Here is a 70,237-nt window from a genome sequence, read left to right on the forward strand (position 1 = left end):
GGAGGGGGTTACAGAGATAGGGAGGGGTGTCGGGACTGGAGAAGGTGACAGGGATAGGGAGTGCTGTAGGGGCTGGAGGAGGTTACAGAGATAGGAAGGTTTGTAGGGGCTGGAGGAGGTCACAGAGTTCGGGAGGCGTGTAGCAGCTGGAGGAGGTTACAGAGATAGGGAGGGTGTCGAGGCTGGAGGATGATACAGTGATAGGGAGTGGTGTAGGGGCTGGAGAACGTTACAGAGATCGGGAGGGGTGTAGGGGCTGGAGGGTTTTACAGAGATAGGGAGGGGTGTAGGGACTGGAGGAGGTTACAGGGATAGGGAGGGGTGTCGGGGCTGGAGGAGGTTACAGAGATAGGGAGGGATGTAGGGGCTGGAGGAGGTTACAGAGATAGGGACGGGTGTAGGGGCTGGAGGGGGTTACCGAGAGAGCGAGGGGTGTTGGGGCTGGAGGAGGTTACAGAGATAAGGTGGGTTGTAGGGGCTGGAGGGGGTTACAGAGATAGGGAGGGGTGTAGGGGCTGGAGGAGGTTACAGAGATAGGGAGGGTTGTAGGGGCTGGAGGGGGTTACAATGATAGGGAGTCGTGTCGAGGCTGGAAGATGTTACAGAGATAGGGAGTGGTGTAGCGGCTGGAGGTGGTTACAGAGATGGGGAAGGTATAGGGGCTGGAGGAGGTTACAGAGATAGGGAGGGGTGTAAGGGCTGGAGGAGGTTACAGAGATAGGGAGGGGTGTAGGGGCTGGAGGAGGTTACAGAGATAGGGACGGGTGTAGGGGCTGGAGGGGGTTACCGAGAGAGCGAGGTGTGTAGGGGCTGGAGGGGGTTACAGAGATATGGAGTGGTGTAGCGGCTGGAGGTGGTTACAGAGATGGGGAAGGTATAGGGGCTGGAGGAGGTTACAGAGATAGGGAGGGGTGTAAGGGCTGGAGGAGGTTACAGAGATAGGGAGGGGTGTAGGGGCTGGAGGAGGTTACAGAGATAGGGACGGGTGTAGGGGCTGGAGGGGGTTACCGAGAGAGCGAGGTGTGTAGGGGCTGGAGGAGGTTACAGAGATAGGGAGGGTTGTAGGGGCTGGAGGGGGTTACAGAGATAGGGAGGGATTTTGGGGCTGGAGGAGGTTACAGTGCTCGGGAGTGGTGTAGGGGCTGGAGGAGGTTACAGAGATAGGGAAGGTGTAGAGGCTCGAAGAGGTTACAGAGGTCGGAAGGGTTGTGGGGTCTGGAGGTGGTTGTAGAGATAGAGAGGGGTGTAGGGGCTGGAGGAGTTTACAGAGATAGGGAGGGGTGTAGGGGCTGGAGGGGGTTAACGAGATAGGGAGGTGTGTAGGGACTGGAGGAGGTGACAGAGATAGGGAGGGTTGTAGCGGCTGAAGGGGATTACAGAGATAGGGAGGGGTGTCGGGACTGGAGGGAGTTACAGAGATAGGGAGGGGTGTAGGGACTGGCGGAGGTTACAGGGATAGGGAGGGGTGTCGGGGCTGGAGGAGGTTACAGAAATAGGGAGGGGTGTAAGGGCTGGAGGAGGTTACAGAGATAGGGAGGGATGTAGAGGCTGGAGGTGGTGAAAGAGTTAGGGAGGGGTGTAGGGGGTGCAGGAGGTTACAGAGATAGGGAGGGGTGTAGGGGCTGGAGGAGGTTACAGAGATAGGGAGTGCTGTAGGGGCTGGAGGAGGTTACACAGATAGGGAGGTTTGTAGGGGATGGAGGAGGTCACAGAGTTCGCGAGGGGTGTAGCGGCTGGAGGAGGTTACAGAGATAGGGAGGGTTGTAGGGGCTGGAGGAGGATACAGTGATAGGGAGGGGTGTAGGGTCTGGAGGATGTTACAGAGATAGGGACGGGTGTAGGGGCTGGAGGAGGTTACAGAGATAGGGAGGGATGTAGGGGCTGGAGGAGGTTACAGAGATCGGGAGTGGTGTCGGGGCTGGAGGAGGTTACAGAGATAGGGAGGGGTGTAGGAACTGGAGGAGATTACAGGGATAGGGAGGGGTGTCGGGGCTGAAGGAGGTTACAGAGATAGGGAGGGATGTAGGGGCTGGAGGAGGTTACAGAGATAGGGACGGGTGTAGGGACTGGAGAGGGTTACTGAGAGAGCGAGGGGTGTAGGGGCTGGAGGAGGTTACAGAGATAAGGAGGGTTGTAGGGGCTGGAGGGGGTTACAGAGATAGGGAGGGGTGTAGGGGCTGGAGGAGGTTACAGAGATAGGGAGGGTTGTAGGGGCTGGAGGGGGTTACAGAGATAGGGAGGGGTGTAGGGACTGGAGGGGGTTACAGAGATAGGGAGGGGTGTCGGGACTGGAGAAGGTGACAGGGATAGGGAGTGCTGTAGGGGCTGGAGGAGGTTACAGAGATAGGGAGGTTTGTAGGGGCTGGAGGAGGTCACAGAGTTCGGGAGGGTGTCGAGGCTGGAGGATGATACAGTGATAGGGAGGGGTGTAGGGGCTGGAGGATGTTACAGAAATAGGTAGTGGTGTAGGGGCTGGAGGGGGTTACAGAGATAGGGAGGGGTGTAGGGGCTGGAGAACGTTACAGAGATAGGGAGGGGTGTAAGGGCTGGAGGGGGCTACAGAGATAGGGAGGGGTGTAGGGACTGGAGGAGGTTACAGGGATAGGAAGGGGTGTCGGGGCTGGAGGAGGTTACAGAGATAAGGTGGGTTGTAGGGGCTGGAGGAGGTTACAGAGATAGGGAGGGTTGTAGGGGCTGGAGGGGGTTACAATGATAGGGAGTCGTGTCGAGGCTGGAAGAGGTTACAGAGATAGGGGGGGTGTAGAGGCTGGAGGAGGTTACAGAGATAGGGAGGGGTGTAAGGGCTGGAGTAGGTTACAGAGATAGGGAGGGGTGTAGGGGCTGGAGGAGGTTACAGAGATAGGGACGGGTGTAGGGGCTGGAGCGGGTTACCGAGAGAGCGAAGGGTGTAGGGGCTGGAGGAGGTTACAGAGATAGGGAGGGTTGTAGGGGCTGGAGGGGGTTACAGAGATAGGGAGGGATTTTGGGGCTGGAGGAGGTTACAGTGCTCGGGAGTGGTGTAGGGGCCGGAGGAGGTTACAGAGATAGGGAAGGTGTAGAGGCTGGAAGAGGTTACAGAGGTCGGAAGTGTTGTGGGGTCTGGAGGTGGTTATAGAGATAGAGAGGGGTGTCTGGGCTGGAGCAGTTTACAGAGATAGGGAGGGGTGTAGGGGCTGGAGGGGGTTAACGAGATAGGGAGGTGTGTAGGGACTGGAGGAGGTTACAGAGATAGGGAGGGTTGTAGCGGCTGAAGGGGATTACAGAGATAGGGAGGGGTGTAGGGACTGGAGGGGGTTACAGAGATAGGGAGGGGTGTAGGGACTGGAGGAGGTTACAGGGATAGGGAGGGGTGTCGGGGCTGGAGGAGGTTACAGAGATAGGGAGGGTATAGGGGCTAGAGGAGGTTACAGAGATAGCGAAGGTTGTAGGGGCTGGAGGAGTTTACAGAAATAGGGAGTGGTGTAGGGGCTGGAGAACGTTACAGAAATAGGGAGGGGTGTCGGGGCTGGAGGAGGTTACAGAGATAGGGAGTGGTGTAGAGGCTGGAGGAGGTTACAGAGATAGGGAGGGGTGTAAGGGCTGGAGGAGGTTACAGAGATAGGGAGGGGTGTAGAGGCTGGAGGTGGTGAAAGAGTTAGGGAGGGGTGTAGGGGGTGCAGGAGGTTACAGAGATAGGGAGGGGTGTAGGGGCTGGAGGAGGTTACAGAGATAGGGAGTGCTGTAGGGGCTGGAGGAGGTTACACAGATAGGGAGGTTTGTAGGGGCTGGAGGAGGTCACAGAGTTCGGGAGGGGTGTAGCGGATGGAGGAGGTTACAGAGATAGGGAGGGTTGTAGGGGCTGGAGGAGGATACAGTGATAGGGATGGGTGTAGGGTCTGGTGGATGTTACAGAGATAGGGACGGGTGTAGGGGCTGGAGGAGGTTACAGAGATAGGGAGGGATGTAGGGGCTGGAGGAGGTTACAGAGATAGGGAGGATTGTAGGGGCTGGAGGAGGTTACAGAGATAGGGAGGGTTGTAGGGGCTGGAGGGGGTTACAGAGATCGGGAGTGGTGTCGGGGCAGGAGGAGGTTACAGAGATAGGGCTGGTGTAGAGGCTGGAGGAGGTTACAGAGATAGGGAGGGATCTAGAGGCTGGTGGGGGTTACCTAGATAGGGAGGGGTGTCGGGGCTAGGGGATTACTGAGATAGAGAGGGGTGTAGGGGGCTGGAGGAGGTTACATAGAGAGGGAGGGGTGTAGGGGCTGAAGGAGGTTGCAGAGATCGGGAGGGGTGTAAGGGCTGGAGGAGGTTACAGAGATAGGGAGGGGTGTAGGGGCTAGAGGGGGTTACAGATATTGGGAGGGGTGTAGTGGCTAGAGGGGGTTACAGAGATAGGGAGGGGTGTAGGGGCTGGAGTAAGGTTACAGAGATAGGGAGTGGTGTAGGGGCTGAAGGTGGTTACAGAGATAGGGAGGGGTGTACGAGTTGGAGGTTACAGAGATAGGGAGGCGTGTAGGGACTGGAGGTGGTTGCAGAGATAGGGAGGGGTGTAGGGACTGGAGGAGGTTACAGAGATAGGGAGGGGTGTAGGGGCTGGAGGAGGTTACAGAGATAGGGAGGGGTGTAGGGGCTGGAGGAGGTTACAGAGATAGGGACGGGTGTATGGGCTGGAGGAGGTTACAGAGATAGGGAGGGTTGTCGGAGCTGGAGGAGGTTACAGAGATAGGGAGGGGTGTAGGGGCTGGAGGAGTTTACAGAGATAGGGAGGGATGTCGGGGCTGGAGCAGGTTACAGAGATAGAGAGGGTTGTAGGGGCTGGAGGGGGTTACAGAGATAAGGAGGGTTGTAGGGGCTGGAGGAGGTTACAATGATCGGGAGTCGTGTCAAGGCTGGAAGAGGTTACAGTGCTTGGGAGTGGTGTAGGGGCTGGAGGAGGTTACAGAGATAGGGAGGGGTATAGGGGCTGGAGGAGGTTACAGAGATAGGGAGGGTGTAGAGGCTGGAGGAGGTTACCGAGATAGGGAGTGGTGTCGGGGCTGGAGGAGGCTACAGAGATAGGGAGGTGTGCAGGGGCTGGAGCAGGTTACAGAGATAGGGAGGGGTGTAGGGGCTGGAGGAGGTTACAGAGATAGGGAGTGGTGTAGCGGCTGGAGGAGGTTACAGAGATAGGGAAGGTGTAGGGGCTGGAGGATGTTACAGAGATAGCGAGGGGTGTAAGGGCTGGAGGAGGTTACAGAGATAGGGAGGGTGCAAGGGCTGGAGGAGTTTACAGAGGTAGGGAGGAGTGTAGAGGCTGGAGGGGGTTACCAAGAGAGCGAGGGGTGTAGGGGTTGGAGGAGGTTACAGAAATAGGGGGAGTTGTAGGGACTAGAGGGGGTTACAGAGATAGGGAGGGGTGCAGGGGCTGGAGGAGGTTACAGAGCTCGGGAGTGGTATAGCGGCTGGAGGAGGTTACAGAGATGGGCAAGGTGTAGGGGCTGGAGGAGTTTACAGAGATAGGGAGGGGTGTAAGGGCTGGAGGAGGTTTCAGAGATAGGGACGGGTGTAAGGGCTGGAGGAGGTTACAGAGATAGGGAGGGATTTAGGGGCTAGAGGAGGCTGCAGAGATAGGGAGGGGAGTGGGGGCTGCAGCAGATTACAGAGATAGGGAGGGATGTAGGGGCTGGAGGAGGTTACAGAGCTCGGGAGTGGTGTCGCGGCTGGAGGAGGTTACAGAGATAGGGAAGGTGTTGGGCTGGAGGAGGTTACAGAGATAAGGAGGGGTGTAAGGGCTGGAGGAGGTTACAGAGATAGGGAGGGATGCAAGGGCTGGAGGAGGTTACAGAGGTAGGGAGGGGTGTCGGGCTGGAGGGGGTTACCAAGAGAGCGAGGGGTGTAGGGGCTGGAGGAGGTTACAGAAATAGGGAGGGTTGTAGGGGCTAGAGGGGGTTACAGAGATAGGGAGGGGTGCAGGGGCTGGAGGAGGTTACAGAGCTCGGGAGTGGTGTAGCGGCTGGAGGAGGTTACAGAAATAGGGAGGGTTGTAGGGGCTAGAGGGGGTTACAGAGATAGGGAGGGGTGCAGGGGCTGGAGGAGGTTACAGAGCTCGGGAGTGGTGTAGCGGCTGGAGGAGGTTACAGAGATGGGGAGGGGTGTAAGGGCTGGAGGAGGTTACAGGGATAGGGAGGGGTGTAGGGGCTGGAGGAGGTTACAGAGATAGGGAGGGGTGTAGGGGCTGGAGGAGGTTACCGAGAGAGCGAGGGGTGTAGGAGTTGGAGGAGGTTACAGAAATAGGGAGGGTTGTAGGGACTAGAGGGGGTTACCGAGAGAGCGAGGGGTGTAGGGGCTGGAGGAGGATGAAGAGATAGGGATGGGTTTTGGGGCTGGAGGAGGTTACAGAGGTAGGGAGGAGTGTAGAGGCTGGAGGAGGTTACCAAGAGAGCGAGGGGTGTAGGGGTTGGAGGAGGTTACAGAAATAGGGAGGGTTGTAGGGACTAGAGGGGGTTACAGAGATAGGGAGGGGTGCTTGGGCTGGAGAAGGTTACAGAGCTCGGGAGTGGTGTAGCGCCTGGAGGAGGTTACAGAGATGGGGAAGGTGTAGGGGCTGGAGGAGGTTACAGAGAAAGGGAGGGGTGTAAGGGCTGGAGGAGGTTACAGAGATAGGGAGGGGTGTAAGGGCTGGAGGAGGTTACAGAGATAGGGAGGGGTGTAGGGGCTGGAGGAGGTTACAGACATAGGGACGGGTGTAAGGGCTGGAGGAGGTTACAGAGATAGGGAGGGATTTAGGGGCTAGAGGAGGCTGCAGAGATAGGGAGGGGTGTGGGGGCTGGAGCTGATTACAGAGATAGGGAGGGATGTAGGGGCTGGAGGAGGTTACAGAGCTCGGGAGTGGTGTAGCGGCTGGAGGAGGTTACAGAGATAGGGAAGGTGTAGGGCTGGAGGAGGTTACAGAGATAAGGAGGGGTGTAAGGGCTGGAGGAGGTTACAGAGATATGGAGGGATGCAAGGGCTGGAGGAGGTTACAGAGGTAGGGAGGGGTGTTGGGGCTGGAGGGGGTTACAGAGATAGGGAGGGGTGCAGGGGCTGGAGGAGGTTACAGAGCTCGGGAGTGGTGTAGCGGCTGGAGGAGGTTACAGAGATGGGGAGGGGTGTAAGGGCTGGAGGAGGTTACAGGGATAGGGAGGGGTGTAGGGGCTGGAGGGGGTTACCCAGAGAGCGAGGGGTGTAGGGGCTGGAGGAGGTTACAGAGATAGGGAGTGGTGTAGCGGCTGGAGGAGGTTACAGAGATAGGGAGGGGTGTAGGGGCTGGAGGAGGTTACCGAGATAGGGAGTGGTGTCGGGGCTGAAGGAGGCTACAGAGATAGGGAGGTGTGCAGGGGCTGGAGCAGGTTGCAGAGATAGGGAGGGGTGTAGGGGCTGGAGGAGGTTACAGAGATAGGGAGTGGTGTAGCGGCTGGAGGAGGTTACAGAGATAGGGAAGGTGTAGGGGCTGGAGGAGGTTACAGAGATAGGGAGGGGTGTAGGGGCTGGAGGAGGTTACAGAGATAGGGACGGGTGTATGGGCTGGAGGAGGTTACAGAGATAGGGAGGGTTGTCGGAGCTGGAGGAGGTTACAGAGATAGGGAGGGGTGTAGGGGCTGGAGGGGTTTACAGAGATAGGGAGGGATGTCGGGGCTGGAGCAGGTTACAGAGATAGAGAGGGTTGTAGGGGCTGGAGGGGGTTACAGAGATAAGGAGGGTTGTAGGGGCTGGAGGAGGTTACAATGATCGGGAGTCGTGTCAAGGCTGGAAGAGGTTACAGTGCTTGGGAGTGGTGTAGGGGCTGGAGGAGGTTACAGAGATAGGGAGGGGTGTAGGGGCTGGAGGAGGTTACAGAGATAGGGAGGGGTGTAGGGGCTGGAGGAGGTTACAGAGATAGGGAGGGTGTAGAGGCTGGAGGGATTACCGAGATAGGGAGTGGTGTCGGGGCTGGAGGAGGCTACAGAGATAGGGAGGTGTGCAGGGGCTGGAGCAGGTTACAGAGATAGGGAGGGGTGTAGGGGCTGGAGGAGGTTACAGAGATAGGGAGTGGTGTAGCGGCTGGAGGAGGTTACAGAGATAGGGAAGGTGTAGGGGCTGGAGGATGTTACAGAGATAGCGAGGGGTGTAAGGGCTGGAGGAGGTTACAGAGATAGGGAGGGTGCAAGGGCTGGAGGAGTTTACAGAGGTAGGGAGGAGTGTAGAGGCTGGAGGGGGTTACCAAGAGAGCGAGGGGTGTAGGGGTTGGAGGAGGTTACAGAAATAGGGGGGTTGTAGGGACTAGAGGGGGTTACAGAGATAGGGAGGGGTGCAGGGGCTGGAGGAGGTTACAGAGCTCGGGAGTGGTATCGCGGCTGGAGGAGGTTACAGAGATGGGCAAGGTGTAGGGGCTGGAGGAGGTTACAGAGATAGGGAGGGGTGTAGGGTCTGGAGGATGTTACAGAGATAGGGACGTGTGTAGGGGCTGGAGGAGGTTACAGAGATAGGGAGGGATGTAGGGGCTGGAGGAGGTTACAGAGATAGGGAGGGTTGTAGGGGCTGGAGGAGGTTACAGAGATCGGGAGGGATGTAGGGGCTGGAGGAGGTTACAGAGATAGGGAGTGGTGTCGGGGCTGGAGGAGGTTACAGAGATAGGGCTGGTGTAGGGGCTGGAGAACGTTACTGAGATAGGGAGGGGTGTAGGGGCTGGAGGAGGTTACAGAGATAGGGACGGGTGTAGGGACTGGAGGGGGTTACCGAGAGAGCGAGGGGTGTAGGGGCTGGAGGAGGTTACAGAGATAAGGAGGGTTGTAGGGGCTGGAGGGGGTTACAGAGATAGGGAGGGGTGTAGGGGCTGGAGGAGGTTACAGAGATAGGGAGGGTTGTAGGGGCTGGAGGGGGTTACAGAGATAGGGAGGGGTGTAGGGACTGGAGGGGGTTACAGAGATAGGGAGGGGTGTCGGGACTGGAGAAGGTGACAGGGATAGGGAGTGCTGTAGGGGCTGGAGGAGGTTACAGAGATAGGGAGGTTTGTAGGGGCTGGAGGAGGTCACAGAGTTCGGGAGGGTGTCGAGGCTGGAGGATGATACAGTGATAGGGAGGGGTGTAGGGGCTGGAGGATGTTACAGAAATAGGTAGTGGTGTAGGGGCTGGAGGGGGTTACAGAGATAGAGAGGGTTGTAGGGGCTGGAGGGGGTTACAGAGATAAGGAGGGTTGTAGGGGCTGGAGGAGGTTACAATGATCGGGAGTCGTGTCAAGGCTGGAAGAGGTTACAGTGCTTGGGAGTGGTGTAGGGGCTGGAGGAGGTTACAGAGATAGGGAGGGGTGTAGGGGCTGGAGGAGGTTACAGAGATAGGGAGGGGTGTAGGGGCTGGAGGAGGTTACAGAGATAGGGAGGGTGTAGAGGCTGGAGGAGGTTACCGAGATAGGGAGTGGTGTCGGGGCTGGAGGAGGCTACAGAGATAGGGAGGTGTGCAGGGGCTGGAGCAGGTTACAGAGATAGGGAGGGGTGTAGGGGCTGGAGGAGGTTACAGAGATAGGGAGTGGTGTAGCGGCTGGAGGAGGTTACAGAGATAGGGAAGGTGTAGGGGCTGGAGGATGTTACAGAGATAGCGAGGGGTGTAAGGGCTGGAGGAGGTTACAGAGATAGGGAGGGTGCAAGGGCTGGAGGAGTTTACAGAGGTAGGGAGGAGTGTAGAGGCTGGAGGGGGTTACCAAGAGAGCGAGGGGTGTAGGGGTTGGAGGAGGTTACAGAAATAGGGGGAGTTGTAGGGACTAGAGGGGGTTACAGAGATAGGGAGGGGTGCAGGGGCTGGAGGAGGTTACAGAGCTCGGGAGTGGTATAGCGGCTGGAGGAGGTTACAGAGATGGGCAAGGTGTAGGGGCTGGAGGAGGTTACAGAGATAGGGAGGGGTGTAAGGGCTGGAGGAGGTTTCAGAGATAGGGACGGGTGTAAGGGCTGGAGGAGGTTACAGAGATAGGGAGGGATTTAGGGGCTAGAGGAGGCTGCAGAGATAGGGAGGGGAGTGGGGGCTGCAGCAGATTACAGAGATAGGGAGGGATGTAGGGGCTGGAGGAGGTTACAGAGCTCGGGAGTGGTGTCGCGGCTGGAGGAGGTTACAGAGATAGGGAAGGTGTTGGGCTGGAGGAGGTTACAGAGATAAGGAGGGGTGTAAGGGCTGGAGGAGGTTACAGAGATAGGGAGGGATGCAAGGGCTGGAGGAGGTTACAGAGGTAGGGAGGGGTGTCGGGCTGGAGGGGGTTACCAAGAGAGCGAGGGGTGTAGGGGCTGGAGGAGGTTACAGAAATAGGGAGGGTTGTAGGGGCTAGAGGGGGTTACAGAGATAGGGAGGGGTGCAGGGGCTGGAGGAGGTTACAGAGCTCGGGAGTGGTGTAGCGGCTGGAGGAGGTTACAGAAATAGGGAGGGTTGTAGGGGCTAGAGGGGGTTACAGAGATAGGGAGGGGTGCAGGGGCTGGAGGAGGTTACAGAGCTCGGGAGTGGTGTAGCGGCTGGAGGAGGTTACAGAGATGGGGAGGGGTGTAAGGGCTGGAGGAGGTTACAGAGATAGGGAGGGGTGTAGGGGCTGGAGGAGGTTACAGAGATAGGGAGGGGTGTAGGGGCTGGAGGAGGTTACCGAGAGAGCGAGGGGTGTAGGGGTTGGAGGAGGTTACAGAAATAGGGAGGGTTGTAGGGACTAGAGGGGGTTACCGAGAGAGCGAGGGGTGTAGGGGCTGGAGGAGGATGAAGAGATAGGGATGGGTTTTGGGGCTGGAGGAGGTTACAGAGGTAGGGAGGAGTGTAGAGGCTGGAGGAGGTTACCAAGAGAGCGAGGGGTGTAGGGGTTGGAGGAGGTTACAGAAATAGGGAGGGTTGTAGGGACTAGAGGGGGTTACAGAGATAGGGAGGGGTGCTTGGGCTGGAGAAGGTTACAGAGCTCGGGAGTGGTGTAGCGCCTGGAGGAGGTTACAGAGATGGGGAAGGTGTAGGGGCTGGAGGAGGTTACAGAGAAAGGGAGGGGTGTAAGGGCTGGAGGAGGTTACAGAGATAGGGAGGGGTGTAAGGGCTGGAGGAGGTTACAGAGATAGGGAGGGGTGTAGGGGCTGGAGGAGGTTACAGACATAGGGACGGGTGTAAGGGCTGGAGGAGGTTACAGAGATAGGGAGGGATTTAGGGGCTAGAGGAGGCTGCAGAGATAGGGAGGGGTGTGGGGGCTGGAGCTGATTACAGAGATAGGGAGGGATGTAGGGGCTGGAGGAGGTTACAGAGCTCGGGAGTGGTGTAGCGGCTGGAGGAGGTTACAGAGCTCGGGAGTGGTGTAGCGGCTGGAGGAGGTTACAGAGATATGGAGGGATGCAAGGGCTGGAGGAGGTTACAGAGGTAGGGAGGGGTGTTGGGGCTGGAGGGGGTTACAGAGATAGGGAGGGGTGCAGGGGCTGGAGGAGGTTACAGAGCTCGGGAGTGGTGTAGCGGCTGGAGGAGGTTACAGAGCTCGGGAGTGGTGTAGCGGCTGGAGGAGGTTACAGAGATGGGGAGGGGTGTAAGGGCTGGAGGAGGTTACAGGGATAGGGAGGGGTGTAGGGGCTGGAGGGGGTTACCCAGAGAGCGAGGGGTGTAGGGGCTGGAGGAGGTTACAGAGATAGGGAGTGGTGTAGCGGCTGGAGGGGGTTACCCAGAGAGCGAGGGGTGTAGGGGCTGGAGGAGGTTACAGAGATAGGGAGTGGTGTAGCGGCTGGAGGAGGTTACAGAGATAGGGAGGGGTGTAGGGGCTGGAGGAGGTTACCGAGATAGGGAGTGGTGTCGGGGCTGAAGGAGGCTACAGAGATAGGGAGGTGTGCAGGGGCTGGAGCAGGTTGCAGAGATAGGGAGGGGTGTAGGGGCTGGAGGAGGTTACAGAGATAGGGAGTGGTGTAGCGGCTGGAGGAGGTTACAGAGATAGGGAAGGTGTAGGGGCTGGAGGAGGTTACAGAGATAGGGAGGGGTGTAGGGGCTGGAGGAGGTTACAGAGATAGGGACGGGTGTATGGGCTGGAGGAGGTTACAGAGATAGGGAGGGTTGTCGGAGCTGGAGGAGGTTACAGAGATAGGGAGGGGTGTAGGGGCTGGAGGAGTTTACAGAGATAGGGAGGGATGTCGGGGCTGGAGCAGGTTACAGAGATAGAGAGGGTTGTAGGGGCTGGAGGGGGTTACAGAGATAAGGAGGGTTGTAGGGGCTGGAGGAGGTTACAATGATCGGGAGTCGTGTCAAGGCTGGAAGAGGTTACAGTGCTTGGGAGTGGTGTAGGGGCTGGAGGAGGTTACAGAGATAGGGAGGGGTGTAGGGGCTGGAGGAGGTTACAGAGATAGGGAGGGTGTAGAGGCTGGAGGAGGTTACCGAGATAGGGAGTGGTGTCGGGGCTGGAGGAGGCTACAGAGATAGGGAGGTGTGCAGGGGCTGGAGCAGGTTACAGAGATAGGGAGGGGTGTAGGGGCTGGAGGAGGTTACAGAGATAGGGAGTGGTGTAGCGGCTGGAGGAGGTTACAGAGATAGGGAAGGTGTAGGGGCTGGAGGATGTTACAGAGATAGCGAGGGGTGTAAGGGCTGGAGGAGGTTACAGAGATAGGGAGGGTGCAAGGGCTGGAGGAGTTTACAGAGGTAGGGAGGAGTGTAGAGGCTGGAGGGGGTTACCAAGAGAGCGAGGGGTGTAGGGGTTGGAGGAGGTTACAGAAATAGGGGGGTTGTAGGGACTAGAGGGGGTTACAGAGATAGGGAGGGGTGCAGGGGCTGGAGGAGGTTACAGAGCTCGGGAGTGGTATAGCGGCTGGAGGAGGTTACAGAGATGGGCAAGGTGTAGGGGCTGGAGGAGGTTACAGAGATAGGGACGGGTGTAGGGGCTGGAGGATGTTACAGAGATAGGGACGTGTGTAGGGGCTGGAGGAGGTTACAGAGATAGGGAGGGATGTAGGGGCTGGAGGAGGTTACAGAGATAGGGAGGGTTGTAGGGGCTGGAGGAGGTTACAGAGATCGGGAGTGGTGTCGGGGCTGGAGGAGGTTACAGAGATAGGGCTGGTGTAGGGGCTGGAGAACGTTACTGAGATAGAGAGGGGTGTAGGGGGCTGGAGGGTGTTACAGAGATAGGGAGGGGTGTAGGAACTGGAGGAGATTACAGGGATAGGGAGGGGTGTCGGGGCTGAAGGAGGTTACAGAGATAGGGAGGGATGTAGGGGCTGGAGGAGGTTACAGAGATAGGGACGGGTGTAGGGACTGGAGGGGGTTACCGAGAGAGCGAGGGGTGTAGGGGCTGGAGGAGGTTACAGAGATAAGGAGGGTTGTAGGGGCTGGAGGGGGTTACAGAGATAGGGAGGGGTGTAGGGGCTGGAGGAGGTTACAGAGATAGGGAGGGTTGTAGGGGCTGGAGGGGGTTACAGAGATCGGGAGGGGTGTAGGGACTGGAGGGGGTTACAGAGATAGGGAGGGGTGTCGGGACTGGAGAAGGTGACAGGGATAGGGAGTGCTGTAGGGGCTGGAGGAGGTTACAGAGATAGGGAGGTTTGTAGGGGCTGGAGGAGGTCACAGAGTTCGGGAGGGTGTCGAGGCTGGAGGATGATACAGTGATAGGGAGGGGTGTAGGGGCTGGAGGATGTTACAGAAATAGGTAGTGGTGTAGGGGCTGGAGGGGGTTACAGAGATAGGGAGGGGTGTAGGGGCTGGAGAACGTTACAGAGATAGGGAGGGGTGTAGGGGCTGGAGGGGGTTACAGAGATAGGGAGGGGTGTAGGGACTGGAGGAGGTTACAGTGATAGGAAGGGGTGTTGGGGCTGGAGGAGGTTACAGAGATAAGGTGGGTTGTAGGGGCTGGAGGGGGTTACAGAGATAGGGAGGGGTGTAGGGGCTGCAGGAGGTTACAGAGATAGGGAGGGTTGTAGGGGCTGGAGGGGGTTACAATGATAGGGAGTCGTGTCGAGGCTGGAAGAGGTTACAGAGATAGGGGGGGTGTAGAGGCTGGAGGAGGTTACAGAGATAGGGAGGGGTGTAAGGGCTGGAGTAGGTTACAGAGATAGGGAGGGGTGTAGGGGCTGGAGGAGGTTACAGAGATAGGGACGGGTGTAGGGGCTGGAGCGGGTTACCGAGAGAGCGAAGGGTGTAGGGGCTGGAGGAGGTTACAGAGATAGGGAGGGTTGTAGGGGCTGGAGGGGGTTACAGAGATAGGGAGGGATTTTGGGGCTGGAGGAGGTTACAGTGCTCGGGAGTGGTGTAGGGGCCGGAGGAGGTTACAGAGATAGGGAAGGTGTAGAGGCTGGAAGAGGTTACAGAGGTCGGAAGTGTTGTGGGGTCTGGAGGTGGTTATAGAGATAGAGAGGGGTGTCTGGGCTGGAGCAGTTTACAGAGATAGGGAGGGGTGTAGGGGCTGGAGGGGGTTAACGAGATAGGGAGGTGTGTCGGGACTGGAGGAGGTTACAGAGATAGGGAGGGTTGTAGCGGCTGAAGGGGATTACAGAGATAGGGAGGGGTGTAGGGACTGGAGGGGGTTACAGAGATAGGGAGGGGTGTAGGGACTGGAGGAGGTTACAGGGATAGGGAGGGGTGTCGGGGCTGGAGGAGGTTACAGAGATAGGGAGGGTATAGGGGCTAGAGGAGGTTACAGAGATAGCGAAGGTTGTAGGGGCTGGAGGAGTTTACAGAAATAGGGAGTGGTGTAGGGGCTGGAGAACGTTACAGAAATAGGGAGGGGTGTCGGGGCTGGAGGAGGTTACAGAGATAGGGAGACGTGTAGAGGCTGGAGGAGGTTACAGAGATAGGGAGGGGTGTAAGGGCTGGAGGAGGTTACAGAGATAGGGAGGGGTGTAGAGGCTGGAGGTGGTGAAAGAGTTAGGGAGGGGTGTAGGGGGTGCAGGAGCTTACAGAGATAGGGAGGGGTGTAGGGGCTGGAGGAGGTTACAGAGATAGGGAGTGCTGTAGGGGCTGGAGGAGGTTACACAGATAGGGAGGTTTGTAGGGGCTGGAGGAGGTCACAGAGTTCGGGAGGGGTGTAGCGGCTGGAGGAGGTTACAGAGATAGGGAGGGTTGTAGGGGCTGGAGGAGGATACAGTGATAGGGATGGGTGTAGGGTCTGGTGGATGTTACAGAGATAGGGACGGGTGTAGGGGCTGGAGGAGGTTACAGAGATAGGGAGGGATGTAGGGGCTGGAGGAGGTTACAGAGATAGGGAGGATTGTAGGGGCTGGAGGAGGTTACAGAGATAGGGAGGGTTGTAGGGGCTGGAGGGGGTTACAGAGATCGGGAGTGGTGTCGGGGCAGGAGGAGGTTACAGAGATAGGGCTGGTGTAGAGGCTGGAGGAGGTTACAGAGATAGGGAGGGATCTAGAGGCTGGTGGGGGTTACCTAGATAGGGAGGGGTGTCGGGGCTAGGGGATTACTGAGATAGAGAGGGGTGTAGGGGGCTGGAGGAGGTTACATCGAGAGGGAGGAGTGTAGGGGCTGAAGGAGGTTGCAGAGATCGGGAGGGGTGTAAGGGCTGGAGGAGGTTACAGAGATAGGGAGGGGTGTAGGGGCTAGAGGGGGTTACAGATATTGGGAGGGGTGTAGTGGCTAGAGGGGGTTACAGAGATAGGGAGGGGTGTAGGGGCTGGAGTAAGGTTACAGAGATAGGGAGTGGTGTAGGGGCTGAAGGTGGTTACAGAGATAGGGAGGGGTGTACGAGTTGGAGGTTACAGAGATAGGGAGGCGTGTAGGGACTGGAGGTGGTTGCAGAGATAGGGAGGGGTGTAGGGACTGGAGGAGGTTACAGAGATAGGGAGGGGTGTAGGGGCTGGAGGAGGTTACAGAGATAGGGAGGGGTGTAGGGGCTGGAGGAGGTTACAGAGATAGGGACGGGTGTATGGGCTGGAGGAGGTTACAGAGATAGGGAGGGTTGTCGGAGCTGGAGGAGGTTACAGAGATAGGGAGGGGTGTAGGGGCTGGAGGAGTTTACAGAGATAGGGAGGGATGTCGGGGCTGGAGCAGGTTACAGAGATAGAGAGGGTTGTAGGGGCTGGAGGGGGTTACAGAGATAAGGAGGGTTGTAGGGGCTGGAGGAGGTTACAATGATCGGGAGTCGTGTCAAGGCTGGAAGAGGTTACAGTGCTTGGGAGTGGTGTAGGGGCTGGAGGAGGTTACAGAGATAGGGAGGGGTGTTGGGGCTGGAGGAGGTTACAGAGATAGGGAGGGGTGTAGGGGCTGGAGGAGGTTACAGAGATAGGGAGGGTGTAGAGGCTGGAGGAGGTTACCGAGATAGGGAGTGGTGTCGGGGCTGGAGGAGGCTACAGAGATAGGGAGGTGTGCAGGGGCTGGAGCAGGTTACAGAGATAGGGAGGGCTGTAGGGGCTGGAGGAGGTTACAGAGATAGGGAGTGGTGTAGCGGCTGGAGGAGGTTACAGAGATAGGGAAGGTGTAGGGGCTGGAGGATGTTACAGAGATAGCGAGGGGTGTAAGGGCTGGAGGAGGTTACAGAGATAGGGAGGGTGCAAGGGCTGGAGGAGTTTACAGAGGTAGGGAGGAGTGTAGAGGCTGGAGGGGGTTACCAAGAGAGCGAGGGGTGTAGGGGTTGGAGGAGGTTACAGAAATAGGGGGAGTTGTAGGGACTAGAGGGGGTTACAGAGATAGGGAGGGGTGCAGGGGCTGGAGGAGGTTACAGAGCTCGGGAGTGGTATAGCGGCTGGAGGAGGTTACAGAGATGGGCAAGGTGTAGGGGCTGGAGGAGGTTACAGAGATAGGGAGGGGTGTAAGGGCTGGAGGAGGTTTCAGAGATAGGGACGGGTGTAAGGGCTGGAGGAGGTTACAGAGATAGGGAGGGATTTAGGGGCTAGAGGAGGCTGCAGAGATAGGGAGGGGAGTGGGGGCTGCAGCAGATTACAGAGATAGGGAGGGATGTAGGGGCTGGAGGAGGTTACAGAGCTCGGGAGTGGTGTCGCGGCTGGAGGAGGTTACAGAGATAGGGAAGGTGTTGGGCTGGAGGAGGTTACAGAGATAAGGAGGGGTGTAAGGGCTGGAGGAGGTTACAGAGATAGGGAGGGATGCAAGGGCTGGAGGAGGTTACAGAGGTAGGGAGGGGTGTCGGGCTGGAGGGGGTTACCAAGAGAGCGAGGGGTGTAGGGGCTGGAGGAGGTTACAGAAATAGGGAGGGTTGTAGGGGCTAGAGGGGGTTACAGAGATAGGGAGGGGTGCAGGGGCTGGAGGAGGTTACAGAGCTCGGGAGTGGTGTAGCGGCTGGAGGAGGTTACAGAAATAGGGAGGGTTGTAGGGGCTAGAGGGGGTTACAGAGATAGGGAGGGGTGCAGGGGCTGGAGGAGGTTACAGAGCTCGGGAGTGGTGTAGCGGCTGGAGGAGGTTACAGAGATGGGGAGGGGTGTAAGGGCTGGAGGAGGTTACAGGGATAGGGAGGGGTGTAGGGGCTGGAGGAGGTTACAGAGATAGGGAGGGGTGTAGGGGCTGGAGGAGGTTACCGAGAGAGCGAGGGGTGTAGGGGTTGGAGGAGGTTACAGAAATAGGGAGGGTTGTAGGGACTAGAGGGGGTTACCGAGAGAGCGAGGGGTGTAGGGGCTGGAGGAGGATGAAGAGATAGGGATGGGTTTTGGGGCTGGAGGAGGTTACAGAGGTAGGGAGGAGTGTAGAGGCTGGAGGAGGTTACCAAGAGAGCGAGGGGTGTAGGGGTTGGAGGAGGTTACAGAAATAGGGAGGGTTGTAGGGACTAGAGGGGGTTACAGAGATAGGGAGGGGTGCTTGGGCTGGAGAAGGTTACAGAGCTCGGGAGTGGTGTAGCGCCTGGAGGAGGTTACAGAGATGGGGAAGGTGTAGGGGCTGGAGGAGGTTCCAGAGAAAGGGAGGGGTGTAAGGGCTGGAGGAGGTTACAGAGATAGGGAGGGGTGTAAGGGCTGGAGGAGGTTACAGAGATAGGGAGGGGTGTAGGGGCTGGAGGAGGTTACAGACATTGGGACGGGTGTAAGGGCTGGAGGAGGTTACAGAGATAGGGAGGGATTTAGGGGCTAGAGGAGGCTGCAGAGATAGGGAGGGGTGTGGGGGCTGGAGCAGATTACAGAGATAGGGAGGGATGTAGGGGCTGGAGGAGGTTACAGAGCTCGGGAGTGGTGTAGCGGCTGGAGGAGGTTACAGAGATAGGGAAGGTGTAGGGCTGGAGGAGGTTACAGAGATAAGGAGGGGTGTAAGGGCTGGAGGAGGTTACAGAGATATGGAGGGATGCAAGGGCTGGAGGAGGTTACAGAGGTAGGGAGGGGTGTCGGGGCTGGAGGGGGTTACAGAGATAGGGAGGGGTGCAGGGGCTGGAGGAGGTTACAGAGCTCGGGAGTGGTGTAGCGGCTGGAGGAGGTTACAGAGATGGGGAGGGGTGTAAGGGCTGGAGGAGGTTACAGGGATAGGGAGGGGTGTAGGGGCTGGAGGGGGTTACCCAGAGAGCGAGGGGTGTAGGGGCTGGAGGAGGTTACAGAGATAGGGAGTGGTGTAGCGGCTGGAGGAGGTTACAGAGATAGGGAGGGGTGTAGGGGCTGGAGGAGGTTACCGAGATAGGGAGTGGTGTCGGGGCTGGAGGAGGCTACAGAGATAGGGAGGTGTGCAGGGGCTGGAGCAGGTTGCAGAGATAGGGAGGGGTGTAGGGGCTGGAGGAGGTTACAGAGATAGGGAGTGGTGTAGCGGCTGGAGGAGGTTACAGAGATAGGGAAGGTGTAGGGGCTGGAGGAGGTTACAGAGATAGGGAGGGGTGTAGGGGCTGGAGGAGGTTACAGAGATAGGGACGGGTGTATGGGCTGGAGGAGGTTACAGAGATAGGGAGGGTTGTCGGAGCTGGAGGAGGTTACAGAGATAGGGAGGGGTGTAAGGGCTGGAGGAGTTTACAGAGATAGGGAGGGATGTCGGGGCTGGAGCAGGTTACAGAGATAGAGAGGGTTGTAGGGGCTGGAGGGGGTTACAGAGATAAGGAGGGTTGTAGGGGCTGGAGGAGGTTACAATGATCGGGAGTCGTGTCAAGGCTGGAAGAGGTTACAGTGCTTGGGAGTGGTGTAGGGGCTGGAGGAGGTTACAGAGATAGGGAGGGGTGTAGGGGCTGGAGGAGGTTACAGAGATAGGGAGGGGTGTAGGGGCTGGAGGAGGTTACAGAGATAGGGAGGGTGTAGAGGCTGGAGGAGGTTACCGAGATAGGGAGTGGTGTCGGGGCTGGAGGAGGCTACAGAGATAGGGAGGTGTGCAGGGGCTGGAGCAGGTTACAGAGATAGGGAGGCGTGTAGGGGCTGGAGGAGGTTACAGAGATAGGGAGTGGTGTAGCGGCTGGAGGAGGTTACAGAGATAGGGAAGGTGTAGGGGCTGGAGGATGTTACAGAGATAGCGAGGGGTGTAAGGGCTGGAGGAGGTTACAGAGATAGGGAGGGTGCAAGGGCTGGAGGAGTTTACAGAGGTAGGGAGGAGTGTAGAGGCTGGAGGGGGTTACCAAGAGAGCGAGGGGTGTAGGGGTTGGAGGAGGTTACAGAAATAGGGGGAGTTGTAGGGACTAGAGGGGGTTACAGAGATAGGGAGGGGTGCAGGGGCTGGAGGAGGTTACAGAGCTCGGGAGTGGTATAGCGGCTGGAGGAGGTTACAGAGATGGGCAAGGTGTAGGGGCTGGAGGAGGTTACAGAGATAGGGAGGGGTGTAAGGGCTGGAGGAGGTTTCAGAGATAGGGACGGGTGTAAGGGCTGGAGGAGGTTACAGAGATAGGGAGGGATTTAGGGGCTAGAGGAGGCTGCAGAGATAGGGAGGGGAGTGGGGGCTGCAGCAGATTACAGAGATAGGGAGGGATGTAGGGGCTGGAGGAGGTTACAGAGCTCGGGAGTGGTGTCGCGGCTGGAGGAGGTTACAGAGATAGGGAAGGTGTTGGGCTGGAGGAGGTTACAGAGATAAGGAGGGGTGTAAGGGCTGGAGGAGGTTACAGAGATAGGGAGGGATGCAAGGGCTGGAGGAGGTTACAGAGGTAGGGAGGGGTGTCGGGCTGGAGGGGGTTACCAAGAGAGCGAGGGGTGTAGGGGCTGGAGGAGGTTACAGAAATAGGGAGGGTTGTAGGGGCTAGAGGGGGTTACAGAGATAGGGAGGGGTGCAGGGGCTGGAGGAGGTTACAGAGCTCGGGAGTGGTGTAGCGGCTGGAGGAGGTTACAGAGATGGGGAGGGGTGTAAGGGCTGGAGGAGGTTACAGGGATTGGGAGGGGTGTAGGGGCTGGAGGAGGTTACAGAGATAGGGAGGGGTGTAGGGGCTGGAGGAGGTTACCGAGAGAGCGAGGGGTGTATGGGTTGGAGGAGGTTACAGAAATAGGGAGGGTTGTAGGGACTAGAGGGGGTTACCGAGAGAGCGAGGGGTGTAGGGGCTGGAGGAGGATAAAGAGATAGGGAGGGGTTTTGGGGCTGGAGGAGGTTACAGAGGTAGGGAGGAGTGTAGAGGCTGGAGGAGGTTACTAAGAGAGCGAGGGGTGTAGGGGTTGGAGGAGGTTACAGAAATAGGGAGGGTTGTAGGGACTAGAGGGGGTTACAGAGATAGGGAGGGGTGCTTGGGCTGGAGAAGGTTACAGAGCTCGGGAGTGGTGTAGCGCCTGGAGGAGGTTACAGAGATGGGGAAGGTGTAGGGGCTGGAGGAGGTTACAGAGAAAGGGAGGGGTGTAAGGGCTGGAGGAGGTTACAGAGATAGGGAGGTGTGTAAGGGCTGGAGGAGGTTACAGAGATAGGGAGGGGTGTAGGGGCTGGAGGAGGTTACAGACATAGGGACGGGTGTAAGGGCTGGAGGAGGTTACAGAGATAGGGAGGGATTTAGGGGCTAGAGGAGGCTGCAGAGATAGGGAGGGGTGTGGGGGCTGGAGCAGATTACAGAGATAGGGAGGGATGTAGGGGCTGGAGGAGGTTACAGAGCTCGGGAGTGGTGTAGCGGCTGGAGGAGGTTACAGAGATAGGGAAGGTGTAGGGCTGGAGGAGGTTACAGAGATAAGGAGGGGTGTAAGGGCTGGAGGAGGTTACAGAGATATGGAGGGATGCAAGGGCTGGAGGAGGTTACAGAGGTAGGGAGGGGTGTCGGGGCTGGAGGGGGTTACAGAGATAGGGAGGGGTGCAGGGGCTGGAGGAGGTTACAGAGCTCGGGAGTGGTGTAGCGGCTGGAGGAGGTTACAGAGATGGGGAGGGGTGTAAGGGCTGGAGGAGGTTACAGGGATAGGGAGGGGTGTAGGGGCTGGAGGGGGTTACCCAGAGAGCGAGGGGTGTAGGGGCTGGAGGAGGTTACAGAGATAGGGAGTGGTGTAGCGGCTGGAAGAGGTTACAGAGATGGGGAAGGTGTAGGGGCTGGAGGAGGTTACAGAGAAAAGGGAGGGGTGTCGGGGCTGGAGGGGGTTACAGAGATAGGGAGGGGTGCAGGGGCTGGAGGAGGTTACAGAGCTCGGGAGTGGTGTAGCGGCTGGAGGAGGTTACAGAGATGGGGAGGGGTGTAAGGGCTGGAGGAGGTTACAGGGATAGGGAGTGGTGTAGGAGCTGGAGGAGGTTACAGAGATAGGGACGGGTGTAGGGGCTGGAGGGGGTTACCCAGAGAGCGAGGGGTGTAGGGGCTGGAGGAGGTTACAGAGATAGGGAGGGGTTTTGGGGCTGTAGGAGGTGACAGAGCTCGGGAGTGGTGTAGCGGCTGGAGGAGGTTACAGAGATGGGGAAGGTGTAGGGGCTGGAGGAGGTTACAGAGATGGGGAAGGTGTAGGGGCTGGAGGAGGTTACAGAGATAGGGAGGGGTGTAGGGGCTGGAGGAGGTTACAGAGATAGGGAGGGTTGTAGGGGCTGGAGGGGGTTACCCAGAGAGCGAGGGGTGTAGGGGCTGGAGGAGGTTACAGAGATAGGGAGGGGTTTTGGGGCTGGAGGAGGTTACAGAGCTCGGGAGTGGTGTAGCGGCTGGAGGAGGTTACAGAGATGGGGAAGGTGTTGGGGCTGGAGGAGGTTACAGAGAAAAGGGAGGGGTGTAGCGGCTGGAGGAGGTTACAGAGATGGGGAAGGTGTAGGGTCTGGAGGAGGTTACAGAGATAGGGAGGGGTGTAGGGGCTGGAGGAGGTTACAGAGATAGGGAGGGTTGTAGGGGCTGGTGGGGGTTACAGAGATAGGGAGGGGTTTTGGGGCTGGAGGAGGTTTCAGTGCTCGGGAGTGGAGTCGGGGCTGGAGGAGGTTACAGAGATAGGGAAGGTGTAGAGGCTGGAAGAGGTTACAGAGGTAGGAAGGGTTGTGGGGTCTGGAGGAGGTTATAGAGATAGAGAGGGGTGTAGGGGCTGGAGCAGTTTACAGAGATAGGGAGGGGTGTAGGGGCTGGAGGGGGTTAACGAGATAGGGAGGTGTGTAGGGACTGGAGGGGGTTAAATAGATAGGGAGGGTTGTAGCGGCTGAAGGGGATTACAGAGATAGGGAGGGGTGTGGGGGCTGGAGGGGGTAACAGAGATAGGGAGGTGTGTAGGGGCTGGAGACCGTTACAGCGATAGGGAGGGGTGTAGGGGCAGGAGGGGTTTACAGAGATAGGGAGGGGTGTAGCGGCTGGAGTAGGTTACAGAGATGGGGAAGGTGTAGGGGCTGGAGGAGGTTACAGAGATAGGGACGGGTATAGGGGCTGGAGGGGGTTACCGAGAGAGCGAGGGGTGTAGGGGCTGGAGGAGGTTACAGAGATAAGGAGGGTTGTAGGGGCTGGAGGGGGTTACAGAGATAGGGAGGGATGTAGGGGCTGGAGGAGGTTACAGAGATAAGGAGGGTTGTAGGGGCTGGAGGGGGTTACAATGATAGGGAGTCGTGTCGAGGCTGGTAGAGGTTACAGAGATAGGGAGGGTGTAGAGGCTGGAGGGGGTTACAGAGATAGGGAGGGGTGTCGGGACTGGAGGAGGTTACAGGGATAGGGAGGGGTGTCGGGGCTGGAGGAAGTTACAGAGATAGGGAGGGGTGTCGGGGCTGGAGGAAGTTACAGAGATAGGGAGGTTGTAGGGGCTAGAGGAGGTTACAGAGATAGCGAGGGTTGTAGGGGCTGGAGGAGTTTACAGAAATAGGGAGTGGTGTAGGGGCTGGAGAACGTTACAGAGATAGGAGGGGGTAGGGGCTGGAGGAGGTTACAGAGATAGGGAGTGCTGTAGGGGCTGGAGGAGGTTACAGAGATAGAGAGGTTTGTAGGGGCTGGAGGAGGTCACAGAGTTCGGAAGGGATGTAGCGGCTGGAGGAGGTTACAGAGATAGGGAGTGGTGTAGGGGCTGGAGAACGTTACAGAGATAGGGAGGGGTGTAGGAACTGGAGGAGCTTACAGGGATAGGGAGGGGTGTCGTGGCTGGAGGAGGTTACAGAGATAGGGAGGGATGTAGGGGCTGGAGGGGGTTACAGAGATAGGGAGGGGTGTAGGAACTGGAGGAGCTTACAGGGATAGGGAGGGGTGTCGTGGCTGGAGGAGGTTACAGAGATAGGGAGGGATGTAGGGGCTGGAGGAGGTTACAGAGATAGGGACGGGTGTAGGGGCTGGAGGGGGTTACCGAGAGAGCGAGGGGTGTAGGGGCTGGAGGAGGTTACAGAGATAAGGAGGGTTGTAGGGGCTGGAGGGGGTTACAGAGATAGGGAGGGGTGTCGGGGCTGGAGGAGGTTACAGAGATAAGGAGGGTTGTAGGGGCTGGAGGGGGTTACAATGATAGGGAGTCGTGTCGAGGCTGAAAGAGGTTACAGAGATAGGGAGGGGTGTAGGGACTGGAGGGGGTTACAGAGATAGGGAGGGGTGTCGGGACTGGAGAAGGTGACAGGGATAGAGAGTGCTGTAGGGGTTGGAGGAGGTTACAGAGATAGGGAGGGTGTAGAGGCTGGAGGAGGATACATTGATAGGGAGGGGTGTAGGGTCTGGAGAATGTTACAGAAATAGGGAGTGGTGTAGGGGCTGGAGAACGTTACAGAGATAGGGAGGGGTGTAGGGCCTGGAGGGGTTTACAGAGATAGGGAGGGGTGTCGGGGCTGGAGGAAGTTTCAGAGATAGGGAGGTTGTAGGGGCTAGAGGAGGTTACAGAGATAGGGAGGTTGTAGGGGCTAGAGGAGGTTACAGAGATAGCGAGGGTTGTAGGGGCTGGAGGAGTTTACAGAAATAGGGAGTGGTGTAGGGGCTGGAGAACGTTACAGAGATAGGAGGGGTGTCGGGGCTGGAGGAGGTTACAGAGATAGGGAGTGCTGTAGGGGCTGGAGGAGGTTACAGAGATAGGGAGGTTTGTCGGGGCTGGAGGAGGTCACAGAGTTCGGGAGGGGTGTAGCGGCTGGAGGAGGTTACAGAGTTAGGGAGTGGTGTAGGGGCTGGAGAACGTTACAGAGATAGGGAAGGGTGTAGGGGCTGGTGGGGGTTACAGAAATCGGGAGGTGTGTAGGAACTGGAGGAGATTACAGGGATAGGGAGGGGTGTCGTGGCTGGAGGAGGTTACAGAGATAGGGAGAGATGTAGGGGCTGGAGGAGGTTACAGAGATAGGGACGGGTGTAGGGGCTGGAGGGGGTTACCGAGAGAGCGAGGGGTGTAGGGGCTGGAGTAGGTTACAGAGATAAGGAGGGTTGTAGGGGCTGGAGGGGGTTACAGAGATAGGGAGGGGTGTAGGGGCTGGAGGAGGTTAAAGAGATAGGGAGGGTTGTAGGGGCTGGAGGGGGTTACAATGATAGGGAGTCGTGTCGAGGCTGAAAGAGGTTACAGAGATAGGGAGGGGTGTAGGGACTGGAGGGGGTTACAGAGATAGGGAGGGGTGTCGGGACTGGAGACGGTGACAGGGATAGGGAGGGGTGTTGGCGCTGGAGGAGGTTACAGAGATAGGGAGGGATGTAGGGGCTGGAGGAGGTTACAGAGATAGGAAGGGGTGTAGGGGCTGGAGGAGGTTACAGAGATAGGGAGGGTTGTTGGGGCTGGAGGGGGTTACAATGATAGGGAGTCGTGTCGAGGCTGGAAGAGGTTACAGAGATAGGGGGGGTGTAGAGGCTGGAGGGGGTTACCGAGATGGGGAAGGTGTAGGGGCTGGAGGAGGTTGCAGAGATAGGGAGGGGTGAAGCGGCTGGAGTAGGTTACAGAGATGGGGAAGGTATAGGGGCTGGAGGAGGTTACAGAGATAGGGAGGGGTGTAAGGGCTGGAGGAGGTTACAGAGATAGGGAGGGGTGTAGGGGCTGGAGGAGGTTGCAGAGATAGGGACGGGTGTAGGGGCTGGAGGGGGTTACCGAGAGAGCGAGGGGTGTAGGGGCTGGAGGAGGTTACAGAGATAGGGAGGGTTGTGAGGGCTGGAGGGGGTTACAGAGATAGGGAGGGATTTTGGGGTTGGGGGAGGTTACACTGCTCGGGAGTGGTGTAGGGGCTGGAGGAGGTTACAGAGATAGGGAAGGTGTCGAGGCTGGAAGAGGTTACAGAGGTCGGAAGGGTTGTGGGGTCTGGAGGTGGTTATAGAGATAGAGAGGGGTGTAGGGGCTGGAGCAGTTTACAGAGATAGGGAGGGGTGTAGGGGCTGGAGGGGGTTAACGAGATAGGGAGGTGTGTAGGGACTCGAGGAGGTTACAGAGATAGGGAGGGTTGTAGCGGCTGAAGGGGATTACAGAGATAGGGAGGGGTGTAGGGACTGGAGGGGGTTACAGAGATAGGGAGGGGTGTCGGGACTGGAGGAGGTTACAGGGATAGGGAGGGGTGTCGGGGCTGGAGGAGGTTACAGAGATAGGGAGGGTATAGGGGCTAGAGGAGGTTACAGAGATAGCGAGGGTTGTAGGGGCTGGAGGAGTTTACAGAAATAGGGAGTGGTGTAGGGGCTGGAGAACGTTACAGAGATAGGGAGGGGTGTCGGGGCTGGAGGAGGTTACAGAGATAGGGAGTGGTGTAGGGGCTGGTGGAAGTTACAGAGATCGGGAGGGGTGTAGGGGGTGCAGGAGGTTACAGAGATAGGGAGGGGTGTAGGGGCTGTAGGGGGTTACAGAGATAGGGAGGGTTGTAGGGGCTGGAGGGGGTTACAGAGATCGGGAGTGGTGTAGAGGCTGGAGGAGGTTACAGAGATAGGGAGGGATCTAGAGGCTGGTGGGGGTTACCTAGATAGGGAGGGGTGTCGGGGCTAGAGGATTACTGAGATAGAGAGGGGTGTAGGGGGCTGGAGGAGGTTACATAGAGAGGGAGGAGTGTAGGGGCTGAAGGAGGTTGCAGAGATCGGGAGGGGTGTAGGGGCTGGAGGAGGTTACAGAGATAGGGAGGGGTGTAGGGGCTAGAGGGGGTTACAGATATTGGGAGGGGTGAAGTGGCTAGAGGGGTTTACAGAGATTGGGAGGGGTGTAGGGGCTGGAGTAAGGTTATAGAGATAGGGAGTGGTGTAGGGGCTGAAGGTGGTTACAGAGATAGGGAGGGGTGTAAGAGTTGGAGGTTACAGAGATAGGGACCGGTGTAGGGGCTGGAGGAGGTTACAGAGATAGCGAGTGTTGTAGGGGCTGGAGAAGTTTGCAGAGATAGGGAGTGGTGTATGGGCTGGTGGAAGTTACAGAGATAATGAGGTGTGTTCGGGCTGGAGGAGGTTACAGAGATAGGGAGGGGTGTTGAGGCTGGAGGAGGTTACAGAGATAGGGAGGGGTGTAGGGGGTGCAGGAGGTTACAGAGATAGGGAGGGGTGTAGGAGCTGGAGGAGGTTACAGAGATAGGGAGGGGTGTAGAGGCTGGAGGAGGTTACAGAGATAGTGAGGGGTGTAGGGGCTGGAGGAGTTTACAGAGATAGGGAGATGTGTAGGGGCTGGAGGAGGTTACAGAGATAGGGAGTGGTGTAGGGGCTGGAGGAGGTTACAGAGGTAGGAAGGGTTGTGGGGTCTAGAGGAGGTTACAGAGATAGGGAGGGGTGTCGGGGCTGTAGGAGGTTACAGAGATATGGAGGGGTGTAGGGGCTGGAGGAGGTTACAGAAATAGGGAAGGGTGTAGTGGCTGGAGGAGGTTACAGAGATAGGGAGGGTTGTAGGGGCTGGAGGAGGTTACAGAGATAGGGAGGGGTGTAGGGGCTGGAGGAGGTTACAGAGATAGGGAGGGGTGTAGGGACTGGAGGAGGTTACAGAGATAGGGAGGGGTGTAGGGGCTGGAGGAGGTTACAGAGATCGGGAGGGGTTTTGGGGCTGGATAACGTTACTGAGACAGGGACGGGTGTAGGGGCTGGAGGAGGTTACAGAGATAGGGAGGGGTGTTGGGGCTGGATAACGTTACTGAGACAGGGAGGGGTGTTGGGGCTGGAGGAGGTTACAGGGATAGGGAGGGGTGTTGGGGCTGGAGGAGGTTACAGAGATAGGGAGGGGTGTTGGGGCTGGAGGAGGTTTCAGAGATAGGGAGGGGTGTAGGGGTTGGAGGAGGTTACAGAGATAGGGAGGGGTGTAGGGACTGGAGCAGGTTACAGAGATAGGGAGGGGTGTAGGGACTGGAGGAGGTTACAGAGATAGGGAGGGGTGTTGTGGCTGGATAACGTTACTGAGACAGGGAGGGGCGGAGCTGCCCTTGGAGGGATTGGAATACGAGGAGGAGAATTTTACAATGGAGGCGTTGCTGGATCGGGAGCCAGTGTCGGTCAGCGAGCAGCGAGGGTGTGACGATGGGGGAATGGCTCTCGGTGAGAGTGAGGGTTTTGGACTCGCTGAAGTTTACGGAGGGCGCCGTGTACTGGAACATTGTCCTGCTTCAAAAACGTCCCCATCCACTTCACACAAGCATCAATCAACAAAATAATTTGACACCGAACTACGTATAATATATCGACTTGCATTTATATAGTGCCTTTCATGATCATCGGACGTCTCAATGTGCTTTACAGCCAATTGACGTACTTTTGGAGTGTAGTCCCTGTTGCATTGTGGGAAACGCGGCAGCCAATTTTCGCACAGCAAGCTCCCACACACAGCATCGTGATAATGACCAGATCAGCTGTTGTTTTTTTGTTATGTTGACTGAGGGATAAATATTTGCTCCAGGACACCGGGCATAACTCCAACCTGCTCTTCTTCGAAATAGTGGCTGTGGGATCTTTTATGTCAACTTGAGAGAGCAGACAGGGCAATGATTTCACATCTGAAACCCGAAAGACGGCCCCTTTGACATCGCGGTGCTCCCTCCGTGCTGCACTGGAGTGTCAGCCTTCAGTCATGCACTCAAGTGCTTGGAGTGGGTCTTGTCCCCACAACCTTCTGACTCAGAGGCGAGAGATTGCAACCCCCATCATCATCATCGGCAGTCCCTCGGAATTGAGAAACACTTCTTTCCACTCTGAATAAAATGAGTCCTTCAGTAGCTGAACAGTCCAATACGAGAGCCACAGTCCCTGTCACAGGTGGGACAGACAGACGTTGAGGGAAGGGGAGGGTGGGACTGGTTTGCCGCACGCTCCTTCCGCTGCCTGCGCTTGGTTTCTGCGCGCTCTCGGCGACGAGACTCGAGGTGCTCAGCGCCCTCCCGGATGCACTCCCTCCACTTAGGGGCGGACTGGTCTTTGGGCCCAGGGACTCCCAGGTGTCGGTGGGGATGTTGCACTTTATATCAGGGAGGGCTTTGAGGGTGGTCCCTTGTAACGTTTCCTCTGCCCGCCTTTGGCCCGTTTGCCGGGAAGGAGTTCCGAGTAGTAGCGCTTGCTTTGGGGAGTCTCGTGTCGGGCACAGCTGACACGTAAAGGAGGTACCAGGACAGGTTCCCCCCAACGCCCCCCTCCAAAAAAAAACCCGATCAAAGAGGTCGGTTTTAAGGAGCGTCTCGAAGGAGGCGGGGAGCTTTTGAGGGCGGGGATTTGAGAGTTTTCACATACCTTTGCCAAGCCACTAGAGAGAGCTCCCACACCTCCAAGGAATTCCCCGAAGAGATGTTGCTTGAACTCTCCCGGCACACACACACAGAAACTTCAGTATCGTGATGTCATGAAAGCCGGCACACCTTACAATTCCTGCTCTGCGTCAGGTGTCAGACGAGAGCGACTTTGCTCCGGTCTATCGCGTTGCTGCCTTTAATCAGCTGCTGACAACTATACCTGCTGCTCGCTCCGTCCAGATTCTGCTGTCCTATATTCCGCGGGATCAGACGAGCGGTCGGGATCGGGAGGGAACACGGGCTGCCGGCAACATGAAGCTGCCTCACGGTCTGGTGGCAGCGATCTTTGTCAGTTGTGAGTGTTTGGTTTCCCCGAGCCCTGGGGGCGGCGTAGGGGGGAGGGTACGTGGAGTTTGGTGTCCTGCGCTTCCAAACTGCCCTCGGGAGTTGGGTGTGAGAGACAAAGAGGGAGCGAGAGAGAGAGAGAGAGAGAGGGAGGAGGAAGGTGGGGGGGGAGGGGAGCTGGTGAAAGAGACGGGAGAGAGAAAGTTGAAGGTAAGAGAGAGGGGGAGAGAGAAAGTTGAAGGAAAGAGAGAGGGGGAGAGAGAAGAGAATGACAGAGGCGGGGGAAGAAACAGAACGGGGAAGGGAGATGGGGGGAGAAGGATTGCGTAATGGAGGGAGAGAGAGGGGAAGGGAGAATGATTTGGTAAAGGAGAGAGAGAGGGGGGAAGGGGAAAATGATTTTGTAAAGGAGAGAGAGAGGTTAGAATGTTTTAGTAAAGGAGGGAGAGAGAGAGGGAAGGAGGGATGATTTAGTAAAGGAGAGCGAGAGAGGGAAGGGGGATGATTTAGTAAAGGAGAGAGAGAGGGAAGGAGGGATGATTTAGTAAAGGAGAGAGAGAGGGAAGGGGGATGATTTCGTAAAGGAGAGAGAGAGGGAAGGAGGGATGATTTTGTAAAGGAGAGAGAGGGGGAAGGGGGGATGATTTAGTAAAGGAGAGAGAGGGAAGGAGGGATGATTTAGTAAAGGAGAGAGAGAGGGAAGGGGGATGATTTAGTAAAGGAGAGAGAGAGGGAAGGAGGGATGATTTAGTAAAGGAGAGAGAGAGGGAAGGGGGGATGATTTAGTAAAGGAGAGAGAGGGAAGGAGGGATGATTTAGTAAAGGAGAGAGAGAGAGAGGGAAGGGGGGATGATTTAGTAAAGGAGAGAGGGAAGGGGGATGATTTAGTAAAGGAGAGAGAGGGGGGGAAGGGGGGATGATTTAGTAAAGGAGAGAGAGAGGGGGAAGGGGAGAATGACTGAGCAAAGGAGGGAGAGAGGGGGGAAATGGTTGCGTAAAGAAGGGAGGGAGGGGGAAGGAGTGAACAATTGAGTAAATAAGAGCAGAGAAACAGAGAGGGGGGGAAGGGGAGAAAGTGAGAGAGGAAGAGAGAAGGGGAGCGAGGAGAGAACGGCGGGGTTGGGAGAGAGCTGTGGCGTAAGAACAGGTTACACGTACCTCTGCCCTTGTTTTTTAAACCAGTTTCGTACAACACAAACTGGAGGCTGGCTCGAGTATCCTGAAAAACAAATAAGCTTAACTGGTCAAACAACTCCTTGTAATCGGCAGCACAATGTGCACAGTGATCAGACAGAGAGCATTCAGTAAAAACAATGTGTATTGGAGCACTGTGTACAGTTCTGGTCTCCATATACTGGGGGTAGACCACACTTGGAGCACTTGGAACTTGTAGCACAAATAAATCTCGGCTGACACTCCAGAGCATTACTGAGGGAGCGCCGCACTGTCGGAGGGGCAGTACTGAGGGAGTGCCGCACTGTGGGAGGGGCAGTACTGAGGGAGCGCCGCACTGTCGGAGGGGCAGTACTGAGGGAGTGCCGCACTGTGGGAGGGGCAGTACTGAGGGAGCGCCGCACTGTCGGAGGGGCAGTACTGAGGGAGCGCCGCACTGTCGGAGGGGCAGTACTGAGGGAGCGCCGCACTGTCGGAGGGGCAGTACTGAGGGAGCCCCGCACTGTCGGAGGGGCAGTACTGAGGGAGCACCGCACTGTCGGAGGGGCAGTACTGAGGGAGCGCCGCACTGTCGGAGGGGCAGTACTGAGGGAGCGCCGCACTGTCGGAGGGGCAGTAATGAGGGAGCGCCGCACTGTCGGAGGGGCAGTACTGAGGGAGCCCCGCACTGTCGGAGGGGCAGTACTGAGGGAGCACTGCACTGTCGGAGGGGCAGTACTGAGGGAGCGCCGCACTGTCGGAGGGGCAGTACTGAGGGAGCGCCGCACTGTCGGAGGGGCAGTAATGAGGGAGGGCCGCACTGTCGGAGGGGCAGTACTGAGGGAGCCCCGCACTGTCGGAGGGGCAGTACTGAGGGAGCGCTGCACTGTCGGAGGGGCAGTACTGAGGGAGCGCAGCACTGTCGGAGGGGCAGTACTGAGGGAGCGCCGCACTGTCGGAGGGGCAGTACTGAGGGAGTGCTGCACTGTCGGAGGGGCAGTACTGAGGGAGCGCCGCACTGTGGGAGGGGCAGTACTGAGGGAGCACTGCACTGTCGGAGGTGACGTCTATCGGGTGAGACGTTAAACCGAGGCCCCGTCTGCCTCCTCGACTGGACGTAAAAGATCCCATGGGCACTATTTCGAAGAAGAGCAGGGGAGTTCTCCCCGGTATTCCACTGTCAACATAACAAAAACAGATTATCTGGATCATTAGCACATTGCTGTGTGTGGGAGCTTGCTGTGCGCATTTTGGCAGCCGTGCTTCCCACATTACAACAGTGACCACACTCCAAAAGTGCTTCATTGGCTGTGAAGCACTTCGAGACGTCTGATGGTCGTGAAAGGCGCTATATAAATGCAAGTCTTTGTTTTACTGCGCACTGTTCTGGTCTCCGTATAATGAAAAGGATATAGAGGCAGTGGAGAGGGTGCAGAACTCATTCACTGGAATGACGCCAGAAGTGAGAGCTGATCAGGAAAGACTGAATTAGCTGGGTCTCTTTTCTCTAGAGTGGTGGCCTGAGAGAGGTCTCGGAGATTGTGAGAAAGGGGTTCGATTGGACAGACATAGAGACGACGTCTGCGCTTGCGATCGGGACCTGAACTTGGGGCCATCAATGGAAGATGGTCACTGATAAATCCAATAAGGAATTCAGGTGAAACTCCTTTACCCAGAGAGCGGTGAGAATGTGCCACTTGCTGCCACAGGGAGTGGTTGTGGCAATTAGCATTGATGGATTGAAGAGGAAGTTGGATAAACACATGAGGGAGAAAGGAACAAAGGGATATGTTGATGGGGTGAGATAAAGAAGGGGTGGGAGGGGGCGCGTGTGGAGCATAAACCCTGGCACAGAGCTGTTGGGGCTGAGTGGCCTGTCTCTGTGCTGTATAATGGTACATATGTTTCTAGTCTTGGGATCAATGCCAGGCTGGTTGGCCGGATGTGGCGAAAAATGAAATACTGCATGCCAATCATTCCACACTTGGTGTGTCACTCCTGGAGGCAGAGTTCCTGCTTTCGAGGGGAGGATTCACAGCCTTGAATAATAACAACATCAGAAATAGGAGCAGGAGTCGGCCATTCGGCCCCTCGAGCCTGCTCCGCCATTCAACATGGCTGATCTGATCATGGACTCAGCTCCACTTCCCCGCCCGCTCCCCATGACCCTTGACTCCCTTATCGCTCAAAAATCTGTCTATCTTTACCTTAAATATATTCAATGACCCAGCCTCCACAGCTCTCTGGGGCAGAGAATTCCACAGATTTACAATCTTCTGAGAGAAGAAATTCCTCCTCATTTTAGTTTTAAATGGGCGGCCCCTTATTCTGAGACTATGTCCCCTGGTTTTAGTTTCCCCTATGAGTGGAAACATCCTCTCTGCATCCACCTTATTATCTTATACGTTTCGATAAGATCACCTCTCATTCTTCTGAACTCCAATGTGTACAGGCCCAACCTACTCAACCTACCTTCATAAGTCAACTCCCTCATCTCCGGAGTCAACCGAGTGAACCTTCTCTGAACAGCCTCCAATGCAAGTATATCGTTCCTTAAATACGGAGACCAAAACTGCACGCAGTACTCCAGGTGTGGCCTCACCAATACCCTGTACAGTTGTAGCAGGACTTCCCTGCTTTTATACTCTATCCCCCTTTGCAATAATGGCCAACATTCCATTTGCCTTCCTGATTAGGAATACCTAAGGAAGGATACACTTGCCATAGAGGGAGTGCAGCGAAGGTTCACCAGACTGATTCCTGGGATGGCAGGACTGTGGTATGAGGAGAGATTGGGTCGACTGGGCCTGTATTCACTAGAGTTTAGAAGAATGAGCGGGGATCTCATTGAAACGTATAAAATTCTGACGGGGTTGGACAGACTGGATGTGGGGAGGGTGTTTCCCCCGGGCTGGGGGAACAAGGGGTCACAGTCTCAGGATACGGGGGAGGAAATTTCAGACCGAGATGAGGAGAAATGTTTTCACTCCGAGGGTGGTGAACCTGTGGAATTCTCTACCACAGAAGGCTGTGGAGACCAAGTCACTGAATATATTTAAGAGGGAGATAGAAAGAGTTCTAGAAACAAAAGGCATCAAGGGGTATGGGGAAAAAGCAGAAATATAGTGCTGAGATAGAGGATCAGCCATGATCATATTGAATGGTGCAGGCTCGAAGGGCCGAATGGCCTACTCCTGCTCCTATTGTCTATGTTTCTATGTTTCTATTACTGACTGTACCTGCATACTAACTCTTTGTGTTTCAAGCACAAGGACCCCCAGGTCCCTCTGTACTGCAGCAATTTGCAATTTTTCTCCATTTAAATTATAATTTGCTTTTCTATTACTTCTGCCAAAGTGGATAACCTCACATTTTCCCACATTATACTCCATCCGCCAAGTGTAAGCCCCCTCACTTAGCCTGTCTATATCCCTTTGCAGGTTTTTTGTATCCTCCACGCAATTTGCTCTCCCTCCCATCTTTGTATCATCAGCAAACTTGGCTACATTACACTCGCTCCCTCCATCCAAGTCATTAGTATAGATTGTAAATAGTTGAGGACCCAGCACTGATCCCTGCGGCACCCCACTAGTCATAATGGACTGTTGGAAACCAGTATCTACTGGGGTGCTGCAGGGATCGGTGCTGGGACCCTGACTTGGAAGAAGGGACTGAGTGTAACGTAGCCCAGTTTGTTGACGATACAAAGATGGGAGGAAAAGCAATGTGTGAGGAGGACACAAAAAATCTGCAAAAGGACATAGACAGGCTCAGTGAGTGGGCAAAAATAATAACACACTGTGTGTTACTGGGTATAACACTCCTGTATATATTATATAATAACACACTGTGTGTTACTGGGTATAACACTCTGTATATATTATATAATAACACACTGTGTGTTACTGGGTATAACACTCTGTATATATTATATAATAACACACTGTGTGTTACTGGGTATAACACTCCTGTATATATTATATAATAACACACTGTGTGTTACTGGGTATAACACTCCTGTATATATTATATAATAACACACCGTGTGTTACTGGGTATAACACTCCTGTATATATTATATAATAACACACTGTGTGTTACTGGGTATAACACTCTGTATATATTATATAATAACACACTGTGTGTTACTGGGTATAACACTCCTGTATATATTATATAATAACACACTGTGTGTTACTGGGTATAACACTCTGTATATATTATATAATAACACACTGTGTGTTACTGGGTATAACACTCTGTATATATTATATAATAACACACTGTGTGTTACTGGGTATAACACTCCTGTATATATTATATAATAACACACAGTGTGTTACTGGGTATAACACTCTGTATATATTATATAATAACACACTGTGTGTTACTGGGTATAACACTCTGTATATATTATATAATAACACACTGTGCGTTACTGGGTATAACACTCTGTATATATTATATAATAACACACTGTGTGTTACTGGGTATAACACTCCTGTATATATTATATAATAACACACCGTGTGTTACTGGGTATAACACTCTGTATATATTATATAATAACACACTGTGTGTTACTGGGTATAACACTCTGTATATATTATATAATAACACACTGTGTGTTACTGGGTATAACACTCCTGTATATATTATATAATAACACACCGTGTGTTACTGGGTATAACACTCTGTATATATTATATAATAACACACTGTGTGTTACTGGGTATAACACTCTGTATATATTATATAATAACACACTGTGTGTTACTGGGTATAACACTCTGTATATATTATATAATAACACACTGTGTGTTACTGGGTATAACACTCTGTATATATTATATAATAACACACTGTGTGTTACTGGGTATAACACTCTGTATATATTATATAATAACACACTGTGTGTTACTGGGTATAACACTCTGTATATATTATATAATAACACACTGTGTGTTACTGGGTATAACACTCCTGTATATATTATATAATAACACACCGTGTGTTACTGGGTATAACACTCCTGTATATATTATATAATAGCACACCGTGTGTTACTGGGCCTGTATATATTATACAACAACACACCGTGTGTTACTGGGTATAACACTCCTGTATATATTATATAATAGCACACCGTGTGTTACTGGGCCTGTATATATTATACAACAACACACCGTGTGTTACTGGGCATAATATTCCTGTAGATTATATAAAAGAACACACGATACATTGATAAAGCTGTATATGTCATTAATCTTGATTGGCTTTGACCTTTATTGGGCTAATTGTTCTCTCCATTTCAGGTTTCCAATGCTGTCAAGGTGCACTGAGTAAGTAAATAACTTTTATAATTGACAGCATCATACCTCCTTCAGGCAGAAATGAACCTGAGCACTTTGCACTCTATCTGCCCTCATCAACTTTTATTGGTGTCTTTAGCGATTCCTGTATCTCTATTCTCGCATCTGTTTGTTCCTCCACTAACATAATGGATAAAGACCAGAAAGAGAGCACTCAAATACTGAGGGAGCGCTGCACTGTGGGAGGGGCAGTACTGAGGGAACGCCGCACTATGGGAGGGGCAGTACTGAGGGAGCGCCACTCTGTCCAAAGGGCAGTACTGAGGGAGCGCCGCACTGTAGGAGGGGCGGTACTGAGGAAGCGCCGCACTGTCGGAGGGGCAGTACTGAGGGAGCGCCGCACTGTCGGAGGGGCAGTACTCAGGGAGTGCCGCACTGTCGGAGGGGCAGTACTGAGGGAGCGCCGCACTGTCGGAGGGGCAGTACTGAGTGAGTGCCGCACTGTCGGAGGGGCAGTACTGAGGGAGCGCCGCACTGTCGGAGGGGCAGTACTGAGGGAGCGCCGCACTGTAGGAGGGGCGGTACTGAGGAAGCGCCGCACTGTCGGAGGGGCAGTACTGAGGGAGCGCCGCACTGTCGGAGGGGCAGTACTGAGGGATTGCCGCACTGTCGGAGGGGCAGTACTGAGGGAGCGCCGCTCTGTCGGAGGGGCAGTACTGAGGGAGCACCGCACTGTCGGAGGGGCAGTACTGAGGGAGCGCCGCACTGTCGGAGGGGCAGTACTGAGGGAGCACCGCACTGTCGGAGGGGCAGTACTGAGGGAGCGCCGCACTGTCGGAGGGGCAGTACTGATGGAGCGCTGCACTGTGGGAGGAGCAGTACTGAGGGAGCGCCACACTGTCGGAGGGGCAGTACTGAGGGAGTGCCGCACTGTCGGAGGGGCAGTACTGAGGGAGCGCCGCACTGTCGGACGGCCGCATTGAGGGAGCGCCGCACTGTCGGAGGGGCAGTACTGAGGGAGCGCCGCTCTGTCCAAGAGCCAGTATTGAGGGAGTGCCGCACTGTCGGAGGGGCAGTACTGAGGGAACGCCGCACTGACGGGGGGGCAGTATTGAGGAAGCTGGTTACTAATCAGATCAGTACTAATGAGGGGACTCAGGAAAGAGATATTTGCGACTTATGTGATAATGCTCGGTTATCTAAACACTCCCATTATCTGCTCTCTAATCCTCGGCCCAGTTTCGTTGTCCTATTTAATCAGCTCAGGAATGAAGCAACTTTTATTGTTGACAGTTTGTAACTTCCTTATAGCTGCAGAGTTCGGTTACTGGCCCTGTCTCTGATTTATTCATTTTCATTTCCGCATTAAGTTTAGAAGCTGGTTAGCTGTAATGTCTGGACCTGTGAGTATGCAGTTGTTGTATCGGACTCCCGTCCGGACGGGATTCCTCATCGGCACCAAGCCCCAAAACCTCCCTCGGGAGCCGGCGCCTCACAACTTGAACCTCCTCCGGGAAATCCCCTCCGTGCCTTTCAGTCCTGCGCGGAGGGAGGGGATTCCTGTACGGGCTGCTCCTGCACACTCTCCACCTTGCCATCCTCGTCTGCCGTCCGGACACGCCATGGCGCACCATCTTGCCGTCCGGAGGAGGTGGAGGTCCCCAATGGAGTGCACTATTTATCGGGGACTTGGCCTGGAGGGTGTTGCACGGAGCAGTCCAGTGCAATCGGTTTTTAAGTCGGTTCATGGGCTCCCAGGCCGCCTGCAATTTCTGTGGTCTGGAGGAGTCTGTGTTCCATGGAAACATAGAAACATAGAAAATAGGTGCAGGAGTAGGCCATTCAGCCCTTCGAGCCTGCACCGCCATTCAATGAGTTCATGGCTGAACATGCAACTTCAGTACCCCCTTCCGGACGTATATGTGGAATGTGTGAGGTTGCAGCCCCTCTTCCAATATCTGAAGGGGTTCTGGTTGCACTTCAGTCCCACACTCCTGATCTTTGGGCCCCCTGTGCGGAGGGGAGCGGGCAGGTCGGAAGGCCTCCCTCGTAGGCCTGCTCCTGGCCAAGGGGGCCATGAGGGGGTCGAGGGGGTCGTTCAGCCCCGACTGCCTGCCTCTCGTCCGCGGTTACATCCGAGCCAGGGTGTCCCAGGAGATGGAGCACGCGGTGTACACCGGTACGCTCGCAGCCTTCCGCGAGAGGTGGGCGCCGGAGGGACTGGAGTGCATCATCACACCCCGGCAACCAAATTTTAATTTGATTTAAGGTTTCGTTAAAGTTTAAAATTGTTCATTTGTGGGTTCGAGTGCCCTTGCCAAAAGGGGACATTTGATTTAAGTTTCAACAAAAATAGTTGTAGAGCTGTTGAGTGGGAGTGGCTTAGCTAGTCACATGATATTCACAAGACTCAATAAAACCCCAGCCAGTTGGGTTCGGGTGATCCACGATGGGGCAGGTGGTTGTGAGCCTGGTGGATGAACTGGTAATGTGCAGTGCGATTGTTAAACCTCTGTTTATAACCCAACCAGTTTTTAATAGCAATGTGTTCCTATAAATTCTTAAGCAAAGAACCCGTGAAGCAAATATATGACAAAGGTGAGCAGAGAGGGTTGCGAGAGAGAAACTATTTCTGCTGCGTGGGGAGTCGAGGCCGAGGGGCCATTGAAGCTAGGTCAATTGTTAATTTTTAATCGGAGATTGATGGATTTTTGCTAACCCAAGGTGGAGAATTTTCATTACAAGTGCCTTATTTAACATTCTGCACAAATTCATTCCCCGAACACTCCACTCTCAGCTCCCTCCGTTTCCCGATCGGTCTGACTATGGGACGTGCGGTACTGAGGGAGCGCCGCCCTGTCGGAGGGGCGGTACTGAGGGAGTGCCGCACTGTCGGAGGGGCAGTACTGAGGAAGTGCCGCATTGTGGGAGGGGCAGTACTGAGGAAGTGCCGCACTGTGGGAGGGGCAGTACTGAGGGAGTGCCGCACTTTGGGAGGGGCAGTACTGAGGGAGTGCCGCACTATGGGAGGGGCAGTACTGAGGGAGTGCCGCACTGTGGGAGGGGCAGTACTGAGGGAGTGCCGCATTTTGGGAGGGGCAGTACTGAGGGAGTGCCGCACTGTGGGAGGGGCAGTACTGAGGGAGTGCCGCACTGTGGGAGGGGCAGTACTGAGGGAGTGCCGCACTTTGGGAGGGGCAGTACTGAGGGAGTGCCGCACTGTGGGAGGGGCAGTACTGAGGGAGTGCCGCACTGTGGGAGGGGCGGTACTGAGGGAGTGCCGCACTGTGGGAGGGGCGGTACTGAGGGAGTGCCGCACTGTGGGAGGGGTGGTACTGAGGGAGTGCCGCACTGTGGGAGGGGCAGTACTGAGGAAGTGCCGCACTGTGTGAGGGGCAGTTCTGAGGGAGCGTCGCACTGTCGGAGGGGCAGTATTGAGGGAGCGCCGCACTGTCAGAGGGGCGGTACTGAGGGAGTGCCGCACTGTCGGAGGGGCAGTACTGAGGGAGCGCCGCACTGTCGGAGGGGCAGTACTGAGGGAGCGCCGCACTGTCGGAGGGGAGGTACTGAGGGAGCACCGCATTGTCGGAGGGGCAGTACTGAGGGAGCGCCGCACTGTCGGAGGGGCAGTACTGAGGGAGTGCCACACTGTCGGAGGGGTAGTACTGAGGGAGCGCCGCACTGTCGGAGTGGCAGTACTGAGGGAGCGCCGCACTGTTGGAGGGGCAGTACTGAAGGAGCGCCGCACTGTCGGAGGGGCAGTACTGAGGGAGTGCCGCACTCTGGGAGGGGCAGTACTGAGGGAGTGCCGCACTGTCGGAGGGGCAGTACTGAGGAAATGCCGCACTGTGGGAGGGGCAGTACTGAGGAAGTGCCGCACTGTGGGAGGGGCAGTACTGAGGGAGTTCCGCACTGTAGGAGGGGCAGTACTGAGGAAGTGCCGCACTGTGGGAGGGGCAGTACTGAGGGAGTTCCGCACTGTAGGAGGGGCAGTACTGAGGGAGTGCCGCACTGTCAGAGGGGCAGTACTGAGGGAGTGCCGCACTGTCGGAGGGGCAGTACTGAGGGAGTGCCGCACTGTCGGAGGGGCAGTACTGAGGGAGTGCCGCACTGTCGGACGGGCAGTACTGAGGGAGTGCCGCACTGTCGGAGGGGCAGTACTGAGGGAGCGCCGCACTGTCGGAGTGGCAGTACTGAGGGAGCGCCGCACTGTTGGAGGGGCAGTACTGAGGGAGCGCCGCACTGTCGGAGGGGCAGTACTGAGGGAGTGCCGCACTCTGGGAGGGGCAGTACTGAGGGAGTGCCGCACTGCCGGAGGGGCAGTACTGAGGGAGTGCCGCACTGTCGGAGGGACAGTACTGAGGGAGCGCCAGACTGTCGGAGGGGCAGTACTGAGGGAGCGCCGCACTGTGGGAGGGGCAGTACTGAGGAAATGCCGCACTGTGGGAGGGGCAGTACTGAGGGAGCGCCACACTGTGGGAGGGGCAGTACTGAGGGAGTGCCGCACTGTGGGAGGGGCAGTACTGAGGGAGTTCCGCACTGTAGGAGGGGCAGTACTGAGGGAGTTCCGCACTGTAGGAGGGGCAGTACTGAGGGAGTGCCGCACTGTCAGAGGGGCAGTACTGAGGGAGTGCCGCACTGTCGGAGGGGCAGTACTGAGGGAGTGCTGCACTGTCGGAGGGGCAGTACTGAGGGAGTGCCGCACTGTCTGAGGGGCAGTACTGAGGGAGTGCCGCACTGTCGGAGGGGCAGTACTGAGGGAGTGCCGCACTGTGGGAGAGGCAGTACTGAGGGAGTGCCGCACTGTCGGAGGGGCAGTACTGAGGGAGTGCCGCACTGTGGGGGAGGCAGTACTGAGGGAGTGCCGCACTGTCGCTGGTACTGTGTTTCCGAAGAGATGTTAAACCGAGGCCCTGTCTCCCCTTTGAGTTGGACATAAAATCCCACAAAACTATCGGAAGATGAGCAGCGAAGTTCTCCATGATACCCTGCGGCCAATATTGATCCTGCAACCAACATCATGAAACAGACAGAAGACCTGGCCATTGTCTCGTTGCTGTTTGTGGGATCTTACAGTGCGGCACTCCCTCAGTACTGCCCCTCCGACAGTGCGGCACTCCCTCAGTACTGCCCCTCCATCAGTGCGGCACTCCCTCAGTACTGCCCCTCAGACAGTGCGGCACTCCCTCAGTACTGCCCCTCCGACAGTGCGGCACTCCCTCAGTACTGCCCCTCCGACAGTGCGGCACTCCCCCAGTACTGCCCCTCCGACAGTGCGGCACTCCCCCAGTACTGCCCCTCCGACAGTGCGGCACTCCCTCAGTACTGCCCCTCCGACAGTGCGGCACTCCCTCAGTACTGCCCCTCCGACAGTGCGGCGCTCCCTCAGTACTGCCCCTCTGACAGTGCGGCACTCCCTCAGTACTGCCCCTCCGACAGTGCGGCACTCCCTCAGTACTGCCCCTCCGACAGTGCGGCACTCCCTCAGTACTGCCCCTCCGACAGTGCGGCGCTCCCTCAGTACTGCCCTTCTGACGCTGCAGCTCAGTGGCAGTTTGGCTTCATTGCAACCGTGACGAGACTTAAAAAATACCTTAATTTATTGTGGAGCGCAGTGGGGCGTCTTGAGGTTGAGATAGGCGCTATAGAAATGCAAAACTCACCGAGTCCCAGAGGAGGAAAGGACAGTGTATCTAACGCACTGTGACACCCGGTCCCAGAGGGGGAAAGGACAGTGTATCTAACGCACTGTGACACCCGGTCCCAGAGGGGGAAAGGACAGTGTATCTAACGCAATGTGACACCCGGTCCCAGAGGGGGAAAGGACAGTGTATCTAAAGCACTGTGACACCCGGTCCCAGAGGGGGAAAGGACAGTGTATCTAACGCACTGTGACACCCGGTCCCAGAGGGGGAAAGGACAGTGTATCTAACGCACTGTGACACCCGGTCCCAGAGAGGGAAAGGACAGTGTATCTAACACACTGTGACACCCAGTCCCAGAGGGGGAAAGGACAGTGTATCTAACGCACTGTGACACCCGGTCCCAGAGGGGGAAAGGACAGTGTATCTAACGCACTGTGACACCCAGTCCCAGAGGGGGAAAGGACAGTGTATCTAACACACTGTAACACCCGGTCCCAGAGGGGGAAAGGACAGTGTATCTAACACACTGTAACACCCGGTCCCAGAGGGGGAAAGGACAGTGTATCTAACGCACTGTAACACCCGGTCCCAGAGGGTGAAAGGACAGTGTATCTAACGCACTGTGACACCCGGTCCCAGAGGGGGAAAGGACAGTGTATCTAACGCACTGTGACACCCGGTCCCAGAGGGGGAAAGGACAGTGTATCTAACGCACTGTGACACCCGGTCCCAGAGGGGGAAAGGACAGTGTATCTAACTCACTGTGACACCCGGTCCCAGAGGGGGAAAGGACAGTGTATCTAACGCACTGTGACATCCGGTCCCAGAGAGGGAAAGGACAGTGTATCTAACACACTGTAACACCCGGTCCCAGAGGGGGAAAGGACAGTGTATCTAACACACTGTGACACCTGGTCCCAGAGGGGGAAAGGACAGTGTATCTAACACACTGTAACACCCGGTCCCAGAGGGGGAAAGGACAGTGTATCTAACACACTGTGACATCCGGTCCCAGAGAGGGAAAGGACAGTGTATCTAACACACTGTAACACCAGGTCCCAGAGGGGGAAAGGACAGTGTATCTAACGCACTGTGACACCCGGTCCCAGAGGGGGAAAGGACAGTGTATCTAACACACTGTAACACCCGGTCCCAGAGAGGGAAAGGACAGTGTATCTAACACACTGTAACACCCGGTCCCAGAGGGGGAAAGGACAGTGTATCTAACGCACTGTGACACCCGGTCCCAGAGGTTTAAAGGACAGTGTATCTAACGCACTGTGACACCCGGTCCCACAGGGGGAAAGGACAGTGTATCTAACGCACTGTGACACCCGGTCCCAGAGGTTTAAAGGACAGTGTATCTAATGCACTGTGACACCCGGTCCCAGAGGGGGAAAGGACAGTGTATCTAACGCACTGTGACACCCGGTCCCAGAGGGGGAAAGGACAGTGTATCTAACGCACTGCGACACCCGGTCCCAGAGGGGGAATCTGTTCAAATGTGGGTCTGCTCTTTGCTAAATGGTTCTTATTCCTCCCGTTAATCTTGTAGCTTGCGGTCGGCCGCTGGTTTCGAAGAGGATAGTGGGCGGTACGGACTCCGTCGCAGGGGAGTGGCCTTGGCAGGTCAGCATCCACGAGAACATCAACCATGTTTGTGGAGGGTCGCTGATCGCACACTCCTGGGTCTTAACCGCAGCTCACTGTGTGTCTCAGTAAGTCGATCATAGAATGGCAGATATTTACTGCCCAGAGCGCGATGTTGTACCGTACCAGAGGCAGCGTTTAATCCATGGCTTGGGAGGTTGCTCCTGTGACAGGACACGGCCCCATGGCACCGGGTGTGCGATCGGTTTCATTCCTCCTGTCGGCCCAGTCGCCGCTTATTTACCCTCCCCCCTCACCGAGCAGGAAAGGTCCAGGCTCCCTTCCCGGCCTAGTGCTGAGTTAGCCTGATCTCACACCCAGTGTGGGACTGAGCCCCACACACACACACACACACAGAGCAGGAAAGGTCCAGGCTCCGTTCCCGGCCTAGTGCTGAGTTAGCCTGATCTCACACCCGGTGTGGGACTGAGCCCCACACACACACACACACACACAGAGCAGGAAAGGTCCAGGCTCCGTTCCCGGCCACTGATCACTGAGCCACTCATCAACAACATGGAGGAAATGTCAAAACACTGCAGTCAGAGAGAGAGAGGATCTTCTAGGCCTGAGGCACCTTGTAAAAGGAGCTTTACTCTGTATCTAACCCATGCTGTACCTGCCCCGGGAGTGTTTGATGGGACAGTGTAGAGGGAGCTTTACTCTGTATCTAACCCCCTGTACCTGCCCTGGGAGTGTTTGATGGGACAGTGTAGAGGGAGCTTTACTCTGTATCTAACCCCGTGCTGTACCTGCCCTGGGAGTGTTTGATGGGACAGTGTAGAGGGAGCTTTACTCTGTATCTAACCCCCTGTACCTGCCCTGGGAGTGTTTGATGGGACAGTGTAGAGGGAGCTTTACTCTGTATCTAACCCCGTGCTGTACCTGCCCTGGGAGCGTTTGATCGGACAGTGTAGAGGGAGCTTTACTCTGTATCTAACCCCCTGTACCTGCCCTGGGAGTGTTTGATGGGACAGTGTAGAGGGAGCTTTACTCTGTATCTAACCCCCTGTACCTGCCCTGGGAGTGTTTGATGGGACAGTGTAGAGGGAGCTTTGCTCTGTATCTAACCCCCTGTACCTGCCCTGGGAGTGTTTGATGGGACAGTGTAGAGGGAGCTTTACTCTATATCTAACCCCTGTACCTGCCCTGGGAGTGTTTGATGGGACAGTGTAGAGGGAGCTTTACTCTATATCTAACCCCGTGTACCTACCCTGGGAGTGTTTGATTGGACAGTGTAGAGGGAGCTTTACTCTGTATCTAACCCCCTGTACCTGCCCTGGGAGTGTTTGATGGGACAGTGTAGAGGGAGCTTTACTCTGTATCAAACCCCCTGTACCTGCCCTGGGAGTGTTTGATGGGACAGTGTAGAAGGAGCTTTACTCTATATCTAACCCCGTGTACCTGCCCTGGGAGTGTTTGATGGGACAGTGTAGAGGGAGCTTTACTCTGTATCTAACCCCGTGCTGTACCTGCCCTGGGAGTGTTTGATGGGACAGTGTCGAGGGAGCTTTACTCTGTATCTAACCCCGTGCTGTACCTGCCCTGGGAGTGTTTGATGGGACAGTGTAGTGGGAGCTTTACTCTGTATCTAACCCCGTGCTGTACCTGCCCTGGGAGTGTTTGATGGGACAGTGTAGAGGGAGCTTTACTCTGTATCTAACCCCCTGTACCTGCCCTGGGAGTGTTTGATGGGACAGTGTAGAGGGAGCTTTACTCTGTATCTAACCCCCTGTACCTGCCCTGGGAGTGTTTGATGGGGACAATGTAGAGGGAACTTTACTCTGTATCTAACAACAGGAACTTGCATTTATATAGCACCTTAAATGTAATAAAATTTCACTGGAGTGTCATAAAAAAGAACTATTTGACACCGAGCCCGAGAAGGAGATTTTTGGGCAGATGACCGATAGCTTGGTCGAAGAGGCAGGTTTTAAGGAGGAAACAGAAGTGGAGAGGCGGCGAGATTTTGGGAGGGGAATTCCAGAGCTTAGGATCTAGGCAGCTGAAGGCACGGCTGCCAATGGTGGAGCGATGGAAATCGTTGGGATGCTCAAAAGATCTGAATAGGTGCAATGCAGACGTCTAGGGGGATTATCGGGTTTGAGAAGATTACAGAGATAGGGAGGGGCGAGGGCCATGGAGGGATTTGAACACAAGGATGAGGATTTTAAAAGCAAGGCATTGCTTAACGGGGAGCCAATGTCGGTCAGTGAGCACAGGGGGTGATGGGTGAGTGGGACTGGGTGTGAGTTAGGACACGGGGCAGTGAGCACAGGGGGTGATGGGTGAGTGGGACTGGGTGCGAGTTAGGACACGGGACAGTGAGCACAGGGGGTGATGGGTGAGTGGGACTCGGTGTGAGTTAGGACATGGGGCAGTGAGCACAGGGGGTGATGGGTGAGCGGGACTCGGTGCGAGTTAGGACACGGGACAGTGAGCACAGGGGGTGATGGGTGAGCGGGACTCGATGCGAGTTAACACACAGGCTACACACTTGTGAATGGCCTCACAATTATCGAGGGAGGCCAGCCAGGAGTGCGTTGGAGTAGACAAGTCTAAACAATTGCTAAATTTGCGGATGACACCACATTGACGGGGGCAGTCAAAACTGCGGAGGATTGCAACAAATTGCAGGTGGACATTAATAAACTTGCAGAATGGGCATATAATTGGCAAATGACATTCAACACAGATAAATGTGAGGCATGACATTTTGCTCGGAAGAATAGAGAGGTCACTTATTATTTGGAGGGTGCGAGTCTGGGTGGGGGAGAGGAACAAATACACACATCACTAAACGTTGTGACACAGGTTAGCAAGGCCATAAAAAGCAAACCAAGCACTAGGGGTTATTTGTAGAGGTGTAGAATTGAAAAGTAGGGAAGTTATGCTGAACCTGTATCGAACCTTGGTTAGACCACACTTGGAGCACTGTGCACAGTTCTGGTCTGGTTAGACCACACTTGGAGCACTGTGCACAGTTCTGGTCTGGTTAGACCATACTTGGAGCATTGTGCACAGTTCTGGTCTGGTTAGACCACACTTGGAGCACTGTGCACAGTTCTGGTCTGGTTAGACCACACTGGGAGCACTGTGCACAGTTCTGGTCTGGTTAGACCACACTTGGAGCACCGTGCACAGTTCTGGTCTGGTTAGACCACACTTGGAGCACTGTGCACAGTTCTGGTCTGGTTAGACCACACTTGGAGCACTGTGCACAGTTCTGGTCTGGTTAGACCACACTTGGAGCACTGTGCATAGTTCTGGTCTGGTTAGACCACACTAGGAGCACTGTGCACAGTTCTGGTCTGGTTAGACCACACTTGGAGCACTGTGCACAGTTCTAGTCTGGTTAGACCACACTTGGAGCACTGTGCACAATTCTGGTCTGGTTAGACCACACTTGGAGCACTGTGCACAGTTCTGGTCTGGTTAGACCACACTAGGAGCACTGTGCACAGTTCTGGTTTGGTTAGACCACACTTGGAGCACTGTGCACAGTTCTGGTCTGGTTAGACCACACTTGGAGCACTGTGCACAGTTCTGGTCTGGTTAGACAACACTTGGAGCACTGCGTACAGTTCTGGTCACCATATTATATAAAAGATATCGAGGCATTGGAGAGGGTGCAGAGAAGATTTACAAGGATGGTACCAGAAACGCGAGGGTATGCATATCAGGAAAGGATGAAAAGGCTGGGTCTCTTTTCTCTTGAAAAAAGACGGCTGAGGGGTGAATTAATCGAGATCTTTTAAATTATGAAAGGGTTTTGATCGAGTGGATACAGAGAGAGTGAATCCACTTGTGTGGAAGAGCATAACTAGAGGTCATCAATATAAGATAGTCACCAAGAAATCCAATTGGGAATTCAGGAGAAACTTCGTTACCCAGAGAGCGGTGAGAATGTGGAACTCGCTGCCACAGGGAGGCGTTGAGGGGAATAGTATCGATGGTTTTAAGGGGAGGCTGGACAGGGATATGAGGGAGAAGGGAATAGAGGGTTATGCTGATGGAGTTAGATGAGGAAAGACGGGAGGAGGCTCGAGTGGAGCATAAACGCCGGCACGGACTGGTTGGGCCGAACGGCCTGTTTCTGTGCCGTATATGATCAGAGGATCAAGATGTTGAATCAGTTTGGGTGGAGATAAGGAATAATAAGGGGAAAAAGTCGCTGGCGGGCGTAGTCTATAGGCCCCCTAACAGTAGCTACACGGTTGGACGGAGTATAAGTCAAGAAATAATGGAGGTTTGTAATAAAGGAACGACAATAATCATGGGTGATTTTAACCTTCACATTGGTTGGACAAAGCAAATTGGCCAGGGTAGCCTTGAGGAAGAGTTCATAGAGTGTATCTGGGATAGTTTCCTTGAACAGTACGTTGCGGAACCAACCAGGGAGCAGGCTATGTTAGATCTAGTACTGTGTAATGAGATAGGATTAATAAATGATCTCATAGATAAATCATCTCGAAGTAAAAGATCCTCTAGGAATGAGTGACTGTAATATGGTTGAATTTTAAATTCAGTTGGAGAGTGAGAAAGTTGGCTCTCAAACCAGGGTCCTCAGCTTAAATAAAGGAGACTACAAAGATATGAGGGCAGAGTTGGCTAAAGTGGACTGGGAAAATAGACTAAAGAATGGGACGGTTGATGAGCACTGGCAGACATTTAAGGGGGTATTTCGTAACTCGCAACAAAAATATATCCAAATGAGAAGGAAAGACTGTAAGAGAAAGGATAATCATCCGTGGCGAACTGAGGAAATAAGGGATGGTATCAAATTGAAAACAAGGGCATACATACAATGTGGCCAAGACCAGTGGGCCAGAGGATTGGGAAATGTTTAAAAGCCAGCAGAGAATGACTAAAATAATGATTAAGAGAGGGATGATCGATTATGAAAGTCAACTAACATGAAATATAAAAACAGATAGTAAGAGTTTCTACAGGTACAGGTACATTGGTCCCCTGGAGAATGAAACTGAGGAAATAGCAGAGACGTTGAACAAATATTTTGTATTGGTCTTCACGGTAGAAGACACTAAAAACTTCCCAATAGTGGATACTCAAGAGGCTATAGGGAGGGAGAAACTTAATACAATCACTATCACTAATGAAGTAGTACTCGGTAAAATAATGGGACTAAAGGCGGACAAGTCCCCTGGACCTGATGGCTTACATCCGAGGGTCTTAAGAGAAGTAGCTGTAGAGATAGTGGATGCAGTGGTTATAATCTACCAAAATTCCCTGGATTCTGGGGAGGTCCCAGCGGATTGGAAAACCGCAAATATAACGCCCCTATTTAAAAAAGGAGGCAGACAGAATGAAGGAAACTATAGACCAGTTAGTCTAACATCTATTGTTGGGAAAATGTTGGAGTTCATTATTATGGAAACAGTAGCGGGACATTTGGAAAAGCATGATTCAATCAAGCAGAGTCAGCATGGATTTATGAAGGGGAAATCATGCTTGTCAAATTTGCTGGAGTTCTTTGAGGATGTAACGAACAGGGTGGATAAGGGGGAACCAGTGGATGTGGTGTATTTGGATTTCCAGAAGGCATTTGACAAGGTGCCACATAAAAGGTTACTGCATAAGATAAAAGTTCACAGGGTTGGGGGTAATATATTAGCATGGATAGAGGATTGGCTAACTAACAGAAAACAGAGAGTCGGGATAAATGGGTTATTTTCCAGTTGGTAAACAGTAACTAGTGGGATGCCGCAGGGATCAGTGCTGGGTCCTCAACTATTTACAATCGATCTTAATGACTTGGATGAAGGGACCGAGTGTAATGTAGCCAAGTTTGCTGATGATACAAAGATGGGAGGAAAAGCAATGTGTGAGGAGGACACAAAAAACCTGCAAAGGGATAAAGACAGGCTAAGTGAGTGGGCAAAAATTTGGCAGATGGAGTATAATGTGGGAAAATGTGACATTATCCACTTTGGCAGAAATAATAGAAAAGCAAATTATAATTTAAATGGAGAAAAATTACAAAAGTGCTGCAGTACAGAGGGAACTGGGGGTCCTTGTGTATGAAACACAAAAAGTTAGTATGCAGGTACAGCAAGTGATCAGGAAGGCCAATGGAATGTTGGCCTTTATTGCAAGGGGGATAGAGTATAAAAGCAGGGAAGTCCTGCTACAATTGTACAGGGTATTGGTGAGGCCACACCTGGAGTACTGCGTACAGTTTTGGTCTCCGTATTTAAGGAAGGATATACTTGCATTGGAGGCAGTTAAGAGAAGGTTCACTCGGTTGATTCCGGAGATGAGGGGGTTGACTTCTGAAGATAGGTTGAGTAGGTTGGGCGTCTACTCATTGGAGTTCAGAAGATCTTATTGAAGCATATAAGACAATGAGGGGGCTTGACAGGGTGGATGCAGAGAGGATATTTCCACTCATAGGGGAAACTAAAACTAGGGGACATAGTCTTAGAATAAGGGGTCACCTATTTAAAACTGAGATGAGGAGAAATTTCTTCTCTCAGAGGGTCATGAATCTGTGGAATTCTCTGCCCCAGAGAGCTGTGGAGGCTGGGACATTGAATATATTTAAGGTGGAGATAGACAGATTTTTGAGTAATAAGGGAGTCAAGGGTTATGGGGAGCGGGTGGGGAAGTGGAGCTGAGTCCATGATCAGATCAGCCATGATCTTATTAAATGGCGGAGCAGGCTCGAGGGGCCGAATGGCCGACTCCTGCTCCTATTTCTTATGTTGTTATATCCTATATAATCCTATGTATGTGATAAAGGCATGGATGAGGGCTTATGGTTCCAGATAAGGGCAGAGGCGAGCGATGTTATGGAAGAGGAAATGGGCAGTCTTCGAGATAGAACGGATATGAGATAGGCAGCTCAATTTGTGATAAAATACGACACCAAGGTTGCAAACAGACTTGGTCTGCCACAGACAGTTGCCGGGGAGAGGGATGGAGTCAGTGGTGAGGGACCGAAGACACTGGCTTCGCTCTTCCTGCTATTTAATTGGAGGAAATTTCCACTCATCCAGTGCTGAACGGCGGACAAGCAGTCTGATAGAATAGAGAGGGGGAAGGGTTCGCGAGAGACCGAGGAGAGGCAGGGCTGGGTATCATCAGCGTTCATGTGAAAAGTCACCTTGTGCTGCTGGATCATGTCACCGTGGGGCAACATGTCAATGAGAAATAGATGGTGGCCAAGGACATCATCAACCAATCATCGGCAGTTCCTCGGAATCGAGGAGAACTTGCTTCCACTCCCAAAGTGAGTTCTTCGATGGCTGAACAGTCCGATACGGGAGCCAGAAACCCTGTTACAGGTGGGATAGACATTCGTCGGGGGAAGGGGTGGGTGAGGCTGGTTTGCCGCGCGCTCCTTCCGCTGCCTGTGCCTGGCCTCTTCACGCTCCTTGCGTCGAGACTCGATGAGCTCAACGCCCTCCCGGATGGACTTTCTCCACCTCGGCCGGACTGCGGCCAGGGTCTCCCAGGTGTCAGTGGTGATGTCGCACTTTACCAGGGAGGTTTTGAGGGTGTCCTTATAACGTTTCCGCTGTCCTCCTTTGGCTCGTTTACCATGAAGGAGCTCCACATAAAGCATTTGCTTTGGGAGTCTCGTACCTGGCATGCGAACTATGTGGCCCGCCCAGCGAAACTGATCGAGTGTGGTCAGTGCTTCAATGCTGGGGATGTTGGCCTGGTCGAGGACACTGATGTTGGTGCGTCTGTCCTCCCAGGGGATTTGCAGGATCTTGCGGAGACATCGTTGGTGGTATATCTCCAGCGACTTGAGGTGCCTTCTGTACATGATAGATTGAGTAGACTGGGTCTTTACTCGTTGGGAGTTCAGAAGGATGAGGGGTGATCTTATAGAAACATTCAAAAGAATGAAAGGGATAGACAAGGTAGAGGCAGAGAGGTTGTTCCCACTGGTCGGGGAGACTAGAACTAGGGGGCACAGCCTCAAAATACGGGGGGGACAATTTAAAACCGAGTTGAGAAGAAATTTCTTCTCCCAGAGGGTTGTGAATCTGTGGAATTCTCTGCCCAAGGAAGCAGTTGAGGCTAGCTCATTGAATGTATTCAAGTGACAGATAGATAGATTTTTAACCAACAAGGGAATTAAGGGTTACGGGGAGCGGGCGGGTAAGTGGAGCTGAGTCCACGGCCAGATCAGCCATGATCTTGTTGAATGGCGGAGCAGGCTCGAGGGGCTAGATGGCCTACTCCTGTTCCTAATTCTTACGTTCTTATGTTCTTATGCACATGGTCCATGCCTCAGACAGGAGGGCGGGTATCACTACAGCCCTGTAGACCATGAGTTTGGTGGTAGATTTGAGGGGCCTGGTCTTCAAACACCCTTTCCGCAGGCGGCCGAAGGCTGCACTGGCGCACTGGAGGCGGTGCTGAATCTCCGCATAAATGTCTGCCTTTGTTGATAAAAAGCTTCCGACGTATGGGAAGTGGTCCATGTTGTCCAGGGCCGGGCCGTGGATCTTGATGACTGGGGGGGGGGGCAGTGCTGTGCGGTGGGGACAGGCTGGTGGAGGACCTTTGTCTTACGGATGTTAAGCGTAAGGCCCGTGCTTTCATATGCCTCGGTGAATACACTGACTATATCCCGGAGTTCAGCCTCTGAAAGTGCGCAGACGCAGGCGTCGTCAGCATACTGCAGCTCAACGACAGAGGTTGGGGTGATCTTGGACCTGGCCTGGAGGTGGCGTAGGTTAAACAGCTTCCTACTGGTTCTGTAGTTTAATTTTTGGGGGACACCACAGGAGAACAATAACAACTTGTATTGATCTAGCGCCTTTAACGTAGGCAGACCGAGGGCCGTGTGGCTCTTTGTCGGCCTCCTTCCGCGCTGTATATTTCTGCGTTTCTAAATATCCCAAGGCGCATCACAGGGCAGTTATCTGATAAAAACTCGACATAAGGAGATATTAGGGCAGATGACCAAAAGCTGTGTCAAAGAGATCGGTTTTAAGGAGCGTCTTGAAGGAGGACAGAGAGGTAGAGAGGCGGAGAGGTTTAGGGAGGGAGTTCCAGAGCTTGGGGCCCAGGCAACAGAAGGCACGGCCACCGATGGTGGAGCGATTATAATCAGGGATGTTCAAGAGGGCAGAATTAGAGGAGCGTAGACATCTCGGGGAGGGGTTGTGGGGCTGGAGGAGGTTACAGAGATAGGGAGAGGCGAAGGCCATGGAGGGATTTGAAAACAAGGATGAGAATTTTGAAATCGAAGCGTTGCTTAACCGGACGCCAATGTAGGTCAGCGAGCACAGTGGGTGATGGGTGAGCGGGACTCGGTGCGAGTTAGGACACGGGGCAGTGAGCACAGGGGGTGATGGGTGAGCGGGACTGGGTGTGAGTTAGGACACGGGGCAGCGAGCACAGGGGGTGATGGGTGAGTGGGACTCGGTGTGAGTTAGGACACGGGGCAGCGAGCACAGGGGGTGATGGGTGAGCGGGACTCGGTGCGAGTTAGGACACGGGGCAGCGAGCACAGGGGGTGATGGGTGAGCGGGACTCGGTGCGAGTTAGGACACGGGGCAGTGAGCACAGGCGGTGATGGGTGAGTGGGACTCGGTGCGAGTTAGGACACGGGGCAGCGAGCACAGGGGGTGATGGGTGAGCGGGACTCGGTGCGAGTTAGGACACGGGGCAGTGAGCACAGAGGGTGATGGGTGAGTGGGACTTGGTGCGAGTTAGGACACGGGGTCAGTGAGCACAGGGGGTGATGGGTGAGTGGGACTGGGTGTGAGTTAGGACACGGGGCAGTGAGCACAGAGGGTGATGGGTGAGTGGGACTTGGTGCGAGTTAGGACACGGGGTCAGCGAGCACAGGGGATGATGGGTGAGTGGGACTCGGTGCGAGTTAGGACACGGGGTCAGTGAGCACAGGGGATGATGGGTGAGTGGGACTCGGTGCGAGTTAGGACACGGGGTCAGTGAGCACAGGGGGTGATGGGTGAGTGGGACTTGGTGCGAGTTAGGACACGGGGCAGTGAGTACAGGGGGTGATGGGTGAGTGGGACTGGGTGCGAGTTAGGACACGGGGCAGTGAGTACAGGGGGTGATGGGTGAGTGGGACTTGGTGCGAGTTAGGACACGGGGGCAGCCGAGTTTTGGATCACCTGGAGTTTATGTAGGGTAGAACGCGGGAGCGGGAAGAAAAGCCATTGCAGCTGATTCCATGGTTAGGGCTGGACAGATAGAAATGGAACCCGGGTTAGCGCAGTTCCACCCAGCTGGACGAATGTGGAAACGCTCTGGCGAAGGATCGAGCGGTCAACCGTGCCAAGGGCAGGTTAAGAAAGACGAGAAGGGGTAGATTACCTTCCTCACAGTCGGTTAGCCCTCGCTAGGAGTATTTGAAGTCTGCACTTCCCGTTGATAAACACAGTTTGCAAAGCTCGGAAATAAACAGAGGTGTTTGTTGCACTTTTTGCAGAAAGGGGATATCGAAATATGTCGTCTACCTTGGAAGATATCAACAGGGAGCATTCAATCAACAAGAAGATTCATCAACAGTCCGTACCGTCATCCAACATGAGAAATACACTGATCCCCACGATGGCTACGACATAGCACTGGTCCGACTTTCCAAGAATATTGCCTACACCAAATACATCATGCCCATCTGCCTCCCGAGCTCAACCTTCCAGTTCCCCTGTGGAGCCAACTGTTGGGTGACAGGGTGGGGGAGTATACAGGAGTCCGGTAAGTTGCCAAGACGATCCGTGACTCAGTAAGTGCAACACAGCTCTCCATAGAGGACTACTGCACAACCATGTGCACTGCAACTCCTGATATACAGACAATAAAAGTCACATCATGACAGTTGGAGCCATCTTATAGAGTCTGTTTGTTAGATACACTGTCCTTTCCCCCTCTGGGACCGGGTGTCACAGTGCGTTAGATACACTGCCCTTTCCCCCTCTGGGACCGGGTGTCACAGTGCGTTAGATACACTGTCCTTTCCCCCTCTGGGACCGGGTGTCACAGTGCGTTAGATACACTGTCCTTTCCCCCTCTGGGACCGGGTGTCACAGTGCGTTAGATACACTGTCCTTTCCCCCTCTGGGACCGGGTGTCACAGTGCGTTAGATACACTGTCCTTTCCCCCTCTGGGACCGGGTGTCACAGTGCGTTAGATACACTGTCCTTTCCCCCTCTGGGACCGGGTGTCACAGTGCGTTAGATACACTGTCCTTTCCCCCTCTGGGACCGGGTGTCACAGTGCGTTAGATACACTGTCCTTTCCCCCTCTGGTACCGGGTGTCACAGTGCGTTAGATACACTGTCCTTTCCCCCTCTGGGACCGGGTGTCACAGTGCGTTAGATACACTGTCCTTTCCCCCTCTGGGACCGGGTGTCACAGTGCGTTAGATACACTGTCCTTTCCCCCTCTGGGACCGGGTGTCACAGTGCGTTAGATACACTGCCCGTTCCCCCTCTGGGACCGGGTGTCACAGTGCGTTAGATACACTGTTCTTTCCCCCTCTGGGACCGGGTGTCACAGTGCGTTAGATACACTGTCCTTTCCTCCTCTGGGACCGGGTGTCACAGTGCGTTAGATACACTGTCCTTTCCCCCTCTGGGACCGGGTGTCACAGTGCGTTAGATACACTGTCCTTTCCCCCTCTGGGACCGGGTGCCACAGTGGGTTAGATACACTGTCCTTTCCCCCTCTGGGACCGGGTGTCACAGTGCGTTAGATACACTGTCCTTTCCCCCTCTGGGACCGGGTGTCACAGTGCGTTAGATACACTGTCCTTTCCCCCTCTGGGACCGGGTGTCGCAGTGCATTAGATACACTGTCCTTTCCCCCTCTGGGACCAGGTGTCACAGTGCGTTAGATACACTGTCCTTTCCCCCTCTGGGACCGGGGGTCACAGTGCGTTAGATACACTGTCCTTTCCCCCTCTGGGACCGGGTGTCACAGTGCGTTAGATACACTGTCCTTTCCCCCTCTGGGACCGGGTGTCGCAGTGCGTTAGATACACTGTCCTTTCCCCCTCTGGGACCGGGTGTCACAGTGCGTTAGATACACTGTCCTTTCCCCCTCTGGGACCGGGTGTCGCAGTGCGTTAGATACACTGTCCTTTCCCCCTCTGGGACCGGGAGTCACAGTGCGTTAGATACACTGTCCTTTCCCCCTCTGGGACCGGGTGTCACAGTGCGTTAGATACACTGTCCTTTCCCCCTCTGGGACCAGGTGTCACTCCCCATCCACTGACACTTTTAATTCTCTAACCACCCATTTTCTTTTTCCAGTCAGCCTCCCTAACCCAGGGACTCTACAAGAGGCGGAGGTGGATCTGATCGGGCACCGAACCTGTAACCGTTGGTACCACGATGGGACGACTGCGCCCGCAGACACGCCCAACATTAACGACAAGATGTTGTGTGCCGGATTTCAGCAGGGCAAGAAAGACGCCTGCCAGGTGAGACCAGATCGTGGGATTGGGGAGGGCAAGGGGGTGAAATGTGACGATGGAATTGGTCCATCAACCGCACTCTGCATGGTTCTCCCAGCATCCAGCAGGGAATCAGATACTGGTGTAGCAGAGGGGGCGATGTTCTGAGGTTGAAGCATCTTGGCGGGACAGTGTAGAGGGAGCTTTACTCTGTATCTAACCCCCTGTACCTGCCCTGGGAGTGTTTGATGGGACAGTGTAGAGGGAGCTTTACTCTGTATCTAACCCCCTGTACCTGCCCTGGGAGTGTTTGATGGGGACAGTGTAGAGGGAGCTTTACTCTGTATCTAACCCCCTGTACCTGCCCTGGGAGTGTTTGATGGGACAGTGTAGAGGGAGCTTTACTCTGTATCTAACCCCCTGTACCTGCCCTGGGAGTGTTTGATGGGACAGTGTAGAGGGAGCTTTACTCTGTATCTAACCCCATGCTGTACCTGCCCTTGGAGCATGTGACGGGACAGTGTAGAGGGAGCTTTACTCTGTATCTAACCCCATGCTGTACCTGCCCTGGGAGTGTTTGATGGGACAGTGTAGAGGGAGCTTTACTCTGTATCTAACCCCGTGCTGTACCTGCCCTGGGAATGTTTGATGGGACAGTGTAGAGGGAGCTTTACTCTGTATCTAACCCCCTGTACCTGCCCTGGGAGTGTTTGATGGGACAGTGTAGAGGGAGCTTTACTCTGTATCTAACCCCGTGCTGTACCTGCCCTGGGAATGTTTGATGGGACAGTGTAGAGGAAGCTTTACTCTGTATCTAACTCTGTGCTGTACCTGCCCTGGGAGTGTGTGACGGGGACAGCTCTAACTGTGTCCTTTTGTTTGATGAACAGGGCGATTCTGGTGGGCCGCTGGTCTACTACAACCGCGGTAACTGGGTGCTGGTTGGCATCGTGAGCTTCGGCGAGGGCTGCGGGCAGAAGAATCGTCCCGGCGTCTACACCGAGGCAGCGGCCTTCCAACGCTGGATCGGCGCGCGGGTCGCTGGGCTGCAGTACGTCGCTCCGACAGTGGTGTACCCAACCTCGCTGGAGGGCTGCCTGGGGGGCGGGTTGCCGGGGCCGACGGTGCCAGGAGCAGGTGGTCCAGGCGGGGGGACCCCTGGGGTCACGAGGGGGCTCCTACAGCACGCGGGCAGCCTCCTCTCCCTCCTGCTCTGCCTGGTCCTGCTGACGGAGTAATCGCCGGGGGCGACGGAGTGGGGGGGGGGGGGGTGCGCGAGGGGGGGGGGGGGGGAAGGGGAGTGGGCGGGATAACCAGCGACGGCGGAACTCGAGCCGAACTTTGTACGCGCCTGGGCTCGCCAACGCGCGCCGTCGGACGCGGGAAACCGCTGGAGCCGGAATGTCCGCGGCCTGCTCGAACCAATCAGGAAAATGGCGTTTTCGTAGCCGTCCTGCGCTGGGCACTTGGGAGGAGCGGCTGTGGGGGGATGATTGGAGCTGTCGCGGCCGAGATGGATAAGGATATGAGATTTGCGGGAGGTAAGGATCTGGAACGCATTGCCTGAAAGGCTGGTGGAGGCAGACTCGATCTTATCTTTCAAAAGGGCGTGGGATAAGTATGTGAAGGAAAAACGAAATTTGCAGAGCTACGGGTAATGGGCGGGGGTGCGGGGGAGCGGGACTAGCTGAGAGCTGGCACGGGCACGACAGGCCAAGTGGCCTTCCGTGCTGTCACCGTTCACCGATTCCCGACAGCCACATTCTCCGCAGCCAGTGAATTGCGGCCACTGTTGAAATGTCGGGAAACACGGCGGCCAATTGGCGCACAGCAAGCTCCCACCAACAGCCATGCGATAATGGCCAGGTTGCCTGCTGGCTTTCGTGATGTTGGTTGAGGGGATAAATACTTGGGGCCCCCCCCCCAGGACACCGGGGAGAACCCCCGCCATGCTCTTCCTCCAATCGTGACCGTGCGATCTTTAACGTCCGCCTGAGGGGGCAGACGGGGCCCCGGTTTACCGTCTCGCCCGAAAGACAGCGCCTCTGTAAAGTGCGTGGTGATTGGACACTTTAACTTGGGCAATTGCCCTTTGTATATCCGCAGGATTTTAATTTTATTTTTAACAGAATGGGGTCGTTTTCCTAAAGAAAATTCAGGCACAAATCATGGCTTTTATAAAGAAAACAGTAATTTGTTATGAATAAATACATTAGAAAACTGACGTAATTTCGACAATGTTTTTGGCGTTTAATGGACCGACTAGAATTGTCATATCATTACAGCACCTCTCTTTGATTTTCCAAAACACACAACCTTTGAAAAACCATGGAGCGGGGGGGACATTGCGTAGCGACCCCCCACCCTCGAACACACTCGAGAAATCCAGCACCTTTTTAACTGCTTATCCCAAATCTATATGGTGTCGAGCTTCTCGAGTGTTGTTGGAGCTCCACTCATCCAGGCCAGTGGAGAGTGTTTCTTCGCAGTCCCATCTACAAGGCACAAGTCAGCGGTGTGAGGGAACACTCTCCACTTTGCCTGGATGAGCGCAGCTCCAACAACACTCGGGAAGCTCGACACCATCCAGGACAAAGCAGCCCCGCTCGATCGGCACCCCAAACACACCTGAAACTAAAGGGAACTATTCTAAAGGGGGTGCATGAAGAGAGAGATCTGGGGGGTATGTGTGCACAAATCGTTGAAGGAGGCAGGGCAGGTTGAGAAAGTGGATAAAAAAGAATTGGGATCCTGGGCTTCATAAATAGAGGCATAGAGTACAAAAGCACAGAAGTTATGATGAACATGTATAGAACACTGTCTCGGTCTCAACTGGAGTATTGTGTCCAATTCTGGGCACCGCACTTTAGGAAGGATATGAAGGCCTTAGAGAGGGTGCAGAGGAGATTGACCAGAATGGTTCTAGGGATGTGGGACTTCAGTTACATGGAGAGACTGGAGAAGCTGGGGTTGTTCTCCTCAGAGCAGAGAAGGTTTGGTCTCCTAATCTGAGGAAGGACATCCTTGCTATTGAGGGAGTGCAGCGAAGGTTCACCAGACTGATTCCCGGGATGGCAGGACTGACCTATGAAGAAAGACTGGATCGACTAGGCTTATATTCACTGGAATTTAGAAGAATGAGAGGGGGATCTCATAGAAACATATAAAATTCTGACGGGACTGGACAGGTGAGATGCAGGAAGAATGTTCCCGATGTTGGAGAAGTCCAGAACCAGGGGTCACAGTCTAAGGATAAGGGGTAAGCCATTTAGGACCGAGATGAGGAGAAACTTCTTCACCCAGAGAATTGTGAACCTGTGGAATTCTCTACCACAGAAAGTTGTTGAGGCCAGTTCGTGAGATATAATCAAAAGGGAGTTAAATGTGGCCCTTATGGCTAAAGGGATCGAGGGGTATGGAGAGAAAGCAGGAACGGGGTACTGAAGTTGCATGATCAGCCATGATCTTATTGAATAGTGGTGCAGGCTCGAAGGGCCAAATGGCCTGCTCCTGCACCTATTTTCTATGTTTCTATGTTAAGGGAAAGATTGGCCAGAATGGTACCAGGGATGAGTGACTTCAGTTACATAGAAACATAGAAAATAGGAGCAGGAGTAGGCCATTCAGCCCTTCGAGCCTGCACCATTCAATATGACTATGGCTGATCCTCTTATCTCAACACCATATTCCTGCTTTCTCCCCATACCCCTTGATGCCTTTTGTGTCTAGAAATCTATCTATCTCCCTCTTAAATATATATTCAGTGACTTGGCCTCCACAGCCTCCTGTGGTAGAGAATTCCACAGGTTCACCACCCTCGGAGTGAAAACGTTTCTCCTCACCTCGGTCCGAAATTTCCTACCCCGTATCCTGAGACTGTGACCCCTTGTTCTAGACTTCCCAGCCCCGGGGGAAACACCCTCCCCACATCCAGTCTGTCCAACCCCGTCAGAATTTTATACCTTTCAATGAGATCCCCGCTCATTCTTCTAAACTCCAGTGAATACAGGCCCAGTCGGCCCAATCTCTCCTCATACCACAGTCCTGCCATCCCGGGAATCAGTCTGGTGAACCTTCGCTGCACTCCCTCTATGGCAAGTATATCCTTCCTTCGGTAAGGGAGACCTACAACCCGCTACGCGCCCCTCTGAAACGGTCGTTGTCATTGCCCACAGCTTCAGGGAATGCGCCCAAATTATCGCTCAAGGGCGAAAGCGGGGTCGCTGAACCGGACGATGACGTCATCATCGCCGGCGGAGCGGGGCGCTACGGGTTACCGCTGCCGTTAAACTCCCACCGAATTTAGTGGGAGTCGTCTGCAGCACCGCGCCCCCTCGCAAAGTTGTTTGTGCCTCGATAGTGCCCCCTGGGGAGGCTCTCACTTGAGGTGCAAATGGCCCGAATTTGAAGGCCGCAATGCCTATGTTAGACTCAGCATCATAGGGAGTCCCTCGAGGCGAGGGTGACTTGCTTCCACACCAAAAAGGGATGAGTTCACGGGTGTTTCAATGAAGGACCTAATATTCCAGATCCCGAACTACATCCTGAAGGGTGGGAGATGTCTGTGGGTGGATTTTTTTAACGTGGGGTGACCGTTGCACACCAGCCACCGCACGGGGCTCGACAGAGCTGGGTCTTGGCCCAGTGGCAAGGGTTAACCAGGACGACTGGAGACCAGCTCTGCTGCACGGGCCCAGTGCGCGCTCACACATATCGCACAGTGTGTGGGCTGGGCCCCCGTGCTGCCCCCTGGGGCCCCTCGCCTCTTCTACGGCCCCCGAACACACGCCCCTCCCGGGCCCCGGTCACTTCCCTCTACAATCTCTCGCCGCTCCTTCGCCCCCTCCCGCTGTGCCTGCCCGCACTGCGATCAGCGACCGGGCTTCGTAGCCGTCGCCCTCCTGCAGCAGCGGGCGCTGCTCCCCGCAGTGGTCTGTCACCGCACGCTGCTCCCTCCAATGGCCCCGGCCTGCTGATGGTCTTACGGGCCAGGACCATGCCGATTTCTGGGCCACCGCACGCTGCTCCCTCCAATGGCCCCGGCCTGCTGATGGTCTTACGGGCCAGGACCATGCTGATTTCTGGGCCACCGCACGCTGCTCCCTCCTATGGCCCCGGCCTGCTGATGGTCTTACGGGCCAGGACCGTGCTGATTTCCAGGCCAGACCGCCGCACTGAATGTCTGCATGCAGTGACTATCTTAGACTAAACCCATAACGAATGTTATATACTCACACGGGGTGCAGTCAGGGAGATCCCAGGTGAGGTCGCTGTAATTAATGCGTGTGGTTTGGTAAGAGCATGCACAGTTGGCTCTGGCTGAATAAACACGCACGTTGTAATGTAGGCACCTGGTGAGTATGCTCACACAGTTGTGGAGCTGTTCAGCCCCGACTGCCTGCCTCTCTTCCGCGGTTACATCCGAGCCAGGGTGTCCCCGGAGATGGAGCACGCGGTGTCCACCGGTACGCTCGCGGCCTTCCGTGAGAGGTGGGCGCCGGAGGGTCTGGAGTGCGTCATCACCCCCGGCAACCAAATTTTAATTTGATTTATGTTTAATGTCAAAAGTTGAATTTGTTCAATGTGTCCGATTTAGTGCCCCCAAATTTAATCAGGGGGCATTTGATTTATGGTTCCAACTCAAAATAGTTGTAGAGCTGTTGAGGTGGGAGTGGCTTCGCCAGTCACGTGGTGTTCACAAGACTCAATAAAACCCCAGCCAGTTGTGTTCGGGGGATCCACGATGGGGCAGGTGGTTGCGAGCCTGGTGGATGAACTGGTAATGTGTAGTGTGATTGTTAAACCCTTTGCTAATAAACCGACTAGTTCTTAATAGCAACGTGTTGCTATGAATTCTTAAACAAAGAACCCGTGAAGGAAATACATTACACTCATGAACTGGCAACTCATCGTGTCGAGGAAATTTTAGCTTAAATTAACTCAGGCGGAGGCTTTCAGAGCCGTGCTTCGAGAGAATTTTATTTCCCAGCAAGATATCTCGGAGAGTCCCCTCAGGCAAAACTCTGACTTTTACAGGAAAACTCGCTCTATCTTTATACAGTTGAAACAGGAATCTAAAACACACCACACAAGTACATTAATCATACATTCTTGTAAATGCAATCAAAGCAAGAACTTTATCTAAAACACCTCATATGAGCATTAATCATACATCCTGTAAACACAAAGGTCATTTCAGGAGGCACACTTTATCTTGTCCTTCCATAGTTTCTCCCTGTCCGTTTTCTGATAAGCAGGGTATCTGGAAACTCATGTAAACACTAGACAGTCATGTATTTACAACATTCTTTGCTCCAAGATCTGAGAGGTTTGGGTGTTTTCTTTTCTAGCTCCATTAATTTAATTAACTCAGCAAAAAGTGAACTTAACCCTTTCCTTAAAAATAGGGCTTAGATCATTTTCTTCCACACATCGCATCGTTGTCCCTCATTTCTTCCACCCAAACATATATTACATTTTGGCGACAAGGATGGGATCCCGAAGCCATTTTTAGGGATCATGGAAGGACATAGCAGTCAATCTTCGAGTGGACAAGCTTACGGTGAATTCAAGGCACCTAAACTGCATTATTGCTGTTATGTATGCAATAAAGGTTCAAACTGAGTACTGTTTAACTAAGCAAGGTACAACCTTGGCTCTGCTTTATTTAGGCCCAAAGTGCCTGACTCTCAAAATGGCTGGCCTTTTATACCTGCGCAGCACCATGTGCGCGCTGCTCAGTGGCCTCCAACAATGACGCCATCTGGTGGCTACAAACAGAATCTACATACATGACAATTGCGATGTTTTACCGTTCATGTCCGTGGATAATTGTCTGCTTTGCCTTGGCGGGTCTGTCTGCTTCTTCTTCAGCAGTTCCCCCCCGGAGTCGAGGATGACTTGCTCCCACACTAACATGAGTTCTGAGGTGACTGATGAGTCCAATGCGGGACCTACAGACTCTGTCACAGGTGGGGCAGACGGTGGTTGGAGGGTCGGGTGGCTGGGGTGCGCGGTTCGTCGTGCGCTCCTTCCGCTGTGGGCGCTCGGCTTCCGCCTGCTCCCGGCGAAGAGACTCAAGGTGTTGGGTGCCTTCCCGGATGCTCCTCCTCCTCCTCCACTTTGAGCTTCCCAAGAGCCGGTGGGAATGTTGCATTTTTTTCCAAGGAGGCTTTGAGGGTGCCCTTGAAGCGTTTTCTCTGCTCTCCTGGGGCTCGCTTGCCGTGTCGGAGCTCCGAGTAGAGCGCTTGTTTGGTGTATCTAGTATCAGGCATGCGGACGACGTGGCCCGCCCATCGGAGCTGGTCGAGCGTGGTCAATGCTTCGATGCTGGCGATGTTGGCCCAAGCGAGACCGCTGACGTTGGTGCCAATGGACCCTGCCAATGGAGCTTCAGCATCTTGCGGAGGCAGCGTTGGTGGTATTTCTCCAGTGCTTTGAGGTGCCTACTGTACACAGTCTGTGTCTCTGAAGCATACAGGAGGGCGGGTATCACTACAGCCCTGTAGACCGTCAGCTTGGTGCCGGGATTGAGGTCCTGATCTTCAAACACTCTTTTCCTCGGGCGACCGAAGGCTGCACTGGCACACTGGAGGCGGTGTTGGACTTTTGACATCGATGTCTGCCCTTGCTGATAGTAGGCTCCTGAGGTATGGGAAGTGGTCCACGTTGTCCAAGGTCTCATCGTGGATCTTGGTGACTGGGGGGACAGTTCCGTGTGGTGGGGGCAGGTTGGTAGAACAACCTTGATGTTGAATGTGACTCTCTCTCGCTTGCCTGTACCCACAGTGTCATGTATCCAGACATGTTTACTGCTTGTACTATTACATATGATGTGCCACTAGAGGGCACTACTATGGGAAACTTGTATACCAGCTGTTTGGTCACTAAGGGGTGCCACCAGAGGGCACTGCAGTGGGAGTCTTGTAGATCACCTGTACAGGTGTGCCTGGCCTAGGGTAAAAGGCAGGCCACTCACTCTGGAGTTACATTAAATGGACTAAGGTCACTACGGTTCAAGTGAAATACGTTGCCTCGTGGAGCCATTATCAGAGCATCTAAAGACATAACACACAGCAACAGTGGGGTTGTTTCTCACAGGCACACAGGTAGCGTACTGAGTCACTGTTCCACGGGATTTATCGGAAGCCTCATTCGTATGACCGAGCTCGTCAACCATTCAGTTCTTACACTGAGCCGATGGACCAGTGGTGCTTTTTAGGGCCAATAACATTGGTGAGACCGAAGGTGCAGGTGAGATTGTTCGAGCTCAAAATGAAGCCTAGATTTATGTGCTTGAGTTCCTGGAGTGGGACTTGAACCCACAACCTTCCGACTGAGAGCCGAGGGTGCTGCCCACTGAGCCACAGCGATCAGGCCAGATGTCTACGCAACATTGGCAAACCTACTCATGCCCGAGAAAGCGAAGGATGCTTTGTTTGACGACATTGTCGAGAAAGGCGAGGACCATTTCGACCCAAAGCTGTTAGAAATAGCATGGAGTTATAAGTTTGGTGCTAGAAGCCAAAAAGAAAGTTAAATCATCAGTGAAGCTCTTAAGAACCTGTCTTTCCATTGTAACTTTGGCACATTTGTGGATTGTGCTTTGCGAGGTAAGTTTGATCGTGGACTGCTGGACGAGAGCACACAGTCCAAGTTACTGAACACTCCGAACCCAACGTTTGATATAACGTGCAAAATTGCCCTAACGACGGAGACGGCGTCTAAGAATGCTGGGGAGGCTCCGTCTAACTCCAGAGACTCGTGCAGCTGAGGTCTACAGTCACAAAGCCACCGCCAAACCTAAAGCCATGAGAGACCGAGTCAAAAGCGTGTCGGCGAGAGCAGTTCGGCGAAATGTTATCACTGCAATGGCAGTCACTCACCATAGTCCTGCCAGTACAGAAATGTGAAGTATTTTCATTGCCAGAAGCAAGGCTATCTTTCAAGCGCTTGCAGAGCTAGAATGTGCAGCTACAGCAAGCAATTAAGAAAGCCAATGGCATGTCAGCCTTTATTACAAGAAGATTTGAGTATAAGAGTAAAGACGTCTTAAGGCATTTATACCGGGCCCTGGTGAGACCACACCTGGAGTATTGTGCACCGTTCTGGTCTCCTTACCTAACAAAGGATACACTTGCCATTGAGGGAGTGCAACGAAGGTTCACCAGACTGATTCCTGGGATGGGGGGGGGTGGTGATGGGTCCTTACTATACAGTATAAATGCACACGAGGCCCATACTTGAGAGAAGGTCACTCTGTGACCAGTTACCTTTATTACCAAGACCTCAAGTGATGAAGGTAGGTGGAGCTTCCCCTTTTATACTGGAAAGTCCAGGTTAGGAGTGTCTCCCACAAGTTCGCCCCCTGTGGTCAATGTTCTCAAGGTGTACAACTTAGGTCAGCTTATACATGGGTTACAATGACAGTTGAATACATGACAGGGGGGTTGCCCTATGAGGAGAGATTGAGTAGACTAATCCTATATTCTCTAGAGTTTAGAAGAATTAGAGGTGATCTCATTGAAACACACACAATTCTTACAGGGCTTGACAGGGTAGATGCAGGGAGGATAGAAACATGGAAACATAGAAAATAGGTGCAGGAGTAGGCCATTCAACCCTTCGAGCCTGCACCGCCATTCAATGAGTTCATGGCTGATCATGCAACTTCAGTACCCCATTCCTGCTTTCTCGCCATACCCCTTGATCCCCCGAGTAGTAAGGACTTCATCTAACTCCTTTTTGAATATATTTAGTGAATTGGCCTCAACAACTTTCTGTGGTAGAGAATTCCACAGGTTCACCACTCTCTGGGTGAAGAAGTTTCTCCTCATCTCGGTCCGAAATGGCTTACCCCTTATCCTTAGACTGTGTGACCCCTGGTTCTGGACTTCCCCAACATCGGGAACATTCTTCCTGCATCTAACCTGTCTGAACCCATCAGAATTTTAAACGTTTCTATGAGGTCCCCTCTCATTCTTCTGAACTCCAGTGAATACAAGATACAAGAATACAAGAATACAGGATGTTTCCCCCGGGCTGGGGCGTCTAGAACCAGGGGTCACAGTCTCAGGATAAGGGGTCGGCCGTTTAGGACTGAGATGAGGAGAAACTTCTTCACTCAGAGGGGGGTGAATCTATGGAACCCCACTATTTAAAAAAGGAGGGAGAGAGAAAATGGGGAACTACAGACTGGTTAGCCACACATCAGTAGTGGGGAAAATACTAGAGTCTATTATAAAGGATGTGATAACGGCACACTTAGGTAATATCAACAGGATTAGACAAAGTCAACATGGATTTATGAAAGGAAAATCATGTTTGACAAACTTACTGGAGTTTTTTGAGGATGTAACTGAGAGAATAGATAAGGGAGAACCAGTAGATGTAGTGTATTTGGATTTTCAGAAGGCCTTTGATAAAGCCCCACATAAGAGGTTAGTGTGCAAAATTAAAGCACATGGGATTGGGGGTAATGTATTGGCATGGACTGAAAATTGGTTAACTGACAGGAAACAGAGTAGCAATAAACGGGTCTTTTTCAGGGTGGTGGGCAGTGACTAGTGGGGTACCACAGGGATCAGTGCTTGGGCCCCAGCTATTCACAATATCTATATAGAAATGATTTGGATGAGGGAACCAACTGTAATATTTCCAAGTTTGCTGACGACATAAAACTAGGTGGGATTGTGAGTTGTGAGGAGGATGCAAAGATGCTGTAAGGCGATTTAGATAGGTTGAGTGAGTGGGCAAACACATGGCAGATGCAGTGTAACATGGGTAAACATAAGGACAAAGTATTATTTAAATGGTGATGGCTTGGGAAGTGTCAATGTACAGAGGGACCTGGGTGTCCTTGTACACCAGTCATTGTAAGCAAACCTGCAGGTGCAGCAAGCAGTTAGGAAGGCAAATGGTATGTTGGCCTTCATTGCAAGAGGGTTTGAGTACAGGAGCAGGGAGGTCTTACTCCAGTTATACAGGGCCTTGGTGAGACCACACCTGGAGTATTGGGTGCAGTTTTGGTCTCCTTACCTAAGAAAGGATATACTTGCCATAGAGGGAGTGCAGCGAAGGTTCACCAGACTGATTCCTGGGATGGCAGGACTGTTGTATGAGGAGAGATTGGGTCGACTGGGCCTGTATTCACTAGAGTTTAGAAGAATGAGAGGGGATCTCATTGAAAGGTATAAAATTCTGAAGGGGTTGGACAGACTGGATGCGGGGAGGATGTTTACCCCAGGCTGGGAAGTCTAGAACAAGGGGTCACAGTCTCAGGATACGGGATAAGAAATTTCGGACCGAGATGAGGAGAAATGTTTTCACTCCGAGGGTGGTGAACCTGTGGAATTCTCTACCACAGAAGGCTGTGGAGACCAAGTCACTGAATATATTTAAGAGGGAGATAGATAGATTTCTAGACACAAAAGACATCAAGGGGTGTGGGGAAAAAGCGGGAATATGGTGTTGAGATAAGAGGATCAGCCATGGTCATATTGAATGGCGGTGCAGGCTCGAAGGGCTGAATGGCCGACTCCTGCTCCTGTTTGCTATGTTGCTATGATTCAATGAATTCTCTGCCCCAGAGGGCTGTGGAAGCTGAGTCGTTGAGTATATTCAACACTCGAGAATGTACAGCTCAACACAATGGCCAGTCAGTAAAGCTGCCTGTTGTTGTAATGAGCTACAACAACAGGCCAACTCTCAAAGTTAAAACTAGACTGGAAAAACGTCTTCTGTGATATATTTTTTACAACATCACTAACAACACACAGACTACAAGATGGCTCCAACACATCATGTGACTTTTATTGTATTCACAGCAACAGTTGCATTGCCACAGTAGTCCACTAGGTGGAGCTCTATATTGCACTTCTCCCTCCTTAATGAAGAAGTAACTTCTCCCTCCTTAATGGAGAAGTAACCAGAACAAAATAATCATCATACAGAACTTGCATGGTTATACACAACAAAAGATATGGACTTATTTTGCCATATTTACAAATTAAACTTAACCACTGGTATTCTGTTTCGAAGACAATACCTTCGCTCTCGAACAGAACTTGCTGAACTTGGTGTCGAACTGAGACTCATTCTAGGCTGAGCCTGAGGAGAGTTTTTCTCCACGGGCAACCCTTGATCTATCTGTGAACTCTACAACTTCAGACTGTTTGTCTGCCTGACTTGGACTCAGACTTAAATTCTGACTTTCTCTTGGACTTCTTTCGAATACACCTGATGTAGGATTTGCTACTGGTACTCTACTTGTAACAAGACTATCTGACTCATCAGAAATAATTGCATCATTCCAACTTACAATTCCTTCCATATTTGTAGGTAAAATAGGATCAATGTGAACAAACCAATGTGATCAAACACCTGGACCAAATATGTGTGAGGGTCACATATCTCACTACTCTTCTTGGCAACCACTTTAACCATTTAAGGTGATGGTTCTTCACTCTAACCTCCTGATTCAAATTTCTTTACGATATCACTAACGACACGCAGACTACAAGTTGGCTCCTACACATCATGTGACTTTTATTGTATTTACAGTGGCAGTTGCATTACCATAGTAATCAAGTAGATAGAGCTCTATATTATATAAATAAAAGAACATAAGAAATTGGAGCAGGAGTCGGCCATTTGGCCCCTCGAGCCTGCTCCGCCATTTAATAAGAGCATGGCTGGTCTGATCATGGACTCAGTTCCACTTCCCTGCCCGCTCCCCATAACCCCTTATCTCCCCATCGCTCAAGAAACTGTCTATTTCGGTCTTAAATTTATTTAATGTCCCAGCTTCCACAGCTCTCTGAGGCAGTGCATTCTACAGATTCACAACCCTCTGAGAGAAGATATTCCTCCTTATCTCAGTTTTAAATGGGCGGCCCCTTATTCTAAGACCATGCCCCCTAGTTCTAGTCTCCCCTATCAGTGGAAACATCCTCTCTGCATCCACCTTGTCAAGCCCCCTCATAATCTTATACATTTCGATACGATCACCTCTCATTCTTCTGAATTCCAATGAGTAGAAACCCAACCTACTCAACCTTTCCTCATAAGTCAATCCCCTCATCCCAGGAATCAACCTAGTTAACCTTCTCTGAACTGCCTCCAAAGCAAGTATATCCTTTTGTAAATATGGAAACCAAAACTGCACGCAGTACTCCAGGTGTGGCCTCACCAATACCCTGTATAACTGTAGCAAGACTTCCCTGCTTTTATACTCCATCCCCTTTGCAATAAAGGCCAAGATTCCATTGGCCTTCCTGATCACTTGCTGTACCTGCATACTATCCTTTTGTGTTTCATGCACAAGTAACCCCCAGGTCCCGCTGTACTGCGGCACTTTGCAGTCTTTCTCCATTTAAATAATAACTTGCTCTTCGAGTTTTTTCTGCCAAAGTGCATGACCTCACACTTTCCAACATTATACTCCATCTGCAAAATTCTTGCCCACTCACTTAACCTGTCTATGGCCTCCTCCAGCCTCTTTATGTCCTCCTCACACATTGCTTTTCCTCTCATCTTTGTATCGTCAGCAAACTTGGCTACGTTACACTCGGTCCCTTCTTCCAAGTCATTAATATAGATTGTAAATAGTTGGGGTCCCAGCACTGATCCCTGCGGCATCCCATAGTTACTGATTGCCAACCCGAGAATGAACCATTTATCCCGACTCTCTGTTTTCTGTTTGTCAGCCAATGCTCTATCCATGCTAATATATTACCCCCAACCCCGTGAACTTTTATCTTGTGCAGTAACCTTTTGTGTGGCACCTTGTCAAATGCCTTCTGGAAATCATCTTTAGTGTAGGTGCTTCAAAGAAGCAACTCGGCACAAGTGTGACTGCATGCTCACAGACAGCTATGAGGGCATCACTGGGTGTGATGCGCCTATCCCCATCAAGTCCAATGAGAAGTCTGTCTGTTGTAAGGCAAGGCCGGTCTCCGACACGTTGAAACATCAGGTGGAGGAAGAGCTAGTGAGGCTCGTAAAAACTGACAACAGTGGATGGGCTGCCCCGATGGTGGTAGTACCCAAAGGAAGACAAAAACTGTACGCTTGTGCGGTGACTGCAAAGTTACAATCAACCAAGCAGTTGACAATGAGCAGCACCTGTTACCGACATGGGAAGAGTTGGATGCGGCATTCTCTGGGTCAGAGGTTTTCTCCAACCTTGACCTGTTGCATGCTTGCGCTCAGCTGAATGTTGACAAAGAGAGTCAACAGTCATCAAAGGCAGTCCCTCGAAATCGAGGAAGACTTGCTTCCACTCCAAAAGTGAGCTCTCAGGGAACCACAGTCCCTGTCGCAGGTGGGACAGACAGACGTTGAGGGAAGGGGAGGGTGGGACTGGTTTGCCGCACGCTCCTTCCGCTGCCTGCGCTTGGTTTCTGCACGCTCTCGGCGACGAGACTCGAGGTGCTCAGCGCCCTCCCGGATGCACTCCCTCCGCTTAGGGGCGGACTGGTCTTTGGGCCCAGGGACTCCCAGGTGTCGGTGGGGATGTTGCACTTTATATCAGGGAGGGCTTTGAGGGTGGTCCCTGTAACGTTTCCTCTGCCCACCTTTGGCTCGTTTGCCGTGAAGGAGTTCCGAGTAGAGCGCTTGCTTTGGGAGTCTCGTGTCTGGGGGACATGCGGACAATGTGGCCCTGCCCAGCGGAGCTGATCGAGTGTGGTCAGTACTTCGATGCTGGGGATGTTGGGCCTGGTCGAGGACGCTAACGTTGGTGCGTCTGTCCTCCCGGGGGATTTGCAGGACCTTGCGGAGGCATCGTTGGTGATATTTCTCCAGCGACTTGAGGTGTCTACTGTACATGGTCCATGTCTCTGAGCCATACAGGAGGGCGGGTATCACTACAGCCCTGTGGACCATGAGCTCGGTGGTGGGTTTGAGGGCCTGATCTTCGAACACTCTCTTCTTCAGGCGGCCGAAGGCTGCACTGGCGCACTGGAGGCGGTGTTGGATCTCGTCGTCGATGTCTG

General features: G+C 53.9%; 1 protein-coding gene across 1 annotated transcript; it reads left to right on the forward strand.

Annotated features, from left to right (window-relative positions):
- Positions 1–28,774: 28,774 nt before the first annotated feature.
- On the forward strand, positions 28,775–56,479 carry LOC139242035 (serine protease 33-like). Its single transcript, XM_070870170.1, has 6 exons — positions 28,775–29,082; positions 35,540–35,566; positions 42,737–42,899; positions 53,273–53,541; positions 55,099–55,268; positions 56,132–56,479. Exons 1-6 carry the CDS (start codon positions 29,040–29,042, stop codon positions 56,477–56,479), a joined length of 1,020 nt encoding a protein of 339 aa, XP_070726271.1. The 5' UTR covers positions 28,775–29,039.
- Positions 56,480–70,237: the final 13,758 nt, after the last annotated feature.

The sequence above is a fragment of the Pristiophorus japonicus genome, unplaced genomic scaffold (assembly GCF_044704955.1).
Source record: "Pristiophorus japonicus isolate sPriJap1 unplaced genomic scaffold, sPriJap1.hap1 HAP1_SCAFFOLD_118, whole genome shotgun sequence".
In the NCBI taxonomy this organism is placed as follows: Eukaryota; Metazoa; Chordata; class Chondrichthyes; family Pristiophoridae; genus Pristiophorus; species Pristiophorus japonicus.

What these genes read in the sequence shown, in the direction of transcription:
- LOC139242035 (XM_070870170.1), top strand. Translation starts at nt 29,040, where the DNA reads ATGAAGCTGCCTCACGGTCTGGTGGCAGCGATCTTTGTCAGTT. An exon ending in GGCAGCGATCTTTGTCAGTT is followed by an intron (nt 29,083 to 35,539) that starts GTGAGTGTTTGG and finishes TCTCCATTTCAG; the next exon opens with GTTTCCAATGCTGTCAAGGT. An exon ending in GCAGCTCACTGTGTGTCTCA is followed by an intron (nt 42,900 to 53,272) that starts GTAAGTCGATCA and finishes CACTTTTTGCAG; the next exon opens with AAAGGGGATATCGAAATATG.